The following is a 72089-nucleotide window of genomic DNA, read 5'->3' as shown; positions in this document are numbered from 1 at the left end:
GCAAGTGCCAGAGAGGTAAACTTTCCTATGTTTTTCTAATTTATTTATAATCTCATTCTTTATGCCTAGATCATGAACCCATTTTGAAATTATCCTGGTGTAAGGTGTTAAGTGTGGGTCAGTGCCTAGTTTCTGCCATACTAATTTCCAAATTTCCCAGCAGTTTTTGTCAAACAGTGAATTCTTATCCCAAAAGTTGAGATCTTTGGGTTTGTCAAACACTAGATTATTAAAGTTATTGACTATTTTGTCCTGTGAACCTAACCTATTCCACTGATCAACTAGTCTATTTTTTAGCAAATACCAAATGCTTTTGGTGACCACTGCTTTATAATATAGTTTTAGATCTGGTACCGCTAGGCCACCTACATTTGCTTTTTTTTTTTTTTTTTTTTTTCATTAGTTCCCTTGAAAGTCTTGACCTTTTGTTCTTCCATATGAATTCTGTTATTATTTTTTTCTAGGTCATTAAAATAGTTTTTTGGGAGTCTGATTGATATAGCACTAAATAAATAGATTAGTTTAGGTAGTATTGTCATTTTTATTATATTTTTCTCAATCTGTCCTAAGAGTACTTGATATTATTCCAATTGGTTATATATGACTTTATTTGTGTGGAAAGTGTTTTGTAGTTTTGCTCACATAGTTCCTGACTTTATCTTGGAAAATAGATTTCCAAATATTTTATACTATTGGTAGTCATTTTAAATGGAATCTCTTTGTAACTCTAAACTGCTGGATTTTGTTAGTGATATATAAGAATGTTGATGTTTTATGTGGGTTTGTTTTACATCCTGTAACTTTGCTAAAGTTGTGGATTACTTCTAATAGTTTTTTTAGTAGAATCTCTGGGGTTCTCCAAGTATACCACCATAACATCTGCAAGAGTGATAATCTGGTTTCCTCATTACCTACTCTAATTCCTTTAATCTCTCAAATTTTATTGCCGAAGCTAGCATTTTTAATACAATATTGAATAATAATGGTGATAGTGGGCAACCTTGTTGCACTCCTGATCTTATTGGGAATTGTTCCAGTTTATCCACATTACATATGAGGCTTACTGGTGATTTTAAAAAGATGCTACTGATTATTTTAAGAAAAAGTCCATTTATTCCTATACTCTCAAGTATTTTTAATAGTAATGGATGTTGGATTTTATCAAATGCTTTTTCTGCATCTACTGAGATGATCATATGGTTTTAGTTAATTTGGTTATTGATATAGTCAATTATGCTAATAGTTTTCTTAATGTTGAACCAGCCCTGCATTCCTGGTAAAAATCCTATTAGTCATGGTGTATTATCCTGGGGATGATTTTCTGTAATCTTTTTTGCTAATATTTAATTTAAGATTTTAGCATCAATATTATTAGGGAGATTGGACTATAATTTTCTTTTTCTGTTTTGAACCTACCTATTTTAGGTATTAGTACCATGTCTGTGTCATAAAAGTTATTTGGTAGGAGTCCTTCATTCCCTATTTTTTCAAATAGGTTATATAATATTGGAGTTAATTGTTCTTTACATGTTTGGTAGAATTCACATGTAAATCCATCTGGTCCTGGGTATTTTTTCTCAGGGAGTTGATTAATAATTTGTTATATTTCTTTTTCTAAAATGGGAAACATTTTTGTTTAAGCAATTTTCTTCCTTCTCTTTGAAGGTAATCATCCATTTCACTTAGGTTATCAAATTTATTGGCATAAAGGTAAAGATAGTAACTCCTAATTATTGTTATAATTTCCTCTCCATGGGTGAAAAGTTCTCCCTTTTCATTTTTAAGACTAATAATTTGGTTTTCCTCTCTCCTTTTTCTAATCAGATTTACCAAAGGTTTATCTATTTTATTGATTCTTTCATAAAACCAACTCTTAGTTTTATTTATTAATTCAATATTTTTTACTTTCAATTTTATCACTTTCTTTTAATTTTAGAATTTTAAGTTTAGTATTTGATTGGGGTTTTTAATTTGGTCTTTTTTTAGCTTTTAAATTTGCAAGCCCAATTCATTGATCTTCTCTTTCTCTATTTTATTCAAGTAAGCCTCTAAAGATATAAAATTTCCCCTTATTTCTGCTTTGGCTGCATCCCACACATTTTGGTATGTTGTCTCATTGCTGTCATTCTCTTGGGTGAAATTATTGATTGTATCTATGATTTGCTGTTTCACCCAATTATTCTTTAGGATGAGATTTTTTTAGTTTCCAATTACTTTTTGATCCATTTACCCCTAGCTTTTTGTTGAATGTAGTTTTTATTAAATCATGATCTGAAAAGAATACATTTACTATTTCTGCCTTTCTGCATTTAATTTTGAGGTCTTTATATCCTAATATATGGTCACTTTTTGTATAGGTTCCATGAAGTGCTGAGAAGAAAGTGTATTCCTTTCTGTCTCCATTCAGTTTTCTCCAAAGAGCTCTTCTTGCAACTCTTTTAACTTCTCCTTTAAGAAGTTAGATGCTATATCATTTGGTGCATATATGTTTAGTATTGATATTGCTTCATTGTCTATGCTACCCTTTAGCAAGATATAGTTTCCTTCCTTATCTCTTTTAATTAAATCAATTTTTGCTTTTGCTTGATCTGAAATAAGGATGGCTACCCCTGCTTTTTTGATTTTACCTGAAGCATAATAGATTCTACTCCAGCCTTTTACCTTTACTCTGTATGTATCTCCCTGCTTTACATGTATTTCCTGTAAACAACATATTGTAGGGTTCTGACTTTTGATCCAGTTTGCTATCCACCTCCACTTTATGGGAGAGTTCATCCCATTCACATTTATGGTTAAAATTACTAATTCTGTATTTCCTTCCATCTTATTATCCCTAGATTATGTTTTTTCTTTTTTTATCCCCTTCTCCCCCTTCCCCAGTATACACTTATGGGCACCACTTGCCCCTTGCAGCTGTCTCTCTTTAGATTCCCTCCCACCCCCTTTGAATCTCTTCTCCTTTTTTATACCTTTCCCTTATTACTCTTTTACTTTTCCATTTTCCTCTCCTACTTTTTAATGAGATAAGTTTCTCTATAAACCAAATATGTCAATTATTTTCTCTTTGAGTCAAATCTGATGAGAGTAAGATTCACACAATGTTCCCCCTCTCTCTAAATTCCCTCAGATATGATAGGTTTTCTTTGCCTCTTCATTGGATGTAGTTGCCCTCTTTTTATTCCCACTTTCCCCTTTTTCTGACACTGTCCCCTTTCCATTTCTACTTCCCTTTGTATGTTATATCATTAAAATCAAATTATACAGGTAGTCTTTATGTATATCCACAAAATAAATAAAGTTCTCAAGAGTTCCTTTTACCTTTTCTGCTTCTCTTGAGTCCTATTACCATAGGACTCCATAGGACTTCATAGGACTCCAATTTGAATGGAGATCAAATTTTTTGTTTAGTTCTGTTTTTTTTGTCATTAGAAACAAATCAAATTCATCTGTTTCATTAAATATCCATCTTCTTCCCTGGAAGAAAATGGTCAGCTTAGCTTGGTAGTTATTCTTGGCTGCATTCCAAGTTCTTTTGCCTTTTGGAATATCAGATTCCAGACCCTTTGATCCCTTAATGTGGAAGCAGTTAGATCCTGAGTGATCCTTATTGTGGCTTCTCGATATTTAAATTGGGGTTTTTTCTGGCTGCTTGTAACATTTTTTCCTTAGTCTGATAGTTTTGAAATTTAGCCACAATATTCCTTAGAGTTTTTATTTTAAAAAATATTTAAGAGATTTAAATGTTCTTAAACATTTAACATACAAATATCTTACATAGCAAAAATCAACCAGGAAATATTGGAGAATGATGAATTAATGGCCAATTTTTCCAAGATATTTTCTCTTCCAGGCTTTGACTATTTGATGGAATGGTTCCTGATTCTGTGAGGCTTTTTTTTTTTTTTTCATTTTTTTTTAATTTTTTATTTAATAGCCTTTTATTTACAGGATATATACATGGGTAACTTTACAGCATTAACAATTGCCAAACCTCTTGTTCCAATTTTTCACCTCTTACCCCCCCACCCCCTCCCCTAGATGACAGGATGACCAGTAGATGTTAAATATATTAAAATATAAATTAGATACACAATAAGTATACCTGACCAAAACGTTATTTTGCTGTAGAAAAAGAATCAGACTCTGAAATATTGTACAATTAGCTTGTGAAGGAAATCAAAAATGCAGGTGTGCATAAATATAGGGATTGGGAATTCAATGTAATGGTTTTTAGTCATCTCCCAGAGTTCTTTTTCTGGGCATAGCTGGTTCAGTTCATTACTGCTCCATTGGAAATGATTTGGTTGATCTCGTTGCTGAGGATGGCCTGGTCCATCAGAACTGGTCATCATATAGTATTGTTGTTGAAGTATATAATGATCTCCTGGTCCTGCTCATTTCACTCAGCATCAGTTCGTGTAAGTCTCTCCAGGCCTTTCTGAAATCATCCTGTTGGTCATTTCTTACAGAACAGTAATATTCCATAATATTCATATACCACAATTTATTCAGCCATTCTCCAACTGATGGACATCCATTCAGTTTCCAGTTTCTAGCCACTACAAAAAGGGCTGCCACAAACATTCGTGCACATACAGGTCCCTTTCCCTTCTTTATAATCTCTTTGGGATATAATCCCAGTAGTAACACTGCTGGATCAAAGGGTATGCACAGTTTGATAACTTTTTGAGCATAGTTCCAAACTACTCTCCAAAATGGTTGGATTCGTTCACAACTCCACCAACAATGCATCAATGTCCCAGTTTTCCCGCATCCCCTCCAACAATCATCATTATTTTTTCCTGTCATCTTAGCCAATCTGACAGGTGTGTAGTGGTATCTTAGAGTTGTCTTAATTTGCATTTCTCTGATTAATAATGACTTGGAGCATCTTTTCATATGACTAGAAATAGTTTCAATTTCTTCATCTGAGAATTGTCTGTTCATATCCTTTGACCATTTTTCAATTGGAGAATGGCTTGATTTTTTATAAATTAGAGTTAATTCTCTATATATTTTGGAAATGAGGCCTTTATCAGAACCTTTGACTGTAAAAATATTTTCCCAGTTTATTGCTTCCCTTCTAATCTTGTCTGCATTAGTTTTGTTTGTACAAAAACTTTTCAGTTTGGTATAATCGAAATTTTCTATTTTGTGATCAGTAATGATCTCTAGTTCTGCATTGGTCATAAAGACCTTCCCCTTCCACAGGTCTGAGAGGTAAACTATCCTATGTTCCTCTAATTTATTAATAATTTCATTCTTTATGCCTAGGTCATGAACCCATTTTGACCTTATCTTGGTGTACGGCGTTAAGTATGGATCAATGCCTAGTTTCTGCCATATTAGTTTCCAATTTTCCCAGCAATTTTTATCAAACAGTAACTTCTTATCCCAAAAGCTGGGATCTTTGGGTTTGTCAAAGACTAGGTTGCTATATTTGTTGACTGTTTTATCCCTTGAACCTAATCTATTCCACTGATCAACTAATCTATTCCTTAGCCAATACCAAATAGTTTTGGTAACTGCTGCTGTGAGGCTTTTTTTTAAAGATTTAATCCATCTCCATGATATTGGTAGCCATTTGTTATGAATAATATTCTTATTTTTGACTCATTATTCGCAGGAAATCAACTAGCTATTAGCTACTTAATATATGATTCTTAATTACATAGGTATTAAAGAAAATACAAACTTGGACAGCTGTTGGTACTCTAAATATGGGAACTTTATTTGATAAATAAAAAGTGGACACTGTCCTGAAGGAATTGAATAATTCTGACCTAAGGATTCTCATTATAAATAAAACTCAAAAAAAGACAAGATTTGCATTTAAATAGGATAGCTCTTGGATTCTTCATAGAGAGGTAAAATAAGTAATTAGAATTGGTTTTGTTGTTTATTCAAAAGACACAAGAAGCACAATTTTAGTAGCATATGCTCATTGTTTATTGCAGTGCTTCTTATACTCCCAAATAAAGCAATAGATTTCTGATCTTATCCTAGTATATGTTTCATCGAAGAATCAAAGCCTATAAAGATATTCCCATCATGTGCACTTCTTTGTTTTTGCATAAGTAAGTTCATCACAAAAGATCCACCCAATATTCCAGGTGCATTTTTACTTTCTCTTGCTGTCACAGGGATAGTAATGGAGCACATTGGTTTTCCATTGTTTTTCTCCCAAACTATGCGAATAAGCTATCTGCTTTTTCATTCAAATATTTAATTTGCTATAACATTTATTCTTCCTCTTCTTTATAATATGCTAAGACATACTCACATATACCACAGGTCTCTCTATTGCCTTCTAAGTGATACTTAATATTCATAAAATGACCATTAAAGTAATTGGAGCTTATGAACCAACATCAGTTGCAGACAATGAGTAGTCAGAGACATTTTACAAAGAACTTTATAAGGCCTTCAAAATTAAAATAAATAAAAGTTGGTGTTCAAATTAAATATAAAAGTTGATATTAAAATGTATTTTGGAAAAAGGAATTGAGAATAAGAAATGAAAGATGTCAAATGCTTATAAATTCAATAATTCAATTGATAAATAAACACCGACTGTGGAGCATATAATATGTGCCAGGAAATGTGCTATGGACTAGATTAAATGGAAATTTCACACCTATTCTTCAGGAATAATTTTGTTGTTGTTGTTGTTTTGTTTTAGAAAAAACGGCATTGGGATAATGAGCATGATAATTATACAATAAATACAGAAAAAATGAAACTAAACATATATCAACAAACAGGAACCATAAATGATAGAAGATTTATTTTTTCCTTCTTAATCACATTCTGCATTTTTCACAATATGAACTTATAAAAGCAAAAATCAAATTTAATTCAAAATTAAGTAAATTAAAATGAGATTTATTTTAAAAAGGATATGATGTGTGAATAAACCTACTCTAAAATGACCTGTTCATCTTAATTATTGATATAAAAGTTGAAAAGTGGATGAAGGAAAGCATGCGGAGACTTTATCTCCCCAGTCTCACAATTGCTATTAAAATTCTTCAGAGACGTTGAGCTTCTTCTGAGAGACATACCACTTCTTCTGACCACTATGTGAAAGAGCTTGCCTTTTGCGAGTTCTCACAAATAGTCTTTTAGGTAAACATGCATTTGACATTTGGGCTATATGGCCAGCCCCTCTGGCTTGTGTTTTCTTCACTGGAGTTTGAATCCTTTGCAATTCAACTCAAGAGACTACTTCAGTGTCCAGTGTCTTTTCTTGTAAAGCAATTTTCATAATCTTACAAAGAAAATTCAAGTGGAAATTGTTTAAGTTTCTGGCATGATGCTGACAAAGTTTCACAAGCATGTAACTGCAAACAGCAAAAGAGTTCATACCAATCTTCAGTTTGGTATGCAGCCTAATACTTGTTCTGTCCCACATATATTTTTTTTGGATCTCCCTGATGTTGAGGTAGCTCTGGTGATGTGTACATTACTTTCATCATCTTCATGAACATCCCTGAAATTTCTGATATTTGCTTGTTTAGAGAAATTCATTAAGTATTGACACAAGATAATGACAAGAAAGTTTACCGAATGTTGATCAACACATAGTTGTGGATTTCAATGAATATGATGTGTTGGGATCTTAGTACTATTGGATAAAATATTTGTATTGATATGAATATGAATATAGTGTGATATTAGAATATTGGAGTGAGTTGTAATGAGTTTGACTAAATGTTAATCATCAGTATGCAATAAGTGATTCTGTGTGGTTTTGATTAAAAACAAAGTTATTGCCAGAGACAATAAATTCCAAAGTGGTGTTGAACTTAATTTGGTCTAATCATGTGCAGTCCTTCAAATTCTACATGCTCAATTTCACCAGATTTTCTCTTTATATATCAGTTAAGAGTATGCCTTAAATTTCTTGTTACTTTTCATGTTCTTATTACTCTTGTGTTGTGGATTTGGACTAAAGAAATAAAGTTTTATCATTATTATTATCATTATTAATTATTATTTTGTTAATGTGCAAAGTTCTCTATGCCTATCAAGTTATACTGCAAATTGAATAATGTTTCCTCAACTGCTCAAGAGTTTCTTCTTAATGAAATGAATATATGAAAAAATACTGCAAAAATTGGTAAGCAACATACAAATCAAAAGCGTTAAGAATAATGATGAATTTTCATTGATAATCTACAATTAGTATGATTCATGTTTCATATACTCCTTATACCAATTAAGTAAATATAATATGAGTTGTTCAGGTTATTACTGTAATAAGAACTCTCATTCTGTATAGGATTGGAATAAACATTGAGCTTAATTCTATCTCTAATTATATAAAAGTGTCATATTTCTTCATTCTTTAAATTTTCATGCCTTTGGTCTCAGGGGTATATTGCATGCCAAGAAATTGCCCAGCATTTGGAATATATTTTCCTGAAAAGTTCTTGTCACAAGTAAAAGATGTCACAAAAGTCCATGAGAAGATAATGTCTCAAATCAACAATAATGAATTCTACCACCATTACCTCACCCCATTGCTTGCATTATCAAAGAATTTATTTGTCAGGATTGTATTTATGACTCAGGCAGACTGAAAAGATGGCAGAAGGGCAACATATGCATCTGTGTTCTTCCACAGTTAAATAGCTAAGTACCAAATCAACTATAATTAGCTTACTTCAGGGACCTCATTTCTGTATAATTATGATGCCAGTATGTTGGGTCAGGTGAGGTTTCTACAAGGAAGTATACTCTTAGAAATCAAAGTACCTAAAAGTGAGGAGGAAAATAAGGAGGAGGAGGAGCAAGATTAAGAACAAGAATGAAAACAAGAAGAACAAATAGAATGACAACAAAAAGAGGTAGAGTGGAAGAGAGATAGAGATCTTAGAGAATTTTTCACACGCACAGCTACTTACAGACACACACACACACACACACACACACAGAGACACATTTTGTGAGTTGGATAGAATTTTAGCTGTCATCTAGTTCAATCTACAATTGAATATACAGTAAGGATAAGTGACTTAACAAAATGTGAGGGAAGGGAAGAGAAGGAAATGAAAGAGAAAGATAAAGAAAGAATAGGAAAATGGAAAGGAAAGATAAATGGAAAGGGGAAAGAAAGGAAAGCAAAGAGTAGGGGAAAAGGAATGGAAAGGAAAAGGGTAATGAAAAAGGAAGGAAAGGGGAGGGCAGGAAAGGGGAACAAAGAAAAAAGAAAGGGGTATGAAGGGACTAGAAGAGAAGGGGAGGAAGGTGAAAAGAAAGAGAGGAAAAGACATTGAAAAGGGAATTCCGAAATAAAATCTGAGTTAGGTCTTTTATTTTCTTATTTGAAGGAGGGTTATATTAGAATAAAGGATTCTATAGCCTTATAGATGAACCACATAGAAACCATAAAATAATAGCAGCATAAAAAAATTGGTGGGAATACATGGTTAAAAAGATAGAGAACAAGTTCCATTTGAATCTTGGAATTCAAAGAGAAACTTTTACAGATCTGAGGAGCTGTTTTAACTGTAAGTCAAATCTCCCTCAAGTTTAACAAAAGGCTTCTTAGAATTCTTTATCTGTGGCCAAAAAGAAAACCCAGAAACAAGTTTTTCTTTTTAAGTGAATTTTTTAGACAATGCCACAAAATCCTCATACACTGCATCTATTAATGAAAAATAACCAAGTAAAGAACCTGGAGGTATAGCTCTGACGTCAGAGAGTGGACAATCTGGCTTCAAGTACTATTTATGATGCACACTAGCTATGAGAATATCAACAAGTCATATAAGGTTCCAACATCTCAGCAAATTTCTTAGACTACAAAGGAGAAAATTGCGATTTACTTTGTCTGGTAGACCTTGCTTCCTTACTAGGAGGTTGCTTCACTGCAGAAATCATTGGACTTACATGTTGTTCCATTCCTTTCATGTCTACTTTTTTTTTTTTCATATAGAATGAGCATTGGTATGCTGGGAAATTTTAAAAAATTGGTTCTAGAATAAAATGTGTGTATGGAACACTTTTAAATTTAATAAATTATTAATATTTTCTTCTTCACTTTCTTAAATCTACATTATCAAGAAAACAATAAATATAGCCTTGATTTGCACTATTTACATAGGTAAGTTTATTGCTTCTAAAAAGTGAATTTCACCTAGAAAATTTAACAATCAGATCTTAAAATAGAGTATGAGGCCCTTGAAAAGCCAGTTCATCCAGGAAAGGGAAATTAAGAATATTGGAGGATACATGGAGGAAAAATTGTAACCCTAATGTACTACTTGTGAAGTTATGAGCCATTCTAATCATTCTGGAGAGCAATTTGGAACTGTTCACAAAGAGCTATAAAATTGTGCATTCCCCTTGATCTATCAATACCACTATTATATCTGTATTCTCAAAAGATGAAAAAAAATGGATAAGTATCTGTACAAAAACTTTTATAGCAGCTCTTTTGGTGATGGTAAAAAGTTAGAAATTAAGGGGATGTCCAACAACTGGAGAATGTTTATATAGGTTGTGTAATGTTCTTGGTTGGTTTTTTGGAGGTCTTGGAGAAGTCTTCATTTCAGTTCAGTAATTACCACAAGAATAGCCAGGTGTTGAAATCTAAATCCTTTATTATCTCCTTCACAGTCTAGTTTCCTTGCCTGGGGCCCGGCTAGCTTTCTTGAGAGCCTTTCAGAACAGCCTTGGTCTCAGTGGGGGAGTAGAAGGACAGGCCAGCCACCATGAGACTGATGAAGATGGAATGAATCTGTCTCTGAGTCCAAGGGCTTGTGCTTCAGCTTTCAGCCACCACAAAGGTGGATGATGGAATGAATCTGTCTCTCCCTGGCTTTGAGAGCTTGAGCTCCCATCTCCAGTCTGCTTGTCTTCTCTGGCTCTGACTCTGACCGAGTTTGTCCCAGCTTTATATGCTCTATTTTAATTACATTATCCGAGGTGTGAAGCTTGTGGAACTATATTAAATACTAAGTACATGTACTGAACTAGAGAACTATGGATCACCAAGCTAAACTAGATAACCATTGTCTTTATCAATTTCACTGAGTTAGAACCTTATAAGAATCCTTGTTTTAAGTACAGAGTTCTGGCCCATAACAAGGTTGTGTTATATGCATGTAATGGAATACTATTTTGATATAAGAAATGATGAGCAAATTAATTTCAGAAAAACCTGGAAAGACTTGTTTAAAGTGATGCAAAGTGAGCAGAACCAGGAAAACATCATGCACAGTAACATTAATATTGTAAGAAAATCAACTGAGAATGACTAGTTATTCTCAGCAATACAATGATTTAGGACAAATCCAGAAGAGTCATGGAATTTGAATAAAGATAGAAGAATATTATTTTCACTTCCTTTATTATTTTCATGTGTTTTTTAGTTTGTGTTTCCTTTCACAACATGAATAATATGGAAAAATGTTATGCATAATTTGCAATTGTATAATCTATATCACTTACTGTCTCAGGGAAGGGGAGGAGGAGGAATGGAGGAAGAGAAAAAAGAAGAATCCAGAGAAACTGCAGGATCATAAGAATATCATTATTGATAAATGTGATTATCTTCATTTGTACACTCTCTTTCATATCATAATTTTTCACACACTTACATAGAATTCCAAAAGAGTACAAAATATCCTTTGTGCTAGAGCCAACAATTCTGATTTGATGAATGCAAATCATATTTGCTAAGATTTTTTCTTCTTTATAACTACTGTGTGATGATATTCTGAGAGTCTCGAATCAAACAACCATTAATCCCTAAATATTTACCAAATACTTGCTGTTTTAGAACATGGTAGGAACTGGCAAAAAAATAGAAAAATCAGAAAGTTTCTATGTTTGAGTAGTAGATATACTATAGGAGAGATAATATGTGTTGATGTTAAGTATATTAAAATATATTCCAAGTAAATAAAATAGACTGGGGGCAGAACCAACATGGCAGAGAGTAGGCTGGTCTTTGTCTTAGCTCCTCCCGGCTTCCATTATATCAATACCAGATAAAGCCTCTGAACAGGTTTTGGACTGTCAGGACCCACAAATATTTAAACTAAAACAAATTTCCACCAGAATATATTTTGGAAGACGTTCAAGAAGGGTCTATCTCAATTGGGCAGGGGGGAGGTGGTCCAGCACAGATTCAACACAGGGATACTCAAGATGGAGAGGCCTCCACATGTCAGGAGAGTTTACTGGGAGGCTCTTAGGCAAAATACAGTAGCATTGGCTATTTGCCCTGGTTCAGAAGCCAGTGGATCAGCAAACTAATTTTGAGACCTCCAACGAAGGCAAATAATGAATGGAAGGCAAAAGATGGGATTTGCCCATGCCCACCCAGCATGGGGAAAAAGCCAGCAGCACCAGCCCCAGAGAAACATGAAGCCACTTTTGCCTGGAGAAGAAGTTTGGGCAATCTTCCCTTTGCCCTAATAACAGACTTCAACTTTTAAAATGAACAAAAAAGCAAGAAGAGCTCTGAACAAAAATAACTTTAATGAAGACAAGGAAGAACAGACCTCAAACCCTGAAGACATGAAAGGCAAAACATCTCCAGATGAAGCCTCAAAGAGTGATATAAGTTGGTCTTCATCTCACAAGGCTTTCTTGGAAAGCTTTCTTGGAAGAATTCAAAAATAATCTTAAAAGATGGTAGAAAGAAAAATGGGGAAAGGAAATGAGAACTTTGGAAAAGGGAACACAGAAATTATCTGAAAAAAAATCGCTTTTTAAAGAATAGTGTTGCTGCTGGAAAAACTGGAAACTAGTATAGCAGAAACTAAGTATTGACCCAAGATAAGGTCAAAATGATTGAGACATAAAGAGTGATATTATAAGCAAATCAGAAGAACAATATATAGTTACCTCTCAGATTTGTGGAGAAGGAAGGAATTTGTGGCCAAAGAACTCATTATTGAAGAAAAGAGAAATATAAAGGATATAAAAAATAACAATACAATCTAAATTAATCTACTTATTTAGTGTCATACCAAACAAATGCCCGAGAAATTATTTTATAGATTTAAAAACATAATAACAGGGGGCGGAGCCAAGATGGCGGAGAAGACACACATGACTTTCTAAGCTCTTCTCTTACCCTCTTTATCAATATTATATCGAGCCTCAAAAATAGTCTTGACTGCTACAATTCGTAAAGATAAGAAGTAGAACAACTCACTGGCCGAAGAACATCTGCAGTCTCGCCAAAAAAGGTTGGTTCCGGGGCCAGGGGGGAGATCGGCGCAGACGGGGAGAGAAATTAGGTTCCGAGGAGAGTCTCAAACCGAGGATGAAGGCACAGATCTCAACAAGGCAGCCCCATCCGAGTAGGGCCTTTGGGGCAGTTATCCTGACGGCAGGAGGACGAGCCGGTTAGCTCCAATCTGCGCAATGGGGAGCTCGGTTTGGGGCCAAGAGCTTAGGGCTGATTTGCATCAGCAGAGACGCTGGGCAGGTTTGGGGGTCTCGGTCTGTAGCTGTTCTAAGGTCCTTGTCCGGTCTGCAGTCAGCTCTAATACTCACAGTCCCCGGAGCCTGGCCTGGGCGGTGACACTTACCATATCTCAGCCGGGCTCAAAATCCACTCGCCCACTAAGCAGGTTTGAAGCTCAGCAGGCTGAATCCACTTCCTGTTGGGAAGGACCTCACCAGAGCACTCCCATCCTCTGAGCCAAATCCCGGTTTACATCTTCCTGTTCTGCAGGAAGTGGTAACCCCCTTGTCTAGGAGGACCACCCTAAGGCTTTAAAACACGAATAAAAAGATGGAAAGAATAATCGAAGCTTCTATGCAGAAAAGACAGTCAGCAAACCTGAAGAGACCTCAAACAGCAAAATGCATCGACTGTCCTCCTTACATTAAGCCTCATAGAAGAGCCATTAAAGTCCCAAAAGAGGTTAGAAGAAATGGGGAAAGGAAGAGAAGCCTTACAAGAGAGCAACAACTTCTGAAATACGAATTGGAAAAATAAAGAATTCACTACAAAGTAGGTTTGTGAATTGGAAAAGACAAAGAACTGCAAGAAAGTAGGATCCGTGTTGGAAAAGACAAAGAACACCAAGAAAGTAGGATCTGTGAATTGAAAAGACAAAGAACTCTGTAAGAAAGTAGGATCCGTGAATTGAAAGACAAAGAACAGGCAGAAAGTGGATCTGTATTGGAAAGAAAAATAATTCACAAAAAAAAAAATTAGTAAATGGAAAAATTCTCAGACCAAACAATACATTTAAAAAAACTCAATTGGACATATACAGAAAGAAGAAAAAGCTATTGAAGAAAAAATAATTTTAAAAAATTAGAACTGAACAAATTGAAACTAATTGATTCCATTGAGACAGCAAGAATCAGTCAAAAACCAAAAATGACAAACTGAAAAACCGAATTATCTACTTGCAAAACGACAGACTTAGAAAAATAGATTAGGGAAGAGATAATCGAGATTTGACTTCAAAATATGATGAAAAAGAGCCTAGATACTATTTTTACAAGAAATCATCAAAGAGAACTGCCCGATGTAATTAGAATCAGAAGGTAAAATAGGATTGAAAAATTCATCGAACACCTTTGAAAGAAACCCTAAAAAAAAACCCTAAGGAATATTGGGCAAAATTTCAGAACATAAGATTAAGGAAAAATTTTACAACAGAAAAAAACCATTTAAAACTGAGTTGCCAACAGGATCACCCAAGATCTGGCTGCTCTACATTAAAGGAAAGAAGGGCCTGGAAATGATATTCCGAAAACGAACTTGGGATCAGCAGAATAAACTACCCACTAAGCTGAGCATTTTCTTCAGGAAGAAGATGGACATTTAATGAAACAAATGAATTCCATTTGTTTCTGAAGAAAAACCAGAACTAAAACAAAAATTTGATCTCCAAGAATAGAACTCAAGAAGAAAAGGTAAAATACTTTGAGGATTGTATTTCTGTTGTGGATATACAAAAAAATACATGTAAAATTTGATTGTATGATATAACATAAAAAAGGGAAGTAGATATGGAAAAGGGATGATGGCAGAATAAGGTGGGAAGGAGGGATAAAAGAGGGAAACCACATCCCACAAAGAGGCTTAGGAAACTTATCATATCTGAGGGAATTTAGAGAGGGGAGGAACATTGTGTAATCTTACTCTAATGGAGTTGGCTCCAAAGAAAATAATTGACATTTGATTTAGAGAAAATTCTCTCTCGCCTCATTAAAACGGGGAGAAAAAGGGAAAAGAAAAGAGTAATAAGGGAAGGAAGGGGAAAGACCTCAAAGGGGGAGGGAGGGATTATAAAGAGGATAAGTATCAGATACAAGAGGGGATAAGTTTAAAAGGGGAAAGAGGGTTGGGGAGGCAAGAATAAGTAAAGCACAATCTGGGGTTATTAGGATGGCAGGAAAACAGATTTAGTAATTCTAACGTAAATGTAAATGGGATGAACTCCCCATAAAGAGGAGGCAGATAGCAGACTGGATCAAAGTCAGAACCCTACAATATGTTGTTTAAGAAAACATTTAAAGCAGGGGGATGCATATAGAGTAAAAGTAAAAGGCTGGAGCAAAATCTATTATGCTTCAGGTGAAGTCAAAAGGGGGAGCCATCCTTATCTCAGACAAGAAAGTAAAATTGATCTAATTAAAAGAGATAAGGAAGGTAACTACATCCGCCAAAGGGTATAAACAACGAAGCAATATCAATATAAAATATAGCACCAAGTGGTATGGCACTCAACTTCCTAAAGGAGAAGTTAAGAGAGTTGCAGAAGAAATAGACAACAAAACTGTAATATAGGAGATCTCAACCTTGCACTCCAGAATTAGACAAATCAAACCACAAAACAAATAAGAAAGAAATTAAAGAAGTAAATAGAATATTAGAAAAATTAGGTATGTTGGATCTTTGGAGAAAATTGAATGGAGATAGAAGGGAATATACTTTCTTCTCAGCAGTTCATGGAACCCATTCAAAAATTGACCATGTATTAGGACATAAAGACCTCAAAATTAAATGCAAGAAAGCAGAAATAGTATATGCTTTTTTCAGATCATGATGAAATAAAACCACATTCAACAAAAAGTTAGGGGAATAGACCAAAAAGTAATTGGAAACTAAACAATTCATCTTAAAAATGATTGGTGAAGAAAATTATAGATACAATTAATAATTTCACTCAAGATAAATGACAATGATGAGACATCATACCATAATTTGTGGGATGCAGCCAAAGGTAATAAGAGGGAATTTTATATCCTGAGCTTACTTGAATAAAACAGAGAAAGAAAAGATTAATGAATTGGGTTTAAACTAAAAAACTAAAAAGACCAAATTAAAACCCACAATCAAATACTAAATTGGAAATTTAAAATTAAAAGGAGAAATTAAAAATATTGAAAGTAAAAAAACTATTGAACTAATTAATAAAACTAAGAGTTGGTTCTATGAAAAGCCAATAAAATAGATAAGCCTTTGGTAAATCTGATTAGAAAAGGAGGAGGAAAATGAAATTAGTAGTCTTAAAAATGAAAGGAGAACTTTCCACCAATGAAGAGGAAATTGAGAAATAATAAGGAGTTATTTTGCTCAGCTTTATGCCAATAAATTTGATAACCTAAGTGAAATGGATGACACCTCCAAAATACAGACTTCCCAGACTAACAGAGGAAGAAGTAAATTTTGAATAGTCCCATTTCAGAAAAAAAGAAATAGAACAGGCAATTAAACAACTCCCTAAGAAAAAATCCCCAGGACCAGATGGATTAATTGAATTTTACCAAACATTTAAAGAACAATTGGCCCCAATGCTATATAAATTATTTGATAAAATAGGGAATGAAGGAGTCCTACCAAATTCCTTCTATGACACAGACATGATATGATAATAAACCAGGTAGGCTGAAAACAGAGAAAGAAAATTATGGACCAATCTCCTAATGAATATTGATGCTAAATCTTAAATAAGATATTAGCAAAAAGACTAAGAAAATCATCTCCAAGATAATACACTATGATCAAGTAGGATTTATACCAGGAATGCAGGGCTGGTTCAATATTAGGAAAACTATTGATAATAATTGCCATGTTAATAACAAATTAACAAAACCATATGATCATCTCTAGATGCAGAAAAAGCATTTGATAAAATCCAACATCCATTCCTATTAAAAACACTTGAGAGTATAGGAATAAATGGACTTTCCTTAAAATAATCAGCAGCATCTCTTTAAAACCATAAGTAAGCATCATATGTAATGGAGACAAACTGCAACCATTCCCAATAAGATCTGGAGTGAAACAAGGTTGCCCACTATCACCATTATTATTTAATATTGTATTAGAAACGCTAGCTTTAGCAATAAGAGCTGAGAAAGAGATTAAAGGAATAAGAATAGGCAATGAGGAAACCAAATTATCACTCTTTGCCGATGACATGATGATATAGTTGGAGAACCCCAGAGATTCTGCCAAAAGTTATTAGAATAATCCACAACTTTAGCAAAGTGTTGGTTATAAAATAAACCCACATAAGTCATCAGCATTCTTATATATCACTAAAAATCCAACAGTCAGAGTTACAAAGAGAAATTCCATTTAAAGTAACTACTGATAATATAAAATATTTAGGAATCTATCTGCCAAGGGAAAATCAGAAACTTTATGAGCACAATTACAGACCACTTTTCACACAAATTAAGTCTGATCTAACCAATTGAAAATATTAAATGCTCTTGGATAGGGCGAGCAAATATAATAAAGATGACAAATTACCTAAACTAATCTATTTATTTAGCGCTATACCAATCAGACTCCCAAAAACTATTTTAATGACCTAGAAAAATAACAACAAAGTTCATATGGAAAACAAAATGTCAAGAATTTCAAGGGAATTAATGAAAAAATCAAATGATGGTGCTTAGTGTACCAGATCTAAAATTATATTATAGAGCAGCAGTTACCAAAACTATTTGGTATTGCTAAGGAATAGATTAGTTGATCAGTGGAATAGATTAGGTTCAAGGATAAAACAGTCAACAAATATGCAACCTAGTCTTTGAAAACCCAAAAGATCCCAGCTTTTGGGATAAGAACTTACTGTTTGATAAAATTGCTGGGAAAAATTGGAAACCAAATGGCAGAAACTAGGCATTGATCCATACTTAATGCCATATACCGAGATAAGGTCAAAATGGGTTCATGACCTAGGCATAAAGAATGAAATCATTAATAAATTAGAGGAACATAGGATAGTTTACCTTCAGACCTGTGGAAGGGAAGGTCTTTATGACCAAAGAGAACTAGAGATCATTACTGATCACAAAATAGAAAATTTCGATTATAAAACTGAAAAGTTTTTGTACAAACAAAACTAATGCAGACAAGATTAGAAGGGAATCAAAAACTGGGAAAAATATTTTACAGTCAAAGGTTCTGATAAAGGCCTCATTTCCAAAATATATAGAGAATTAACTCTAATTTATAAAAATCAAGCCATTCTCCAATTGAAAAATGGTCAAAGGATATGAACAGACAATTCTCAGATGAAGAAATTGAAACTATTTCTAGTCATATGAAAAGATGCTCCAAGTCATTATTAATCAGAGAAATGCAAATTAAGACAACTCTAAGATACCACACACACCTGTCAGATTGGCTAAGATGACAGGAAAAATAATGATGATTGTTGGAGGGGATGGGAAAACTGGGACATTGATTCATTGTTGGTGGAGTTGTGAACGAATCCAACCATTTTGGAGAGTAGTTTGGAACTATGCTCAAAAGTTATCAAACTGTGCATACCCTTTGATCCAGCAGTGTTACTACTGGATTATATCCCAAAGAGATTATAAAGAAGGAAAGGGACCTGTTGTGCACGAATGTTTGTGGCAGCCCTTTGTAGTGGCTGAAACTGGAAACTGAAATGGATGTCCACGTTGGAGAATGGCTGAATAAATTGTGGTTATGAAAATTATGGAATATTACTGTTCTGTAAGAAATGACCAACAGGATGATTTCAGAAAGGCCTGGAGAGACTTACACGAACGATGCTGAGGAAATGAGCAGGACCAGGAGATCATTATATACTTCAAAACAATACTAGATGATGACCAGTTCTGATGGATCAGGCCATCCTCAGCAACAAGATCAACCAAATCATTTCTAATGGAGCAGTAAATGAACTGAACTAGCTATACCCAGAAAAAGAACTCTGGGAGATGACTAAAACCATTACATTGAATTCAATCCCTATATTTATGCCCACCTGCATTTTTGATTTCCTTCACAAGCTAATTGTACAAAATTCAGAGTCTGATTCTTTTGTACAAAATAATGTTTTGGTCATGTATACTTATTGTGTATCTAGTTATATTTTAATATATTTAACATCTACTGGTCATCCTGCCATTTAGGAGGGGTGGGGGGTGAGGTGAAAAATTGGAACAAGAGGTTTGGCAATTGTTAATGCTGTAAAGTTACCCATGTATATATCCTGTAAATAAAAGGCTATTAAATAAAACAAAACAAAACAAAAAAAAAACATAATAACAAACTTCATCTGGAAAACAAGAGGTCAAGAATTTCAAGAGGATTAATAAAAATTCAAATGAAGGTGGCCTGACTGTGCCAGACAAAAAACTATATTATAAAGCAGCAATCATCAAAACCATTTGGTTCTGGCTAAGAAATACGGAGTTAATCAATAGAATAGGTTAGGCTTATAGGACAAAATTATCAATGAATATAGTAATCTAATGTTTGACAAGCCCAAAGACCCCAGCTTTTGGGATAAGAATTCACTATTTAACAAAAAGTGCTGGGAAAATTGAAAACTAATATGGCAGAAACTAGGTATTGACCCACATCTAGCACCATTTACCAAGATAAGAATAAAATGGGTTCATGATTTAGACATAAAGAGTGATTTTATATATATATATATATATATATATATATATATATATATATATATATGGAAATTAGAAGAACCTAGAATAGTTTATCTCTCAAATCTGTGAAGAAGGAAATAATTTGTGAACAAAGAAGAACTGGAGATCATTATTGATCACAAAATACATAATTTTGATTCTATTAGGTTAAAAAGTGTTTTTTAAACAAACAAAACTAATGCACACACGATTATAAGGGAAGCAATAAACTGGGAAAATAGTTTTACATTCAAGAGTTCTGATAGAGGCCTCATTTCTAAAACTGATTCAAATTTTAAGAATTCAAGACATTCTCCAGTTGAGGTCAAAAGGTGTGAACAGATAGTTTTCAGATGAAGAAATTGAAACTATTTATAGTCATATGAGAAGGTGCTCAAAATCACTATTGATCAAAGAAATGCAAATTAAGACAGTTCTGAGATACCACTCCGCACCTCTCAGATTGACTGAGATGACAGGAAAAGACAATGACAATCGTTGGAGGTGATGTGGGAAAACTGGAATATTAATACATTGTTGGTGGGATTGTGAACAGACCCAACCATTCTGGAAAGCAATATGGAACAATGACCAAAGACTTATCTAATTGTGTATACCCTTTGATCCAGCACTGTTTCTACTGGGCTTATATTCCATAGAGATCTTAAAGGAAGGAAAAGGACTCACATGAACAAAAATGTTTGTGGTATCCCTTTTTGTAGTAGCAAGAAACTGGAAACTGAGTGGATGCCCATCAATTGGAGAATGGCTAAATAAATTATGGTATATGAATGTTATGGAATATTATCAATCTAAAAGAAATCATGAGGAAGATGAATTCAGAGAGGCCTAGAGAGACTTACATAAACTGATGCTAAATTAAATGAGCAGGACCAGATCATTGCACATGGGAACTACAAGATTATATAATCATCAATTTTGATGGACATGTCTCACTTCAAAATGAGATGATTCAGATCAGTTCTAATGATCTTGTGATGAACAGAGGATTCCACATCTACACCTACAGAGAGGACTATGGGAAATGAATATGGTTCATAACATAGCATTTTCATTTTTTTGTTTGCTTACATTTTATTTTTTTTTGCATTTTTTCCCTTTTTGATCTGATTTTTCTTGTGCTGCAATATAATTGTATAAATATGTATGTATATTTTGGATTTAACATATATTTCTACCAAGTTTAACATAGTTTGGGTTACTTGCCTTCTAGGGGAGGGTTGGAAAGGGAGGAAATTGGAACACAAGATTTTGCAAAGGTTAATGTTGAAAAAATTTCCCTGCATATTATTTGGAAATAAAAAGATTTAATTAAAATAATAAATAAATTGAACTAAAAAAATAAAAATATTTATTTTATTATAAAAACATGTTAATAGATAGATAATATCTGTTGTCACTTTCCACCTTGTCATAATCTATTCATATAGATGTTATTTACTTGGAATCTAGGCACTTGAAAATGATTTTATAACTTTATTTTAATCTTTTTGGTTTCCTTTGCAATCTTGTGTATTTTATCCATTCATTCATTCATTCATTTTGTTTATTTGTTTATTTATTTATTGCATTTAAATTCATTTAAATATATCCTCAGACCATCAAAAATATGTCATACATGTACACATATGCACACATATCAAAAACTCCTTTTATGGGAGGTTTTTCCCTTTCTTTTTTGTAGGCTATACATAAAAAAGAGAAGAAAGGAGACAGATTGTGTAATTTCACATCATTCTTCCCACAGAATCTTTCTAAATTCTTTACTTCAGTTCATTGACATGGTAAATGATCTTAGGAACAATAAAATTAAGGTTCTTCTGCTAATGCAACCAACTATTCATTGTTGAAGATAAACAAAATTAGACATGTTACACAATCAAGGAGTTTGACAGATGAGTGTCCAAGAAATATGACTTCAAATTTAGTCACCGAACTGGATGTGGAGATGGGCTGGATATCAGGGAAGGGAATGAGAGATAAACTCTCATAACAATAAAAGTACATTTTTACAAAATGTTCTCAAAAATGTAAATTTTATTTTATGCCAATATCTGTGAAGTTTAAAAATATATGCTCCAGACAAGAATGGAATTTAATAATTTTAATAGTATATTATAGTACCTAATAACCAAGCTGCTGTGATGTAAAGAGTCACAGATATGGAACTATAAGGGGTAGATTTGACTTGTGTCTCTGCATCTATTAGCTATGGAATAACTTTGGTTATGGATATATTTGATCAATAGAGAGAGAAAGAGCACACAGGCTGCACTGTCCATTGGTCATCCCTTTCTCTTTTCACAAGATTGTCCTATTGTCTATTGCCTTTTTCAGCTACATGTTTCCTTGACTCGTTTCTGTAATCAGTTACCCTATACATCTCTTAATCAGTCATAAATTTATTGCAGGGAGTGAGGTTGAAGGTCATTTTTTCCAAAGTACTCAATTTACATTTGAGTAAATGGAGCTTCATAGAAATTAAGTAATTTTCCTCAAGTCACAAAGAGAGCAAATAACACCCCTGGAATTGGAACCCAAATCCCGTGCCTCTAAATTAAGCATTCTTTCCACTACACTCTAATCCATTCTAGCCAACTTATTTTGTCATGTACCTCTCTAGTACTCTTTTGGTAACTTACACCTATGGTTCTTTAGGAATCAAGGTTTGGATAATTTATAGGCACACAGTATCAACAGAAAAAAATAAACATTATTGAAGGGGAAATCATTCTGCAAAGACAAAAAAAAATGCAAATACATACAAAATGCTTTTGCACTAAATGCAGGGGCTTCTCATCCCTTTAGGAACAACAGGGATCATAGTATTATTTCACAGAGAGACTATATTCTTCTTTTGCTGATTTTTATTTACAAAACACACACACACACATATATACATATATACACACATATATATATGCATATATATATATATATGCATATATATATATATATATATATATATGTATGTATGGCAATCCATAGAAACATAGATAAGGTGATAAACTAAAGAATTATTTATTTTTATCATTTTATATACATGGAAGATGCATTTGAAATGTTATCCACAAGAATACCATTTCCCTTCACAGAAATTAAATTCAACTTCTCCAGCTATATTCCTTAAATCTAAAATAACCATGCCATTATGTTATATGAGTTGAGGATGAATGGGAAAGGGGACCAGAATTTTTCCAAAATCTGGGACCAACTTTGCGAAATCATTACTTAAAGACAAATGTTACAAATAGTTCCTCAAGAAAATCTTTTCATTATCGTTGCAATGACTCCCTTTTGTACAATTCAAAATTCCATCACCATGGACATCTTGCTGTTCTCCACAAATTTTACTTAGATTCTATCTCCATGCCATTTCATTGAGGACTCACAGTTAATGTAGAGCATTACAACCTCACCTCTGTTTCTTAGACTTTCTAGCTTCTTTCAGATCCCAGATCAAATGCCATCTTATGCATCAAGCCATTCAAGATTTTACTTCATCCCCTCACCCTCCTCAAATATCTTTTCCTCTCAAAGTTTATCTAGATGAACAGTATATGGACAGTGAATTGGAAGCATTATTGAAGTGAAGGGGGGGAGTGAGGGCAAAGGCTTTTAGAAGCGTTTTTATAGGTCCAAGATTCCAAAATAATAAAGTTCCATCTTTTTAATGTATTTTCACTGTGTTGCTGCATGCCTGGGATATCAGACATCACTATCTCCTTCAGAATAAGGACTCTTGCTTTGGTCTTTATGTAATACCAGTAATAATACACACACACAGACACACACTCACTCACACATACACATACACATATATATGAATGTAAAAATAGGCATCTATGTGTGTGCATATTTGCATGTATATTCTTATTTAAGCACATCAACACAAGTATATAAATGTGTATGTTCATACATGTATATATATACATATATAGTCATAGTCATATCACAAATGTAATTAATTGAAGAAAAGAGTTTCTCATTTTGTTTGCTAATTTGAGATTGTCATCTTAACAAAAAATCTCTCTTAAAGAGATCTTAAATATTATGTTCATAATCTCCCAGATCACATTTTCCAAAAATAATCAATTTTCTTCTCTTTTCATAAATTCATTTAATCAAACTATGATCCATAGGAGGAATATCTCTCCATTTCAACATGTCTCTTCTACCTGTACCATTCACCAGCAAGTGTTTCAGAGTTCTCTAAATGGAAATAATGATGGTAATGTGATTACTTTATCAAGCCTGAGATTTCTTCAGAATGACATGGATATGAATGCCAAGTTGATGCCAATTGAGCTTCAAAGTAATAGATGGGAGGGAATGTCAAGAGAAGATTGAAAGTCATATTTTCCCTTATACTAATTTTATAGAAGAAAAAGAGGAAGAGAGAGAAGGAGGAGAAAGAGGGAGAGGGGAGGGAGAGAAGGAGAGAGAGAGGAAGATAAAGGATTATAGTTCCCTATAATTTTTCTTCTGAAAAAAATCAAGGAAGAAAAAAAGGAAAGAATTATGGAACAAGAAGGAAGGAAGGAAAGAAAGGAAAAAAGAAAAGGAGAAAAGAAGGAAGGAAGGAAGGAAGGAAGGAAGGAAGGAGGGAGGGAAGAAGGAAAAGAGGGAAGGAAGGAAGGAAGGAAGGAAGGAAGGAAGGAAGAAAGGAAGGAAGGAAGGAAGGAAGGAAGGAAGGAAGGAAGGAAGGAAAGAAAAAAGGAAGAAAGGAAGGAACAAAGGAAGGAAGGAAGGAAGGAACGAACGAACGAACAAAGGAAGGAACGAAGGAAGGAAGGGAGAGAGAGAGAGGATAAGGAGGATAAGAAAGAAAAGTCACTAATTTGATTCAACATTTTTGTGACATTTATGTAAGATTGAAAGTAGATTTGAAGTATTTGTAGAGGGATCTTCCTGATGCCATGGTCCTCTTTGAGAATGAAGGACAAACCTCTGTGAGTAAAGCTGGCCTGGAATCAGTTCGTTGTAAAACTCCTTCCTCCCTCCCTTCCTATTCTCCTCCCTCTCTCCCTCCCTCCCTGCCTTCCTTCCTCTTTCCCTTCCTTCCTCTCTCCCTCCTTTCCTTCTTTCCTCTCTTCTTCCTTCCTTCCTTCTTTCTTTCCCTCCTTCCCTCCTTCTGTCCTCATTGAGTATTACCTAGAGATGCTCTTAAAAGCTTTTTTTTTTTGTCTTTTGTATCTCTCAGACCAGTCATTTCTGCTTTGTCCAGAATCCCTGAGGGAATGGCCCTCTCAGATTAATTCATTCACTTATTTATTTATTTAGATTTTGGGGGGGACTAAAATAGAGAGAAGATTTTTGCTTCAAGTGAGACCTAGCCTTAATCATTGAATGGGTGTGGCCTTAGAGGGCCACATAGGGTGAGACCTGTTGAAAACCTTAGCTTAAAAAGGCCAAGATCCCCCTTTTCATTCAGGGCCATCTCCATTTGCCTTGATCTATATTTTGCCACTGGACCCGCTGGCTCTGGAGTGGAAATTGAAGTAGGTGACCTTGCACAATCCCCACTCACTTCAGTCCAACTCGTTCACAATCATGGCATCACCTCTTTGATGTCATGGTTCTCTTTGAGAATAAAGAACAAGCAACAACCTCTGGAGAAAACATTATACATCATAGTCTTGTGTGAGGGAAAGTTACACATATGTTTGTTTGTTTATTTTTTTATTTTGTTTTCATTTGTTTATTGTAAAGATTTTTCTGTATTTTTTTGTATTAATTTGAATAACAACTATGTGAACAGAAATATTCATTGGCAGATAGATCTCAGGAAAAAAGATATCAATCTGAAGCTCAAAAGCAAATAGTTATTATTAAATGTTTAGCAAATCAATTCCTTTAGCTGAAACTGGAACAAGACTTTTTGAAAATATGTCTAGCATTTCAATATTTTTCTGTTCTTTTCAAGTTATATTTAATAAGCAGAGTCGAAGAAGAGGGAAATGGAATTTCCAATTAATTATAATATTTGTATAATGCTTTTCAAAATTCTTTCATAGTCACTATTTCTATTTATCTTGATAGAGGTTAAAATATTTAGAAAATATTTACATGACATAAATATTTATGATTATTTTATTCTAGTAGATTATGCAAACATTAAATCATATAAGTATTTAATCACAAAATATAGTTTTCAAGTTATTTTATTTCTCCTCAATCTGCTTTACCCTCCTACTAAGTATCTTCTCAATAATGAAACATTTATTGGGTATTTATTACAGTCATGGCCTAGGGAGGGAAGGAGAGCAGGTCTCATTCACTAACTTGAAATATATCATATCTATTGCTTTGTAATTCAAAGGATTCTAGAGTGGAAAGAAATTTAGACATCAGGTAGCCAAACTTGACTGGCTATACTCTCTTCTCTTCGCTATCTAAACCCCTTGGAGGACCAGTTGAATGCTATATTGTACTCTTATTTTGAATTTCTTACTCCCTCTTACTATTATCACTATTGCCTTTTTAAAGCCTCAGACTTGGATTATGCCCACCTTCCTCTGACTTTGCTTCTACTTACAACTTACCAAATAAAGCTAGAGAAAATTAGGAAATTGTGTAGACTGGATCCACTGCAGTAAGCCAATCTTTGTATATCTCATTACCTCTTTATCTCATTCTCCAAAATGGCTTTCACAAGTCTTTTTTGTCTCATCAAAGTTCTATGGTTTGCTGTTCCACTGCCTTCTCAACTGAAAAGATTACCTCATATTTCATTGAACAAAATGCAGCCACCTGCCAAGACTTACTCTTCTATCCTCCTCAAATTAGAAATATGAAAATCCTTGTGCCACTGTATTCACTTTTGCCCATTTCTTATGTGAATAAATAGTCCCTTTCCTTCCATGGCAAACTTTCATATATGAATAAATAGTATCTCAATTTATTTCATGTTTTCCATTTGATTGTTTTCTCTATCATCTGCACTCTTATTTATCTATGATCTTCCCATTATACCAACTACTTTTATGCTACCTACCAACATGTCTCAAAAACAAACCCTTTGACTTAAATTGTCTAATCCATCCAGATCTTTCTTTTCCTTTGTGACATGTACAATAGGTGCTCCCACTTCTTTTACTCTCATGTTCTTCTTAACTGTAGGTAGTCTGATTTCTGACCTTATAATTGAACTGAAACTCCCATCTCCACTTTTCCTAAGTGCAAAATCTAATGGCTTTTCCCAAACTCTATCTTCCTCCTTCTTGACCTCTCTGTAATTTTTGATACCGTTGGTCAACCTTTTCTCCTTCATGATCTCTTCTCTCTAGTTTCTTATGACAAACTCTTTCTCTTAGTTTTCCTCCTGCATGATCACTTCTCTCGTTTCTAATGACAAATTCTTTCTCTTAGTTTTTCTCCTATCTATTTGATCCCACCTCACTTTCTTTTAATGAATCTTTGTCCAGGTCATATACATTAATTGTGCCTATCTTACATTCTCTTATTCTGAACTCTTTTCTTTTCTTTTTCCCCAAATTACTTCATCTGGTGATCTTATCAACTTCCTGGGTTTCAAACAATATATCTATGCTAATGGTTCTCAAATCTATCTAGCCGGCTATAACATCTCCATTGAACTCCAATTTGTTTCTCCAATTATGCACTGTTCATCTTAAACTAGAAATCTTATAGATATTTTAAAATCAACATTTTCAAAACCAAACTCATTATTTCCCCCGCCCAACCAAGCATCATTACTTACTTCTCCATTACTGTCCAGAGCATCGGCATCTATACAATCACCCAGATTCACAACCTAAGTGTCATTCCTGACTCTGCACTCTCTCTCACCTCCCATATTCAATCTATTACCAATGCTTTTTGATTTTACCATCCAAATATCTTAAGAGTATGCTTCTTACTCTGTTCTGACATTGTCACAATCCAGTCCTCATCATACTTTAACAATTAGAATGCCTCCTGACTGGTCTTCCAATCATAAGCCACTCTTAACTATATTTTATCACTCACCACTAATTTGAAATACAGACTTAATAAGTTACTCTCCCTACTACCACCTCAATACACTCAATAAACTCAAGGGGTTCCCATATCAAGGGACCACATAGGTTAAAGTTCTCCATAATTAGGCCTTTGATAATGTTCCAGTCTTTTTAAGTCTGTCACCTCACCACAATTTTTTTGATCCAAAGACATGAACACCCTTATTGTTACTCAGGTAAGACATTGCATCTCTTGACTCCATGAATTTTACAGATAAAGGAGAACATTGAATTATAGAGAATGTAAGTGACTTGCGTGAAGAGGGACAAAGATTTAGAGTCAGATCGAATTTTATTTTAAACCACTCATTTTAAAGATGAAGAAATTATATCCTGTAGAGTTTAAGAGACTGGCTCCGAGACACAAGGTAGTAAAAAGCAGTGATTTGAAATCATGACTTTTGTTGAAATATCATTTCAAAGAATATAAAGGAAAAGAATGTGTGTGTGTGTGTGTGTGTGTGTGTGTGTGTGTGTGTATGAAGGATCAGAGACTGTCAGAGTCCAAGACTAACAAATATTTAGAGCCCATGTTGTTCTCTTCTCTCTCCACTCCTTACCCTTCTCATACATGATGAATTTAAATAGAACTAAAGCTTGTAAAGATGCTCTTAGGATCACTATCTCAACTCCTGCTAGTTAAGTCTGGGCCCCAGAACAATGTTAGGTGCCCTAATGTTGTTTTATATCCCTCTCAAGAATTTGTAGCCCCAAGGGACTATGGGATTCCTCTCCTACTCTTAATCTTTGTACCTATCCAATTCATTAACAATATCAATTAATTAGTTAATATTCAATCAGTTACTAATACCTAAATATCAATTGATTCTTAATAGTCCCTTGAAATGATTGCTATTCAACCAATATTAACTTTGACAAGGGATATTTATTGAAAATGTTATAGCAAAAAACACGTTATAATCATCTCCAATTGTTGTGCTACTGAGAGTTATTGAAATACATGGGAGCCACTTGACAGTGGCCACTGGAAATCTAACCCAGACCCACAGAATGGATCTCCTCTTGTGAGAAGATGATACAGGGAGACTGAGAGGCTGTTGTTGTTCTCTGACCTCTCTGACTGAGAGGCCCTTGCATTGTCTGACCTTTCTCCTCTTCCTTCTGTCTCTAATTTATCTCATTCCTACTCAGCAATATCTGTGTCAGCAAAGGCTGCCTTGCCACTCCTCGTGAGTGGAGGATAAAGGTATTCCTAAGGGTAATGATCTGCTAGAGGAATTAGCTTTGTTGATCTTTATTCATGGATGTAATGTCTATGTACACAAACATATCATGTCTTATGTAATATATACATAATATGTATTATGTACTATTATGAGTTATATTAGGTAAAGATATGCATGTATTTATTAATTTTTAGTGCTCCTGGATAGGCCGAGCAAATATAATAAAAATGGCAATACTCCCTAAATTAATCTATTTATTTAGTGCTATACCAATCAGACTTCCAAGAAAATATTTTAATGATCTAGAAAAAATAACAACAAAATTCATATGGAATAATAAAAGGTCAAGAATCTCAAAAGAATTAATGAAAAAAAAATCAAATGAAGGTGGCCTAGCTGTACCCGATCTAAAACTATATTATAAAGCAGCAGTCACCAAAATCATTTGGTATTGGCTAAGAAATAGATTAGTTGATCACTGGAACAGGTTAGGTTCACAAGACAGAATAGTCAACTATAGCAATATAGTGTTTGACAAACCCAAAGATCCTCACTTTTGGGATAAGAATTCATTATTTGACAAAAACTGCTGGGATAACTGTAAACTAGTATGGCAGAAGTTAGGCATGGACCCACACTTAACACCGTATACCAAGATAAGATCAAAATGGGTCCATGATTTAGACATAAAGAACGAGATTATAAATAAATTGAAGGAACATAGGATAGTTTATCTCTCAGACTTGTGGAGGAGGAAGAAATTTGTGACCAAAGACGAACTAGAGAACATTATTGATCACAAAATAGAAAATTTTGATTACATCAAATTTAAAAACTTCTGTACAAACAAAACTAATGCAAACAAGATTAGAAGGGAAGCAACAAACTGGGAAAACATCTTCATAGTTGAAGGGTCTGGTAAAAGCCTCATTTCCAAAATATATAGAGAACTGACTCTAATTTATAAGAAACCAAACCATTCTTGAATTGACAAATGGTCAAAGTATATGAACAGACGCTTTTCAGGTGATGAAATTGAAACTATTACCACTCATATGAAAGAGCGTTCCAAATCATTATTAATCAGAGAAATACAAATTAAGATAACTCTGAGATACCACTATATACCTGTCAGATTGGCTAAGATGACAGGAAAAAATAATGATGATTGTTGGAGGGGATGCGGGAAAATTGGGACACTGATACATTGTTGGTGGAATTGTGAATGAATCCAACCATTCTGGAGAGCAATCTGGAATTATGCCCAAAAAGTTATCAAACTGTGCATACCCTTTGACCCAGGAGTGCTACTACTGGGCTTATACCCCAAGGAGATACTAAAGAAGGGAAAGGGACCTGTATGTGCCAAAATGTTTGTGGCAGCCCCGTTTGTAGTGGCTAGAAACTGGAAAATGAATGGATGCCCATCAATTAAAGAACGGTTGGGTAAACTGTGGTATATGAATGTTATGGAATATTATTGTTCTGTAAGAAACGACCAGCAAGATGAATACAGAGAAGCTTGGAGAGAATTACATGAACTGATGCTAAGTGAAATAAGCAGATCATTATATACGTCAACAACAATACTATATGAATATGTATTCTGATGGAAGTGGATTTCTTTGACAAAGAGACCCAATTCAATTTCAATTGATCAATGATGGACAGAAGCAGCTACACCCAAAGAAAAAACACTGGGAAATGAATGTAAACTGTTTTCACTTTTGTTTTTCTTCCGGGTTATTTTTACCTTCTGAATCCAATTCTCCTTGTGCAACAAGAAAACTGTTTGGTTCTGCACACTTACATTGTATGTAGGATATACTACGACATATTCGACATATATAGGAGTACAAGCCATCTAGGGGAGAGGGTGGAGGGTGGGAGGGAAAAATCAGAACAGAAGTGAGTGCAAGAGATAATGTTGTAAAAAAATTACCCTGCCATAGGTTCTGTCAATAAAAAGTTATTATAATAATAATAAAAAAGAAGAAATCTAAATTTTTCCTAAACAACTTTTATTCTACCTTCCCCAGTGAGTTGTGTTCCTTACTTACTTGTTGGAATCTTTTACAAAGTGTTAAGACATTTCTTTACAAAGTATTAAAGACATTGGAGTTAATTTAATCTTAGAGTTATTTTGGGCCAGAACTTGAAACAAGATACTAAGTGGAACTGATTGAACAATGCTTGTGTTCACACCGTTAGAGAGCTCAAGTATCTAAGTACTCAAAGGAGTTCACACGAGAGTTCAGGGCTAGTATGAGAGCTGAATTCACACCTCCCTTAGGACCAGAGAGCACTCTGGGAGATAACCCAGAATCCTTCTCCCTCCAGAAGGCGGAGCTAACCTTTGGGAGATCACATAAATGAAGGAAGCTCTTAGAGAGAGAAAGATTTTCTCCTGAACATCAACAGGGCTCTGAGGCAGAACACTCTGGAAGAAAAGACTACTTGCCACAGACTGGAGATTGAGAAGCCACAATTCGGAGCTGGCTGGAGGCTGAAGAAAGCAGAGGCAGAAGCCAAGGACAAAGCTACAAGATCTCTTGGAGCCAGGCAGAGAGACAGGCATCAACCAACCGGGCTAATTTGTAAAGAGAAATAAACGTTTGCAATTTTTAGCAGCTGGCTGAGATTTTGGATTAATTATTTATTGCAACTGAGACTAAGGAAAACCACCAACACTTACTGACCATTGGGTTGATATATTCAATTGACTCTGTATCTGATTTTTCTAGTCTGTTAAAACAACTCCACTTTGTTTACCCTGTAAACATCAATATAAAATAGTTTTGGATAATTAATGCATTGTGATAAAGTTTAAAGTCCTTGTTTATTTTACATTAAATATTCCTTGGGACTATAGACTTTTTTAAAATGAATTTTTTCATGAAATTTCGAATCTTAATTTGTATTGGAAAATGTTATTTTGCATATTTCTATAAAGTTAAACCTCAAAGGTTTGATTATAAGTATAAGTTTTTAAATCGATTTGCATAATCCCATCATTTTAAGATAATGTGGAGAAATCAATGAAGACCCAGTCTCTGTCAATTACCTTGAACAAGTCATTTAATCTCTCCATACTCCTGAACAACTGTCTAAAAATAGAAACAGCAAAACAGTGACTTATATTCACTGATAAATAACTTCCCTCATTGGAAACTCCATTTGTTAATTTAATCTTATTAACAGTCACCAAGACATCATTTTTTTTTTATATTTTCAAGGTCATCATAAACAATAAATGTCTCCAGATATAGATGTTTTTCTTTCTTTTCCCTGAGAATTTTATATTTGCATTTATAGTTTTTTCTGACTTGATACTTTAAAGTCTACCTATTGTATGCCTTTTTGTAATCATTTTGAATAGAATTTCTCATTCAATTAAATTCATTCTGCTTTTTGGTAGTAGTGTTGGGAAATGTTTTAAGTATTTTTTGGCCTAGTTTTTTGCATAGACTCATTTAATATGATTACTAATTTGGAGGTGCTGTAGGATGTTCCCAAGTAAATTCTCATGCAAGGAGGGAAAATTTTGCCTTTAGTTTTATTTTAATTTTTTTCATTGATTTTTGCTTTTTCTTATTAGTGGAGATCGTATTTTTTCAATTATGTGTACTAGAGTAAGAAATCTCCTTTCCACTTGAAATCTATATTTGAAATTTTCCATCAGAAAACTCTAAAGGTTTTTCATGGGATATAAGTGACACATGAAAAAAGTGTGATGTCATGTATAGAGTGCCATACTTGGAATCTGAAAGACCTAAGTTCAAAGCCCTTGTGAAATATTTACTAATTGTGTACCAAGTGATTTTAATTTCTTGATTGCAGCCAAAATGTTCTCTGTCTATAGCTTCTTTTATCTTGACATCAACTGCATTAATAACTATTTCTCTGACACTTCCACTACAAAGGCAGAGGCCATTCTCCTTGGCAGATGAATATAGATATGGGATTTGGCTTGGGATAGTGAAACTCTCACTGCTCAGACTCTAGCCCCAGGGCAGTCGTTATCTCACACAGGGTGGGGGGTTTGCAGGGTACTTTCCCAGCTCTGCCCTCAAGGCCTGAGTTACTTTTGGGTGGGCTCTTTCCCAGAGCACTCCAGTACCTGGCTGCTTTTTGCAGCCCCTAGCAGGACAGCTACCCATCCATACACCTCTCACTGCTCTGCAGAGGAAGCTGGTAACCTCCTGGCCCTGAAGGCAGACCCTACAGGCTTTAACAAAATGAGTGAAAAAATCAAAAGGACTATTGATAGTTTCTTCTCAGGAAGAGAACAGCTTTTCAACCCTGAAGAGACTAATAGCAGATAGTCTTCAGACAATTGTTGGTCCTCAATACAAAAGGCTCTCCTAGAAGAGACTTTTAAAAACCTTAAAAGAGAGATAGAAGAAAAATGGGGAAAGGAAAGAGAAGCTATGCAAGAGAGTACAGAAAAGACATATAACACACTAAAAGTCTTTCATAGTTGTGTTTATATAGTTCCTGACTTTGCCTTGTTAGGAAGACTCCTAAATATTTTATGTTAGCAATAGCTATTTTAAATGTAATTTCTCTATGTATCTCTTGCTGCTGAACTTTATAGGTAATATATAAAAATTGTGATGATTTCTGGGGATTTACTTTGTAGACTATCCTTTTTTCTCTTAATTTGCTTGTTGTACCACCCTTTATGTCTAAATCATGAACCTATTTCGACCTTATCTTGGTATAGGGTCTAGGGGTTGGCAAATGACTACTTCCTGCTATATTATGTTCCACGTTTCTCATTAAGTAGGAATTCTTTTTAAAAGTTGGAAAAACAACAAATTGAAAATCCTCAATTAAACAGATTTGGAAATTCTACAAAAAAGAGAGATTAATAAAATGAAGTAATTCAAAATTGCTTTTGAATTGGCAAATAAAACTAGAATTTGGTTTTAAATAAAAAGGAAATAAAATAGATTACATATTTGCTAATATGATTTTAAAAAGCAAAGAAAAAACCAAATTACTGGCATCAAAAATGAAAAGGAAAAATACACAATACTAATGAAGATGAAATCAAAGGTATTATTAGGAGTTGTTTAGCCTACTTTTATGCTGATGAATTTAACAACTTAAGTGAAATGGAGCAATATTCACAAAGATATAAACTTCCTAGGTTAACAGAAGAGGAAATGAGATATTTTCTATATTTTGTTATAGAATATTTCTGAAATAGAATAAATCTATGTTTATTTTATTTTTTTATTATAGCTCTTTCTTTCCAAGATATATGCATGGGTAATTTTTAAGCATTGACAGCTGCAAAATCTTTTGTTCCAGTTTTTCCCCTTCTTCCCTCCCCTCCCCCCCATCCCTTCCCTCAGATGGCAGGTAGACCAATACATCTTAAATATGTTCAAGTCTATGTAAAATACAGTTAAATCTATTTTTACAAGATGGAACTGAACCGCCCTTAAAGAAGCTACTCAAGATATAAGCATCAGGATCAGATGGATTTGCTAAACATTAAAGATTAACTCATTCCAAATATTAAATGGTTATTTAGAATAATAGCAAAAAAAAGGATCCTACAAAAAACTTTTATTTTTTTTATGAAACTAGGATATTGATAGCCAACCAGGAAGAATAAAAAGAAGAAAGAAAGTTACAGACAAATTTCACTCATGAATATGGATGGGAAAATTCTAAATAAAATATCAGTCAGGAGACTACAACATGTACCAACGATTATATGTTGTGATCAAGTGGAATTAAATAAGGATTACAGGGATGGTTTAATATAAGAACAATTTCACACAATTGATTATAGCAGCAATAAAAGTCATAAAAGTTATATGACTATCAATAGATGGAGAAAAGATTTTTGGCAATAAATAGCACTCATTCCTTTTAAAAGATTTGTAGGCATAAGTATATATAGAGGAAAGAACTTAGAAAAGAATTTAAAAATCAAATGAGAAACATTGAAAGAAATTAAAAAATAAAAACCATTCAAGAAAAATGGAAAGATTATTTTTTAAAAGTTAAGCAATGAGAAAAGGAAACACAGGGTCTCAAAGACAAAAATAACTCTCTGAAAAATAGAACTGGGCAGAAAGAAGGCAGTGAAGCTACAAGAGCCCAAGAAATAACAAAACAGATTATAAAAATGAAAAAAAAAAACATAATTTGAAACATTTTATAAGAAAAGGGCAGATCTAGAGAACAGATCAAGAAAAGAAAATATAAGAACAATGGAATTGCCGGAAAGTTCTGATCAGAAAAAGGACTTTGACACAATAATGAAGGGGGGGGGGGGGGGGGGAATTCCAAGAAAATGATCCTGGAGTAATAGAACATGAGGAGAAAGCAGAAATAGAAAAAATTCACCCATCACCACCTCCAGGAGAGCCTTTGTGAAAACACATAGGGACATTATCACCAAACTGAAAATCTCAGATCAAAGAGAAAATTTTCAAGAAACAAGGAAAAACCAATAGAAATAAGCTAGAGCTACAGTTAGAATGGTACAGTCCTAATGAGCAATTAAAGACCCCAGGTGCTGCAATCACATCTACTTACTGACAATCTAAAGAAACAAGCCTGAGGCCAGGAATCATCATATAGAGAGAGCAAAATTATCTCTAATATTGAACCAGAAGACATAGAGATTCAAGGAAATTGCAGATCTTCAAGGCTTTTTATGGTGAGTGGGCACAGCACTGGGCCATGGAGAGGGTGACTAGGACTTGGAGCCCCCCTCCAAGTACCCTCCCAGGGGGTGGGTGGGGTGGGTGGGGTGGGTGGGGTGGGTGAATGAACTTGGGGCCTGACGTCACCAGGTGCAGTCCCGGCCCTGGCGTCCCTATAAAAGGAGGACTACTAGGCCGGCTACCTGTCAGAGCGAGCTAGACAGCGCCCAGATCGGACGTGTTCAGACTTGCTCTTTGGACGTTGCGGTATTTTGGCGTTTCCAGCCCGGAGTACCAGAAAGGTGAGCTTGGCGAATATCTGGGTAAGTAGCGGGGACCCCAGCCCTTGGCAGCTAGATCGCTTGGGGGGCTTTCTGCGCCTGCTCTTCCCATCCGGGGGGAGCACTCTTCAGCCCAACCCAGCCAGACAGACTCCAGCCGTCTCGGCCCGCGCCACCCCGCGCCACTGTAGCCCTGTCACTCTCCTTTCCTTAGCCTGTTGCTTCTTGTCCTGGGGAGGATGAGCCGGGAACCTAAGGCCCGAGGGAAGGTTCAGAGGGAGGTGGGAGACATGGTACCCACGCCATCCGAGCCTAAGGAGAAAACGGCCTCTCAGCGGGAGTTTGAAGGCCTCGGCCTGGCAATTCGCCACCACGGAGGCCAGGGCCAAGCCCTGTCCGCCAAGGCGGCAGCTTTCCGGGCATGGACGCCCTGGGCTTCCTGGAGCCCCGCGGGAGCCCCAGACCCTGGATGCCGCCGCCTTCCTTCCCCCCAGAAGCCAGAAGGGGATAGAAGCGACTGCAAGACGCAGGTGCTGCGTCACATTCTTTCTTTGGCGGGCGAGCGACAAGCGCAGCTGGCCGGCCTGCTGTCCGGCCCCGCGGTCAGTCGGGAGGACCTGGACAAGGCAGCTCGGCACAGGGCCGAGCTGCTGGGTCACTACCAAAGGGTCATCCTGGCCGACGTGGTGTTCTCGGAGGAGCACCGCGTCAGCCAGCGCCTCTGGAAGCACGCCTTCCACCAGGTGATCGAGAAGCTGGGGCACCTCCTGCAGCAGCCCAGTGCTCTGCCCCCAGAGCACGTCGCCCCCAGGTTCTGGGCCGTCCTGGACGAGGGCACCCCGTTCTTGGAGAGTCTGCTGGAAAAGCTCCAGAAGCGATACCGGTTCCAGCTGCGGGAGCCCCCCACTCGTGGGTCGGCCTTTGGACACCAGCCCTCGGAGGAACCCTTGAAGTCGGCCTTGGCCTGTGGCCAGAAGCTGCTCCTGTGCCTGGGAGATCTCGATCGGCACCTGCAGCAAGCCCAGGGCTCCGCAGACTTTGGCACAGCCCGGAGCTGGTACCTGCAAGCTCTGCAGCTTGATCCCTCAGACCCGCAGCCCTACAACCAGCTGGCCTTGTTGGCGGCGTCTACCAAGAGGAAACTGGACGCCGCTTACTATTGGATGAGAAGCTTAGCTGCAGGGAGACCGAGCATTTGCAGCGAGAAGAACCTCAGGAAACTCTTTGCAGCCCTGGGACGCCAGGCAGAAGACAGAGGCCGGGGGAGCAGCGGCAGCAGTGCGCGGGCTGGCGATCTTGGGCAAGCTTTCACGCGCACTTTTCTCCAAGCTCACGCGCGACTTTTTACCGGGAAGGGGATGGAGGCATTTGGGCCGGCGGCGGAGGAGGTGCTGGAGAAGTTCCAGCTCCTGCTTCGCAAGAGTCCCGCTTCTCTGGCAAAGCAGCAGATGCTCCTCCACCTCCTGACCATCAACATGTTCGCTGTGCACAACTCCCAGCAGCAGGAGAGGTCCTCGGCGCCCGGGGCTCCTTTGGTCCAGGGAGAGGCTACTTGCCTGGCGCTGGCCATGTTCGCGCTGCTGCTGCGCTGCTGCACCTACTGGCTTCAGCGATGCCCCTCAGCTGGGGGGGCCCCTGCGGAGGGTGAGGGTCAGCCTGGGGCGATCCTGGTTTCCTCCTTCGGTCCCATCCTCCGAGCCCTGCTCCCCAGTGTGAAGATCTGTTGCGAATGGATCGTGCTCTGGAGAAGGAGCTGGGAGCCGGCCAGCAGCAGCCCGAAGGCCGCAGGACGCGTTGCCCGGGACCTTTGGGGGAGTCTCCATCGTTTACGCCAAAGCCTGCTGATGGTCGACACTTCCGAGGTGCCCCTGTACGGGCAGCCCGGCGACGACCTGGCCCTGCTCCTCCTGGAGGAGGATCAGCTCTTCTCAGGCTTCGCTCCGTTACTGGGTGCTCCCCGAGAGCCCTGCTACTACCGGAGGACAAAGTCGGACGAGGCCATGGCAGGGAACTGCAGGCGAGTTAACGTGCTGAAGGACTTGTTGGAATCGCTTTGCGGCCCAGAGGAGCCCCTCTGGGCATCCCCGGATGGCCAAGACTGCGGGCCGGCAGCCGCTGCAGACTCAGCCAGAGAGCAAAGGCAACTCCATCAGGAAGACAGGAAAGTGTTCAGGGCAGACGCGTGGGAGGAAGCCCCTGGAGCTCCTGACCAAGCTCCTGAGGAGCTGAAGGTAAAGAAGCTGCTAGTGGCCCATGAGCTAGCAGCAGAGCAGCGGCGTCTTGCCAGAATCCAGGCTATTCTGCTTGGCCCGACCCAGGAGAGGCAGCTGGGGGAAGAGCCCCGCCCCAGGTGCCTGGTCCTGGACACCAATAGTTTCCTTCTGCAGCTAGACACCATGAGCCAGCTGTTGGAGGAGACGAGCCTCACAGTGCTGGTACCCCTGGTGGTAATCCTTGAGCTCAAGGGCCTGGCCAAGGGGGAACAGGGAAACCCGATGGGCAGGACCCCTTCCTCTAGGCCTCGGCAGAGGACCCAGAGGGCCCAGAGAGCCCTTGACTTCCTGGAGCAGCATTTTCCACTCTTTAAAGATCGGCTCAAGGTCCTCAGCAGTCAAGGGCAAGAGCTTAAAAGCATTGACTGTGACCAGAAGAACATCATCTGGCTGCACGGAAATTACGATGACCACATCCTGGCCTGCTGCCTCAACTACCAGAGAGCTCAGACCCACAACAACATGCCTTCCTGGGACGACCAGCCAATCCAGCTCCATCTGGGGGACCTGGCTCTGCTCACAGAAGATCGCACCCTTCGCGTGAAGGCACTGGCCTCCAACGTGCCTGTGTGGGACAAGGAGACATTCCTCCAAGCAATGAAACATTTGCAGCCTCCTCCTCTGTAGAGGGCCAGGAGGAAAGAATGCATCCCAGATTTTAAATGTTACCCTAACTAGCTTCAACAATATGTCTTTTCCTTATTAATAGCACAGGTGTGATTGGCTGTTGGAGGTCCGCCCCTGTAGTGAGATGAAGGGGGTGGTACAATATACTAGGGCCAGCCGGAGATGTCCTGTTTATGGACTCTTGGATGTTTATTGATCAGAGAGACAAATATATGTATCAAATGCTCATAGTTTTGATACAAAGTACACTCTTTTAAAAGTCCTCTAGCCTAACAAAATCTTCTACAATGTAAAATATTAAAGTGCTTAAGCCCCAGATCTTGCTTACTTAGACAGAGATGGAAATAGTTGAGATCTGCATCAGAGTAAAGTTTATTATTGCTTTGTCTCCGGTATCTTTCTCCGAAATCACTTTAGGCTCCTTTTGGACATTCTCTCTTGTTCTAAATTCCAAAATTTAGCTTTTAATCCAAAGAGTAGTGTTTGCATTTTGCTTCAGTCAGTTGATTATTAATTTCTTATCTTGAAAGCAGTCTCTTATTCCAATAAGGGAGTTTTGTTGAGCCAAGTTAATGTAAGACCCCAAACCTAGCATGGAGTCTTCCTTCCTGGCCCTCTACACTTGGTAATAGGGTAAATTGGAATTCCAGTGACTGAAACAAAATGCAAACACAACTGAACAGATTAAAGCTAAACCTTTGAACTTGGGAGAGGAAAGAAGGTCCACAAAGAGACTAAAGGTATTTGCAAGTAAGGTACTGGAGACAACAGTATAATAAACTTTATTCTGATGCGGATCTCGGCTATTTACATCTCTGTCTCAGTAAGCAAGATCCGGGGCTTAAGGGGTTAAATCGTGTAAATCATAGTAGATTTTGTTAGGCTAGAGGAATTTTCAAAGAGTTTTATTTTGTATCAAAACTATGAGGATTTGAGGTATATATATTTGTCTCTCTGATCGCTAAACTGCCAAAGAGCCCATAACGGAGACTCTCCCTGACTGGCCCTGGGAAAGGCACACTTTTCATCTCACTACAGCTGGACTCCACTGTTGGAGCTGCGCCCGGAACAGGGAAGGAGCCTTGCATGAGTGGAAATTCACACGAGTGAACAGCGCTTCTGTGGAAGGTTGCCCACTTCGATACGGATGTGCTGTTCAGGTAAGTGGGGAATTAAATAATAAAAAGTGAGGATAAAACCCTGCAACTTTGCCAAAGTTATGAATTATTTCTAATAGCTTTTTAGTAGAATCTCTGGGGTTCTCTAAGTATACCATCATATCATCTGCAAAGAGTGATAGTTTGATTTCCTCATTGCCTACTTTAATTCCTTTAATCTCTTTTTCGACTCTTATTGCCTAGGCTAGTGTTTCTAATACAATATTGAATAATAATGGTGATAGTGGGCAACCTTACTTCACTCCAGATCTTACTGGGAAAGGTTCCAATTTTTCCCCATTGCATATGATGCTTACTGATGGTTTTAAATATATGCTCCTGACTATTTTAAGAAAAAGTCCATTTATTCCTATACTCTCAAGTGTTTTTATTAGGAATGGATGTTGGGTTTTATCAAATGCTTTTTCTGCATCTATGATCCATATGGTTTTTGTTAGTTTGGTTATTGATATAGTCAATTATGCTAATAGTTTTCCTAATATTGAACCAGCCCTGCATTCCTGGTATAAATCCCACTTGGTCATAGTGTATTATCCTGGGAATGATTTTCTGTAATCTTTTTGCTAATATGTTATTTAAGATTTTAGCATCGATATTCATTAGAGAGATTGGTCTATAATTTTCTTTCTCTGTTTTCAGCCTCCCTGGTTTAGGTATCAGTACATGTCTGTGTTGTAAAAGGAGTTTGGTAGGAGTCCTTTAATCCCTATTTTTTCAAATAGTTTATATAGCATTGGAGTTAATTGTTCTTTAAATATTTGGTAGAATTCACATGTAAATCCTTCTGGTCCTGAGATTTTTTCTTAGGGAGTTGGTTAATAGCTTGTTCTATTTCTTTTTCTAAGATGGGACTGTTTAGCATATTTACTTCTTCCTCTGTTAATCTGGGCAAGCTATATTTTTGAAGATATTCTTCCATTTCATTTAAGTTGTCAAATTTATTGCCATAAAGTTGGGCAAAGTAATTCCTAATTATTGCTCTAATTTCCTCTTCGTTAGTGGCGAGTTCTCCCTTTTCATTTTTAAGACTAAAAATTTGATTTTCCTCTTTCCTTTTTTTAATCAGATTTACTTTGGGTTTGTCTATTTTGTTGGTTTTTTCATAGAACCAACTCTTAGTTTCATTAATTAATTTAATAGTTTTTTTAATTTCAATTTTATTGATCTCTCCTTTTATTTTTAGAATTTCAAGTTTAGTGTTTGACTGGGGGTTTTTAATTTGTTCCTTTTCTAGCATTTTTAGTTGCAAGCCCAATTCATTGACCTTCTCTTTCTCTATTTTATGCAAGTAGGCCTCTAGAGATATGAAATTTCCCCTTATTACCTCTTTGGCTGCATCCCACACATTTTGGTATGATATCTCATTATTGTCGGTTTTTTTGGTGAAGTTATTAATTATGTCTATGATTTGCTGTTTCACCCAATCATTCTTTAGTATGAGATTATTTAGTTTCCAATTATTTTTTGGTCTACTTTCCCCTGGCTTTTTGTTGAGTGTAATTTTTATTGCATTGTGGTCTGAAAAGGATGCATTTACTATTTCTGCCTTCCTGCATTTGAGTTTGAGGTTTTTATGTCCTAATATATGGTCTATTTTTGTAGAGGTTCCATGAACTGCTGAAAAGAAAGTGTACTCCTTTCTGTCTCCATTTCTTTTTCTCCAGAGATCTATCATATCTAACTTTTCTAGTATTCTATTTACCTCTTTGACTTCTTTCGTATTTATTTTTTGGTTTGATTTATCTAATTCTGAGAGTGCAAGGTTGAGATCTCCCACTATTATAGTTTTGCTATTTCTTCTTTCAGCTCTCTTAATTTTTCTTTTAACTATTTAGATGCTACACCACTTGGTGCATATATGTTTAATATTTATATTGCTTCATTATCTATGCTACTCTTTAGCAGGATATAGTGCCCTTCCTTATTTATTTTAATTAGATCAATTTTTGTTTTTGCTTGATCTGAGATCAGGATGGCTACCCCTGCTTTTTTGACTTCACCTGAAGCATAGTAGATTTTGCTCCAACCTTTTACCTTTACTCTGCATGTATTTCCCTGCTTCAGGTGTGTTTCCTGTAAACAACATATTGTAGGATTCTGGCTTTTAATCCATTTTGCTAACTGTTTCCTCTTTATGGGGGAGTTTACCCCATTCACATTTATGGTTAAAATTACCAATTCTGTATTACTTGCCATATTGTTAACCCCTGTTTATGCTTTTCTCCCTTCTTTCCCCTTTCCCCCGCTTCCCACTATTAAACTTGTGAGCACTACTTGCTTCTCACAGCCCTCCCTTTTAACATCCGTCTCCCCTGCCTTAGAGTTCCTCCCCCTGTCTTACTCCTTTCCCTCACAGTTTCCTTATTCCCTTCTGCTTAGCTTATTCCTTCTCTTTTCATTTTTCCCTTCTCACTTTTCAATGAGGTGGGAGAAGTTTCACCACAAATTGAATATGTCTAAGATTTTTTCTCTTAAGGCCAATTCTGATGGCAGTAAAATACCCACTATATTCATCCCCCTCCATTCTTTCTCTCAGATATAATAGGTTTCCTTTGCCTCTTTGTGAGATGTAGTACCCCCACTTTACCTGTTTTGTTCTATGGAATTTTTTTCCATTTCACCAATTTTATTTTTTAGAGATATATTTTCTGTTTCCAGTTCACTAATCCTATTTTTCAAGGATTTGATTTCTTTATCTATTCTATCTTTAAGTGAGTGGGATGACTTCTCCAGACTCTCTTGCCAAGCCTCCCTCTCCTTTTCCCATTTTTCTTCTAGCTCTCTTGTGAGAGCCTTTTTAATTTCTTCTATGAGATTTCATCCGTGCTGAGAAACAGAAGATCTCCTCCTGTGGGGATTCACCTGGAGATAATCATTTTTAGTCTCCCCAGGGTTTAGAGTCTGCTCTCTGTCTGTATAAAAGCTGTCAATCCTTAAGGTCCTTTTCAGTTTTTTGCTCATTTTGTCAGAGAAGAATTGGAGACAAACTAGTAAAGAAAAAAGGAAAAAAAAAAACCCAAATGGAATCTGCTTTTTTGGGGGGAGGGGCTATGTGGTCTTACCAAGCTTTCTCTACAGACTAGGGGGGGGGGGAGGAGAGGAGGAGCTCTCGCCGCCGCTGCCCTCAGCCTGTGCCCGATCAAAAAAACCATCCCGCCCTCAAACAAAGACCTTTCCTGTCGAATCTCAAGGATGTCTTCTCTTGGTAAGTATTTGTGGTTTTTTTTTTCAGTCAAGCATTAATTCAGAGGATTGTAATGAGATGGATTCTGAGAGAAAACGGGGAGCTTACACAGCTGTGTGCCTCCTCTCTGCCATCTTGCCCAGAAGTCTTATCTCATTCATTATGCCTAGATCATGAACCCATTTTGACCTTATCTTGGTGTATGGTGTTAAGTGTGGGTCAGTGCCTAGTTTCTGCCATACTAATTTCCGTCAAATAATGCATTCTTATCCCAAAAACTGGGGTCTTTGGGTTTGTCAAACCCTAGATAATTAAAATTATTGGCTGCTTGGTCCTTTGAAGCTAACCTGTTCTATTGATCAACTAGTCTATTTCTTAGCCAATACCAGATGGTTTTAATAACCACTACTTTATAATATAATTTTAGATCTGGTATAGCTAGGCCACCTTCATTTGATTTTTTTTTCATTAATTCCCTTGAAATTCTTGACCTTTTTTTTCCCCTTATGAACTTTCTTGTTATTTTTTCTAGGTCATCAAAATAGTTTTTGGGGAGTCTGATTGGTATATCAGTAAATAAAGTGATTAGTTTGGGTAGTATTGTCATCTTTATTATATTTGCTTGCCCAATCCAAGAGCATTTAATATTTTTCCAGTTGCTTAGATCAGACTTAATTTGTGTGGAAAGTGTTTTGTAGTTTTGCTCATGAAGTTTCTGATTTTCCCTTGGCAGATAGATTCCCAAATATTTTATACAACCAGTAGTTACTTTAAATGGAATTTCTCTTTGTAACTCTGACTGTTGGATTTTGTTAGTGATATATAAGAATGCTGATGACTTATCTGGGTTTATTTTATAACCAGCAACTTTGCTAAAGTTGTGGATTATTTCCAATACCTATTTAGTAGTTATTATTTCTAAAGTTATTATTTCTAATAACTTTCTTTTCTTTTTTAAAAATTTATTTATTTTTATTTATTATAATAACATTTTATTGACAGAACCCCTGCCAGGGTAATTTTTTTACATTATCCCTTGCACTCACTTCTGTTCCGATTTTTCCCCTCTCTCCCTCCACCTCCTCCCCAAATGGCAAGCAGTCCTATATATGATCAATATGTCGTAATATATCCTAGATACAATATAATAAAAGGCTGAGAACAGGGGTGGTACCTTCTATGGCTGAAGGTAGCTCTGATGTCTTTATGATTTGTAGAGAAAAGTCATCGAGTAATGAACATAGGTAAAATGGCTAAGGATAAGCATTGAATTGTAAATTCAGACAGAGACTAGATATCTCTTTTTACCAGTGTTATAAATTGAAGCCAAATGTTGAGGCGCTTAGCTGTTAACTAAGAATTAGGGGTATAGATACCCTCCAGTTTAGAGGCAAAGGCAGTTTATTGAGACTGCCACCGGGACTCCCTGCCTTTTTTTTTTCCTTACAAGGTGGGGAGCCTCAGGATGTCTGCAAAGGCTAAGTGATTTAACACCTGCTTAAGGCTTTGAAAGCCTTTGGTCTAGCTTGAACCTAAGCCTTTAAATGGGCTGTGAAGTATATACGTTGAATTGCAAATTTGAAGAAGTAGCTTAAGTGCTGCCTAGGTTTATTTGGAGAATTTAGCTTAATTAAAGTGTTTGATTTGCAGGAGTGATGCAAGGCAAAGTCTTGTAGTTTTTAGTGATGAGAGTGTGATGAATAGGGGAAGTAGCAGGGCTGAGATGACTGTAGCTGTTGGAATTAGTGTGGTAGTTTGTATTGAGCTCCTGTATCATTGTATTTTGGAGTTGGTGGTGGATGGGAATATGTAAGTCTGGAGGCATAAATGATTTGTATGTAGAAGAATAGGTTTAGTAGAGATGAAAGAGCTATTGTTGTGGCTGTTATGATATTGTCATTGGCAATTAGTTCTTGCAAGATCAGTCATTTGGGTATAAAGCCGGTGAGAGGTGGTAGGCCTCCTAGGGATAGGAGTATGAGAAGGATGATAATGGTTGTTGGTGCTGACTTATTTCATAGGCCTCCCAGGGATTTGCTTTTGGTGGTATTTGATAGGTTGAGGGTTAAGAATGTGGTTAGAGTGGCTATGACATAAATAGTAAGGTTTAGGATGGTTAGAGTGGGGTTAATTTGTATGATAATTGCTATTCAGCCTATATGGGCAATAGATGAGTAGGCTAGAATCTTTCGTAGGTGGGTTTGGTTGAGACCCCCTCAGCCACCTACGAGGGTGTGCTGTTCCACAGCTGTGGAAGCTCTCGGAGAATTGACTTGTCCCTTAACATCCAATGTCATGGTTGCCCTCAGCTCTCTATACATATACATGGTTCCTTGGAAGAACTGACAAAATTAACTACCACTAAATGGCTTAGTTTAACTTCTAGATGAGGTATACCTGTAGGAATTCTCACTGCCTAGTTGCCAGGACACAGTGTCTCAACTACTTGACAAATAATCTTCTAGGTTGGTTCACATAAGTCAACTGCACATTAGTTCTTCAATGAATTATCTCCACAGAGGAGTCTTTCATTTTTTTTAAGAGGACCAATGACATCAGGGAGGGATGTCTTAACTTGAGTTTGAACTACATTTAAGTGAGACAGTTATACAAAGTCTTTAGTCTCACTTTCCCTTTCAGAGTCCTTCAAAGTCCAGTGGCAAGACTTTGACAAGACATCACCTGCTTTAGCTATCTTTATGACCATTGAAACAAATTGTTCTCATTTGTCCAATCTGCCAGAAGTCGCCATATATTTGTGCTAACTCACTGACAGATTTAACCCATCCGCCATGATGGTTTACCAATGGTTTCACTGAACATATTACAGCTTCTTGGAATCATAGGTAAAAGTTAGGTTAAGGTGGACATATAAACTTCTGTTAAACAACTAAGGATCACTCTTCTGATCTTTGAAAACTTATAGGGTTGTAAATTGATAGCTTCCACAACAATATTCATTCACTGAAGGTCAAAAAAGAATAAACAATGAAGCATTAAAAGAGAGGATTCACAGATTCATAAACATATGTCAGTAAGGTGTGGATATTGACAGCTGGAGTTAGCTTTCTCCCTACCTATGGATTTACAACAATTTTTACCTTGCCTATCACCAAGGGAGAGAGAGAGAATCACTTTCTGTATTGGACTTTTGCAAGGAATTTTACTTCTTACCTATCCCACAGTAGCTAAATGGGTAACAGCTGCAGATTTTTTGCTTTTTATATATTGGTTACAGAATTCCTCTCTCCTACTTTATTACCTACTTCCAGAAGCAGGATCACTACCCTCCTCCCCACCTGGTTTGGCATCAGAAAAGGACTGATGCTCATGCTCTGGAGACTGGGCCCTTATCAGCCAATCCTTCTGTTATACAAACAACAATGAGATATGTGGTGTTTAAATGGGTCAAAATAAATCTGATTTATGTTAAATCTTTTTTGCTGAAATAGAAAAAGATTAAGAGAAAGCATGATATTTCATTGAAAATTCTGGGACATTGCATCTGAGGTCTCTTTTCCTCAGAAAAGTTGAATTTAAAATAAACAGTGGGAGAATTTAAACAAATAAAAAATAATTTTAAAAATTAGTTGAGAGAAGTAATAGATACCTGAAAAGTGTGACCTGAAGCAACATTCTTATCAAGCTGTCAGTCTGGAAAATGTTTAAGAAAGTGTTTTGGGGCTAGCTAGGTGATGCAGTGGATGGAGCATCAGTCCTGAAGTCAGGAGGACCTGAATTCAAAACTGACTTCAGACACTTAACACTTCCTAGCTGTGTGACCCTGGGGAAGTCACTTAACCCCATTGCTTCAGGAAAAAAAAAAAGAAAAAGAAAGGGCTTTTGTTGTTTTTGTTTGTTTGTTTCCTTTCCAGGGATGCAAGAAATCTGACATCATTAGGACAGTACTAAAAATGCCTTGAAATTTCAAATAATCATGGAAGTCATTGAAGAGGGAAGGAGATTAGATAACTGAACTGACACATCAAGTCATGTTACCCCTGAAGACTGGTCCCAGGCATTTGGGCCAGGCTTTTTGTCCATATTTTAAAAATTTGGACTGGAATTTTGCTTTCATTTTTGTGGAGGATAACTAGAATGGAAATTTTTCCTGTCAAGCAGGTCATAACTCCTGAGTACCTAGGATCATCAAATAATAGATTCAGAGCCAAAGAAGTCTTGGATAACTAATTAATGCCCTCACTCATCTGTCCCATATCTCTTCAATAAACCTTTTAAAGCACCTACTATGTGCCAGACACTGTCCTAAGTGCTGTTTATGTCCTCAAGGAGGGCTTTTCTATGACTTTATATCAATAGTGCAATTGGTATTATCACATTCTCCCTTATGTTTTCACTCAATATCCTTTTATTTTTTCACAACTAAATACTCTTTCTTGATTACCATTCTTCTAATGCCTTTTGTATCATTAGCACTTACCATTATCTTTAGCATAGAGTCAATAATTTCAAATCCTAAGGTTTTTATTTGTTTGTTTTGGGGAAATAAAACAACTTATTTTTTCATTTTTTTTCAATTGATCAATCATTTATATGACTGGACACTTGGTCTTAGATATTTATATTTCATAACAAAAGATTAGACTTACTTGGGGTTATCAATGAAGCATGTGTCAGAGTCAAGACTTAAACCTCTATATTTAAACGCTCTGCCAACACTCTCTCTGATTTTATCTAAAAAGGCAGCAAAAGAGCACAGGGACTTTGTTTCCTTGATGATTTCTATGCCTTTATATTGTTAAATACAAAGTGAGACAAGCTAATTGTACAATATTTCAGAGTCTGATTCTTTTTGTACAGCAAAATAATGGTTTGGTCATGTATACTTATTGTGTATCTAATTTATATTTTAATATATTTAACATCTACTGGTCATCCTGCCATCTGGGGGAGGGGGTGGGGAGTAAGAGGTGAAAAATTGGAACAAGAGGTTTGGCAATTGTTAATGCTGTAAAGTTACCCATGCATATAACCTGTAAATAAAAGGCTATTAAATAAAATAAATAAATAAATACAAAGTGAGATTCAAATGGTAGTAATTAGTTGGAGAGCTATTCTATTTTTTCAAAGATTAGAGTAGATTTCCTAAGATTAAAAAAGGTCCACATCCAAAGTTTTACAGCTCAAGTGAAAATGTCTTTGTTCCATATATTCATTTTTCTCCAGATGCAGAGGAGGAAAGGAAGCTATTTTCATCTTTCCCAACATTTTTGAGAAAGGCCCATTTCATTTCAATCAAAACATAAAATCTTTCTTAATCACTTGCAGTGACTTGAAACAACCCCTGTTGAATATAAAATGTATATCCTATTAGAAAAAGACCCAGGAACTTGAAAACAACAAACACATTGAATCACACAGTTTGAAAATTAGAGGGGATCTCAGTTGTGAAGCATGATCATAATAAAAATAATGTCAATTAAATTTTGTTTTTAAAATGCTTTATATATGATATCTCATTTGATCTTTACAGTGACCCTTTGAAGTAAGTTCTATCATTATATCCTTTTACAGATGAAGAATGTGAGACTCAAATAGGTTAACGTATTTGCCCAGAACTTACATAAAAAATTTCCAGCTATAATATGCTTAACTCAATCATTCAGTTTTTTGTTTCATTTTGTTTTTTTCTTGAAGACTTTCATTCAAGTGTAATCTATATCTTTCCAAGGCTGTTAGCAAGTTTTTATTGTTGTCATGCACCATCCTATCCCAAAAATAAAATTTGCCCCCTTTTAAAATTTACAATTGCTTGCTACCAATTTACCTTTGTTTCTCCTTCTTAGTAAAGGAGGCGGAGTCTAATTCCATTTCTACAAGACAGTCCTTCAGATACTTGAATTCAGTTAGTATCCTCCTCCTTACCCCTACTCTTTATTTTCTGTGATTAACATCCTGAATTCTATCAGGTACTATTTATCTTGATCCTTCATTATTATGTTTGCCTGCCTTTATGTGTTTTCAAATATGTGTATATGCACACACACACACACACACACACACACACAGAGACATACACATATGTGTGTGTGTGTGTGTGTGTTTCTGTGGCTATGTACACTACATATATTCATATACATGTATTCCCACATACATATTATTGATATTGTTTGCCTATTAATTCGGTTTAATGTATTTCAAATATTATTCTCAGGGACTTACTTAATTCATCAGACCATAAAAGAGATCCATGATAAGGTTAAGTACTTCTGCTTTTGGTCATTTTATGATGTGGTTCCCTCTACCCAAAGTACTTTGTGAGCAGAGGAACTTCAAGTGGCTGAATGGGATTGTAAATGTTAATAATTTTAATTTGTGACTTTTCCTCCTGACTCTGACCTATGAAAGGGGTCCAGGGGAGAACATTACTTTTCAGATAGATGTGACTGAAAAAACAATTCCTCACTGAAATTAAGGTATAACGACCACCCACCTTTCTACCATTTTTTTCTCTGAGTTTCTCTCAGTTGGAATAAATCATTAGGCAAGGAACTATAACATGTGGGTTTGTGAGTCATATCCTAACACCCCCACCCCTGCATTTTGTTGATTTTAATGTTCTTGATTGCCAGTATGCAAATCAGAGAGCGTTCCCATTTTGGGAACTGAAAACCTTCACTTAAGATTTGTCATTATCCATTCCATCGCTAACACAGTTATCTTTCAGTTTTCAGTTAGTAAATGCTGCTTTTCAAATGTCAAGAGCTAGTGTCAAAAGGTCTCAGAAACAGTACATTCAGTATTGTTTTCATCTTGAATTGAAAGGTGCCATTTAGACTGTGGCAAATTCATTGCACATGTGTTCATAGAATTTTAGTATATTAAAAGAACTCAGAGATCATTTAAGCACAATCTGCCTCTGCACATGAGGAAACCCTGATCCAAAGAGATAGAGTAAACTGTCATAAGATGATGAATGGATAGCCAGGAGTCTCTGTATCTTAGGCAAGTTGGGAATGAAGGGTATGAGGGAAGTTCATGAGGATTTAGAAAAGGGATTTATAAATGATATATTATGCTACTATACAACTGGCCACTAAAAGAAAAAATGAGGTCTGAGTGGTTAGTCATTGAGTACAAGAAACATAACCTAATTTTATGCTACTTCTGTGGGCTACATTTTGATGCCCTGTGGCAAAGCCTGATTGACTTCACTAAGTCCTAGTTACATAGATAATTGATGGTCTATGTACAGATTAAATCCTGGTTGTCCAAACAGCCAATTTAGAAATATTTTGAGCACACAAAAATTTTAGGGGCATGTATACATTTTACTTACTATGAGAGAGGAAGGGAACAAGCACTAGAATCATCACTTAGTCCATGAGCCCCTAATTAATTGTGTAATATTAAAAGCAGCTGTGTTTATTGAAGTTGCATTTCTTATTTGTCATCAATCTCCTCTAGTAGTGAATTAAATACTAACATCAACTGCTGAAGGAAGTTTTTTGAACACTTTCCTTTTGCTTATATGCTTAAATTTTGTTGTTTCATAAATATATCAAATGGAAATATCAGATGAAATGATATCTCTCATTGCTATGAATGTTGTCATATATTTTGCAAAGATATTGATGTCTTAGCTATGAACTAATAAAGAAAGCACAAAAAGAAAACAAATTATGGAAATGTGATTAACCTACTTTTTTACAGAACATTTTTGTCCCTAGGGAGAACTACTTTTTATATACTTGATTTTGAAATCACTTAAGTGTTATAGTAGAAACACCAAATTAAAGGATAACTACCCACAGAGTAGACTTTGAGTCCTTGAACTAGGTAGAGATTAGGAATAGTGATTAATAACAGATACTAAAGTAGTAAATGTGTGTGCAGATACTAAAGTAGTAAATGTGTGTGCATGTATATATACACACATGCATATATATTTCTATGTATGTGTATATATTATATATGTTTTTCATTCAACAAGCATTTATCAAGCGGTTTTCTATTTTCAATATATTATATTAGATTCTGAATATAAAAAGGGAAAAAGAATCAATTCCAAGAAAAGAAAGAAAACTCAATAAGTACCTTTGTCATAATGACTTTGAAGAAACCAGTTTAGATGTGTATATATATATATATATATATATATATATATATATATATATATACATACACACACATATACATATACATACTTAATGACCATTTTTAGTCACTCAGTAAGTAGGCAAATTTGAACAACACATTATTTCTCCGTGCTGACAATTTTATTAGCAAATTCTCCTAATCTTTTACCTGAAACAACTATATAAAGGTCAAGCATAAAAACTGTCTACAAGAAAATGTATCTTTTAGTATCTTAAATTTTATTGTTTGAAGCATTTGTGATATGCCAGTAATGAGATTTTCTTCCTCTCATGCAGAATCCATGATGTTTTGGTGGTAGTTCCTTTTACCCATGCAGGATTTTAAGAATGGCTGAGTCTGGACAATTTAATACCCAGAGGCCAACTTAGTGAAGAGCTTCTTCACCCTTGCCTAGGCCAGACCCCCCCAAACAGGCATGCATGATAATGCCATTGGAGATCAATTAAGTCTCTACCACCTTGATACAACCAGCCACGATTTGTATGCTTCTGATACAGGGATGGAGAATTCAGTCTCACATCTATTCCAATAATCACTGTAGATGTTTGCCAGGAAGGTTTTCCTTGTAAGAATAATTACAAATGAATTTCTAAGGAAAATAATAAATTGTTCAAGCAGCATGCTTTTTGTAAGAGGTCTCGGCCTCAGCTCTCGGCCATGATGAACCCTTGATGGAGAATTTCCAAACAGACTTATTTTGAGTTAGCTTTCAGCCTCAGTTCACTGAAACCTAAATGCCATTGCATGTAAGTAAAATTAAAATCAATATCCGCTTACATCAAAAAGCTATCAGCATGATGCACCTGCAGGTTCGCCTTCAAAGAAGATATTTATTGTATAGATCCCATGTTAGTTTAATAGTATTTTATTACCCTGAGTTATTTGAAATTGGATATTTTACCTGATTCACAAGAGAGCCAAACAGGTGTATATGGAGAAATTCAATTTGTCATTCAAATATTATTTTTAGGCTTGAGGTTGAAGGTTTTCTGGAAAGGGAGAAGGTAGTGCTAGAGATGAAGTAGTTTAAGGAAACAGGTTTTCTTTGCTCAGAAATCTCAGACTAATACAGCTTTGACTTCATAGATATAAGGAAAGAGGAATTTTAAGTAACAAATGTTTAAAATTAGGTAAGAAATTCTGGGGTGAAAAGGCAACAGAAATAATCACTTATTTATGAAGCAGTTCTAAAAAATCTTTTTAAAAGAAAGAATGTGAAATTTAAAGGACAATAAATAATGATGTAAATGTAAAAAAGATAATCACAGAAGAGAGTATTTGAGAGAGAGAGCCAAAGGAAACTATATCTTTTAAGAAAGTGTTCAATGCAATAATCAGATTAAAGTATACAGCCTCATATCTATTAAAGGAGCTATGAACTATGTATCAAGTATTTCTTCCCAGATGAAGGTATAACTTGTCAGAGATATGTTCTCAATTTTGGAAGAATAAGACATGATTAACACAGAGATATGGATTCAAAGATGGGTAAATATACAGAAAAGGGGATGGATATATTCATTTAGATATTGACATCAAGATAGAAATATTTAGGGCTGCCTCTGATTTTGTTGGCATAAGGAATTACAGATTTCTTATCCTATTACAATATATCAATAACTGCTCTGAAACATAAAATACTGAATACTAAACTAACAAAAACAAACTGGATGGCCCATGATATTTCTTTAGATTCTTAAATGACATGATTCTATTAATCTGAATATAACAATGGAAATAACTCACATTTATTTATCGGTTTACATTTGCAAAGTGAGTAAATTAATTATTCAGCTAGCTAATATTTAAAGCAAAATTTGAACTGCCCGACTTCAAGTGCAACACTTATTCATACAAATTGAACTTGTACAATTTGCTGTAGGTTGTATAGTCATGATTGTATCAGTAGTAAGATTTGAACTCAGATTTTCATTATTTTATACTTAATTTCCTATCTCTACATTATAGCATGGATAAAACTATATACTTACATAGTGGAACATACAAGAATGTGTTATTTCACTAATACAGGATACACCCAATTTGTCTTAGACTTACTAATGCAAATGTCTGAGGCTCCTAGAAAATTTTGTGCCTCACGTAGGGTCACACAGGTAAAACACATCCAAGATAGGATATATATCTATAGCTTTCTGATTCTAAACCCCAAACTTTAGAGACTACATATGCTGTCAGACACATATAAATAATTGACTTCAATTTTATTCAATTCAAAAGGCATTAAAATTGCCTACTATGTTCCAATCACTGCATTGGGTATATGAACAGGAATATTAAAAAGGTTCTATCCAAAATTTGATAATTTGTTTACTCACAGGATAGAATATGTACACAAATCAATATTCTCCAAGGGGAATTTTAGAGGAAGAGAGTACTCTTATTTGAGGTAATCCAAGAAAGCTTCTCTACATGGGAATTTCAGGTTTGAAGAAAGCTTATGACTTGGAAAAGTGGTGATCAGGACATAGTGCATTCCAGGAAGGGTGTATATATGCATGGAGGAGCCTGGAATTAAAGAAAGAACAAATAGCCCAAAGTTGCTGAAAGCTTACAGAAAGAAAAAAATGTAAAATGAGTATGGGAAAGTTTTCTCTGAAGAAAGAGAGAATTTGAGTTTCAGAAAAGGAGTAGAATCAAGCTGGCAGAGCATAGACAGGACTGTGCCTGAGCTCTTCTTGGCTTCCCTCAGAATCAATACTGCATCAAGAATTGATTGGATTATGGATTACCAGAACCCAAAAATATTTGGAGTTTAATAAATTTCCCCAAATAGATAATTTTTATTATATTAAGTTAAAAAAATTTTGCACAAACAAAACCAATGCAGACAAAATTGGAAGGGAAGTAATAAACTTGGGAAAATTTTTCCATTCAAGTTTTCTAATAAGGGCCTCATTTCAAAAACAGAGAATTGACTCAAATTTATAAGAATTCAATCTATTCTTCATTTGATAAATGGTCAAAGGATATGAACAGGCAATTTTCAGATGAAGAAATTAAAAGCATTTCTAATGATATAAAAATGATATATAATGATATAAAAAAATGCTCTAAATCACTGTTGATCAGAGAAATGCAAATTAAGACAATTCTGATTTGCCACTACACACCCCTTAGATTGGCTAAAATGACAGGATAAAATAATGACAAATGTTGGAGGGGATGTGGGGAAATTGGGACACTAATTCATTGCTGGTGGAGTTGTGAACTGATCCAAACATTCTGAAGATCAACTTGGAACTCTGCCCGAAGGGCTATCAAACTGTGCACACCCTTTGATCCAGCAGTGTTTCTGCTGTGCGAGATCATAAAGGAGATCATAAAGAGATCATAAAGGAGAGAAAGGGACCCACATGTGCAAATGTTCATGGCAGCCTTTTTGTGGTGGCAAAAAAACAAAACAAAAAACTTGAAACTGAGTGGATGCCCATCAATTAGGGATTAGCTGAATAAGTCATGGTATATGAATGGTATGGAATATTATTCTATAAGAAATGATCAGCAGAATTATTTCATAGAGGGCTGAAGAAACATACATGAACTGATGCTAAGTGAAATGAGCAGAACCAGGGGATCATTATATATGGCAATAGCAAGATTATACAATGATTAATTTTGATGGACATGGCTTTCATGATATAGCATCAACAGTGAGGTGATTCAGACCAGTTCCAAGGGTCTTGTGATGAAGAAAGCCATATGCACCCAGAAAGAGGAGATGGGAACTGAATGTGGAAGACAACTTAGTATTTTCACTGTTTTTGTTGTTGTTTTCTTGGATTTTGTCTTCTTTCTCATGTTTTTCCTTTTTGATTTGATTTTTCTGGAACAGCATATATTTGTGGAAATATGGATATAGGAACTGCACACATTCAATATATATTGGATCATTTGCCAACTTGGAAAGAGAGTGAGAGAAGAAAGGGGAAAAAATAGAACACAGGATTTTGTAGAGATGAATGTCAAAAATTATCCACATATGTATTTTGAAAATAGAAAGCTTAATTTAAAAAAGAAAAATACATTTGGTGAAATGGAAATATTTACATATATATAGGTGTGCACATGTATACATATATATGTATATATACATGAAAACCACTTCCTTATATATATATATATATATGTATATGTATTTATATTTAGTGAAATGGAAAAAGAAAACAATTCTATGAAAAATAAAGTTAATGAAATGGAAAAAGGGAACAACTTCTTAAAAATAGAATTGCTGAAATATAAAAAGATAACTTCTAAAAAGACAGAATTGCTGAAATGGAAAGAAAATGCAATGAGCAAGAAAACTCTTAAAATTCAACTGGCCAAATGCAAAAAAAAAAAGGTAAAAAAGTTAATTGAAGTAAATAATTCACTAAAAGTTAGAATTGAACAAATGGAAGTGAATGACTCAATGAGACATCAAGAAACAAACAAAAAAAGAAAAGAAAAATAGAAGAAAATATAAATGCCTTATTGGAAAAAAAACTGACTTAGGAAATAAATCCAGGAGAGGAAAGATAAAAATTAATGCACTACCTGAAAATCACAATAAAAAAAAAGAAGTCTGGACAACATCTTTTAAGAAATCATCAATGAAAACTATCCTAATATCCTAGAACCAGAGTTTAAAATTCCCATTGAAAGAACTATATGTTGATGGAGTTGGCATGACAGCATGACAGTCTTTTTATAGAAAGTGATGTTCAGCTGTTTAAGAGAAAATAGAGAATATGAGTTGTTGAATTTTTTTGTATTTTTGATGTCTTGCCAAGGTGATGTGTCAATAGCAAAGCATAGTCAAGGCAATACAAGATAGTAGATAAGGCATTGGACCTGAAATCAGTAAGACCCGGATTCATCTCCAGTCTCAGATATATATTATCTGGCTCATTCTGGGTGTGTCAATTAATTTTTTTGTGCCTTCATTTTCTTTTCTATTAAATAAGTAAAGTATAAATTAACAAATACAAGGGTTTTTTTGTTTGTTTTGTTTTATTTTGTTCTTTAAATTGATGATGCTCTGAATCCTAGCACAGCTTGGAATTTAGTCTAAGCATAGTAGATTTTTTAAGGTAGAAGCTGCTAAATCTTAGTGTTATCCTGACTGTGGCTCCATAATTCTTGAATCACTTTTTTTTCTGGCTGCTTGCAATATTTTCTCCTTTGTCTTGGAACTCTCTGATTTAACTATTCATTTTCATTTCGTGATCTCTTTCAGGAGGTGCTACGTGGATTCTTTCAGGTTTTTTTTTTCCCTACTGATTCTAGAACTTCAGGGCAGATTTTCTGGATAACTTCTAGAAAAATGATGTACAGTCTTTTTTTCATAGCTTTTAGATGGTCCAACAATTTTAAAATTATCTCTCCTGGATCTATTATTCCAAGACATTTTTTTCCCCAATGAGATATTTCAATGTCATCTATTTTTCTATTCTTTTGATTTTGTTTGATTGTTTCTTTATTTCTCAGAAAATGATTGTTTTCTATTTTCCCAACTTTAGTTATTGAGAAATTCTTTTCAGGAATTTTAATCTGGTCAATTATGTTTTTTAATTAGATTATCCCCCTTATTGTTCCTCTTTTAAAGCATTTTTCTCCTTATTGGCTTTTGTACCCTCTTTATTATTTTACCTAGCCCATTTTAGTGTGATTTTCTTCACTATTTCATGTTTTTGTATGTGTACTTCCTTCACCAAGCTATTATCACAAACTGTTTCATGGTTTTCTTGCAGCATTCATTTCTCTTCCCAAATTTTCTTCTATCTCTCTTATTTGATTTTTAAAATCGTGTTTGAACTAATCCATGGTCTGAGATCAATTCATATTTTAGAAGCTTTGGATATAGGAGTTTTGACTTGGTTTTCTTCTTCTCAATGTATATTTTCATCTTCCTTGTCACCATAGTAATTTTCAATGATCCGATTTTTATCTCCTGTTTGCTCATTTTCCAAGTCTGTTACTTAACTTTTAACTCCTTGTTAAAGTAGGACTAGGGAGGAAGGTTTTGCAATTGTTTTCAAAGATACTTCCAGGGACCTGGCAGTTTTCAATTCTTCTAAGGTAATATGATCAAATGATATGTGTTCCCATCTTTTCTGGCCTGAGCTTTGGTCTCTGAGTAAATGCAGGCACTCTTTTTGGCCTTAGAGCTATGAGAAGAGTCCCTAATTCACTGTGGCCCCAAGATCTGGTGTATTAGTCTCCTCCTTATCCAGGAACTGAGATCTGGAATTGTGACCCAGATAGAAGTATGGGCAAAATAAAAAATGCTGCCTTAGTACTAGCTAAGAGACTTGTAATCTCCTTTTAACCAGTTGTTTGATTACTTAATCATCTGTGGGTTGAGAGCTCCAGCTCCAGCTGCTGATTCAGTAGCTCCCAATGCCTATTCCTGGTTTGATGGAACCAGGGCTCTATTAGTATGGTTTGTGCTTTACTTTTACCCAGATATAACAAATCTTTCCTGCCAGCCTTTTCAGTTCCCTTGGGCTAAACAAAAGTTCTACTTTTTTCATTTTTTAGGTTCTGCCATTGTATAATTTGGTTAATATTATTATTTAAAGATTTTTGGAGGGGTTTAGGGAAGGGCCGATGAAACCTTGGCTTTTCTTTGTTAACTTGGTTCTACCTATATTTTCTCATTCTTAAGTGGACTGTGCTACCTGAATACCTGTTGAGGGCATCTAGAAATCCCATTATTGTCCAGTGCCTCAAGTGTACAGCTAGTTTTGAAAGATTATCAACTCAGGGAACATGTGAAGAGGTCTTCTGGTTCTTGGGATTCTTAGTACTCTCACTATAGGCATCCTTCCCAGGGGAAGCAACATCTGAAGTTGATTTATTTAAGCTTACATAAAGTTGTCCCCTTTCACTGTATGCTATAGTAAATATGAGTGGAACAAAAGATGAAGTTTATTGTAGGAAATTATTAGGAGGAACAAGTTCCATGAGAAGAAAAAAGGAAAAACTCAGTCACTGCAATGAAAAAAATATTGAGCCAGGATTTTTAGTCTTTTTTTCCTATTAAAAGTAACCTCTCTGTTTTCCATTAAAGGTGGATGATTGGCCAATATAGTTAATCAGATATTAGTTATAAGATTTCCATACCTATCTCTAATATGTATAACCAATTCTCAAGTTCTCAAAAGGGTTTAGATACTCTTACTTTCCTTTTCCAACTCCTTAACCCAGCATTGAAATTTCTCTGTGTCCTTTAGATTTAATTTATTTTTTCAGAATTATTAAATTCTCCCTTCTGTTCTGGTGAACCTGATCAGTTCCCTGTTCCTTAAATTCAAGATGCCATCTTCTATTTTTATGACTTTGAACTCCTTCTTCATTTCCTTCTTTCAGAATTTGTATGTAGAGAAATCAATCAGCAAACTTTACTTAAGAGCCAACAACATATGTGGCAGTTATTGTTCTATGCGCTAAGAATAAAAAAGTAGAAATGACACAAACTCTGCCTTAAATGATTTTCAAATCTAGCCATATGAGACAATAGGAAAGTATATCATCATGATCAGCATCATCTTTATTATCGCCATCTTTATAATTTATCATCAATTGTCATTAATAAAATATTTCAATGTTTTGGAAATTCTTTTCATTTTATCCCATTTGATTCTTATAAAAAATCCTGTGATGCTACTGTAGCATCATTTCAGAGATGAGAAACATGATGCTGAAAGGGTTTAAGTAATCACCCAGGGCCAAATAACTAATACATATCTGAAGCAAGATTTAAACCTTGTTTTTCTTGATTCCAGACCTCCATTCACTGTACTATGTAGCTCCTTTTGAATGCATATAATATATATGCTAAATGGATAAAAGGTAATTTGAGGGAAGAGGAAGATAGACTAATATCTGAGTGGTATTCAGGTAAAAGATCATAGACTTATTGAAAGAACCTTTGAGACTCTTGCATTCAATCCCCTCATTTTATAAGTGAAAAATTTGAGACTTAGAGAGGTAAATTTCCTTTCCTCAGGCAGAATTTGAACTCAGGTCTTCCTGACTCCAAGTCTTCTATGTTAACATCTCTAAACCAAACCTGGAAGGAAAGTAGAGGTGATAAGTTACACAGATCAAGAAGGAATGCATTTGCATTCTCAACATGAGGAATTGCCAATGTTTTAAAGATGGAGATAATTTTTTCCCTTTTTGATCTGATTTTTCTTGTGCAGCACAATAAATGTGGAAATATGTGTAGAAAAATTGCACATGCTTAACATATATTGGATTACTTGCTATCAAAGGGAAAAGGAGAGGGGAAGAGGAGAAAAAATTGGAACAAAAGGTTTTTGCAAGGGTGAATGCTGAAAATTATCTTTGCATGTATTGTATTTTAATAATTTAAAAAAAAGATATATTCTCAAAATAAAATAAATTGAGAACATTGAACAAAGAAAAAAAGCAAGTTTTCATGCAAAGATTAATGTTAAGATTAGTCCTATAAAGTCAAAAGTTTTTTTGAGGATATTTATTGTTGCTGCTATTCTCTTGCTTGTTTTTTTCTCTTGTTTTCCCCTCCTTTTTGATTTTTTTCTTGTGCAGCATGATAAATGTGGAAATATATTTTTAAAAAGACAGAAGTAATGAGGGAGTGTCTTACAGGAGGAATGGTATTGTGTATCTTACTGTATGTAAGAAGAGGGGTAACATACGATGAGGCTAAGTAGGTTGTGACTATATTTGTAATAACTTTAAATAAAAAGGAGAGTTTATTATTAAGAATAATAGGAAGTTACTAGAGGTAGGAGTATTGTGGTTAGAACCACATTTGAGGAAAATTAGTCCAGAAGATTTATCACTCTTCCTTTGTAAAGACTTCCAGAATATTCCCAGTTTTCACTGTTCTCTTTCCTCAATTTTTTCTAGAGTATTTAATTGTATCTTCTAATTGCTCTCTTTACACACACACACACACAAACACACACGCATGCACTTTTGTGTGTATGTTACATTTATATATGTAATTGTTATTTCAGCAAATTATACAGTCCTTGAAAACAAAATCTTTTTCGTTTTGTTTTTTATCTTTATTTATCCAAACCTAGATAGTTTGTGTCTTGATTCAGTTGGCTTTTAATAAATACTCATTGGAGTGAACTGGAATGTAATATTGTTCCTTAGCATATAATGTTACAGTTCATTGAAGAATGGAACTAGTTCATTTATATCTTTGGTTTGACAATTCTCAGCACATGACTTTGCACATAGTAGGTACTTTATAAATATGTGCTATTGTTTTAGTTGAAATGAAACATAATAAATTTTCTAATAACCTTCTGAAGATAAGTGGTTTCTAAATGCCTTCTAGAGCACCTTGATAATTGGAAGTATCTCCTTCATGGTCATCAGTATATTTATCATTCATCAATGTACTAGAGATATGTGTAATTCCAATTAATGGAAAACTCCAATTAAGAGAATGTGCAATAAAAGGGAGTTTCCAGTACATTCAACTGTACACATAGTCCTTTAATGATTAATTCCCATGTGCCATCTAAGCTGAGTAAGCAAGAATAAGCAGTTCACAGAGTCAGTTTCATTTTTATTTTCGTCCAGCCATGTCTAATCGCTTTTCCCTGACATTAGAACCACTGCACAGAAATAATTTGCACAACTTTAATTTTTCCCCCCATTTAATCCATCACAAATGGCGACACTCAATATTCCCACTGTGATCAGCCTGCAGAATGTGTCAGCTTTATCTGTGATTTACACTGGACTCAGCTAATAATAAATGGCATGGCTGAATGTGTTCTAATTTCCCCAGGCTTTCATGAACAAAGCCAGTAATATTTTCATTCTTAATCAGTGGTATTTTTTTTCTCCGATGAACAAAATAAAACACCAGGAAACATCAGACAATTCAATGATAATTCCTTGACATTGTGACATTTTGTTGAGATACACATGGTAGTATGTGAATAAATGAATGGATGAAAATTCATTCATATTATCCTCTCAGCACATTTAAATGACTTTCCTCTTCTCATCTCATCTTTTAACTTTTTATTTGGATTCCTATTAAAGTCATTCAACAAAGAAAATCTAAAACAATGTTTTCATTTGTAAATCATTTTATTGAACTTTATAGCATATTCATATTTGGAAAGGCCCTTGGTGACCATCTTCTTGAAACTATGATGAAAATAAAATCATCTCTATCTCAAAACTCAACAAATGCTTATCAATCCTCTCCTGAAAGAGTTCCAATGAAGAACAGATTTCCTGAGGAATCACATTCCATTTTGTAATATCTCTCATTTGGGAAAATTTGATCCTTAACAATTTGCATTTCTACATCCTTCACAGTTAGTTACTGGTCCTGCATTTGTGTCTACTAGGAACCACATGATTAATTTTCAGTGGATGACATTTTGAATACTTGAAGTCACCTATCAGTTTTCTGTTCTCTTTACTAAACTCCCTTGTTGCTTCAAATAATTCACATTTGTGAAATTAGAGGCTATTCACCAAATTCTTAAGGGACACACAGGTCTGAACAAATATTAGAGCCAATTTATGTCCTACCTACAGTATAGTATAGAGAAAAGCTTTCATTTATTTATGTTATCCTCTCTTTATGTAGCCTAAGTTCTCATCAAATTCATTGATGGTCATATTCCTCTTTTGACTCATCCTTAAAGTTCTTGAAAACCTTCTATAAGGTTCTAGATAGATCACTTTCTAGCCATACTTCATCTTATTTGTACTAATGAAATCAATAGTGATAGGCTTAAGTATAAGACTTTGTTTTCTTCTATTGCAGTTTAACATATTTGATCTGCTCTAATGTTCTAGCTAATTAAAAATTTAGTAATTAAAAATACAATCATATGAAAATGCCCTGCCTCACATATATGATGTCCAAATATCTCCCATTTAGCTCTCCTTGAGAAATAAAATTTAATTGTTTGGCTCCTCTGAGATTTGTTTTTATGTATGCCTCATATCTTTCTCCTAGACTATATCCTTCATCCAGTGATTGTTCCTTATATAACTGTTGCATCTCCCTGGGCATCTATCTAGCACTGTGTTTTCTTGATTGACTAGAAGTAAAGACTGAATAATTATATGATAGGAATATTGTCTAGGGGATTCATGCTTCAGGGAATGTTTAACCTAGAAGAACTTATAAGTCCCTTTTAATGCCATAATTTTCAGTTCTTTGATTTACACTGAAACTGAGTGGCTTGTGGAATAATGCTTATGGAGCTGGCCTTGAGTGAACAAATTAGTCTCTAGATAGAAATTGAGCTAATGTAATAACATGAGTACTCTTAGTAGAGTATTGCTTCTAGGGCCCTAAAGAAGATGAGTCATTGAATTCAAATGCTAATTGGAATTAAAATGCACATAATGTTTACATATTTTCTATTGATTTTAATTTTTATTCCTTCATATAATTTCTCTCTATTACAAATATCTTTCCAGATTAAATTGACCTTATATTTTCACTTGGTGCATGTTTGGGGAAAAACAAAATTAAAAAAAAAAAAAGATTTAATGGTGCAATTAAGACAGCACACTTTAGTATAGTAGAATGATCAAGGAGTTTGGAAGCAGAGTGGCTTATTTTTAATTCTGACTTTCATTACTTTCTGTGTGGTCTTGGATGTGTCACAGAACTTCTCTCTCTAGACCTTTTTTCCCCCTAATCAGTAATATGAATCAGATGGATGATAGGAATTTTTAGGGTCATTTCAGCTTTAAATCTAACATTCTGAGATATCAGGAACTGATTCCCAACCCCCATTCCCTAAATTATTTCTTTACCTATATTGACAAGAACAAGAAAATTCTATGTGAGTGAAGGGTTAAGGTTTTCCATTGGAGCACAGTTTACCAACCTCAGGTAAATAAGGTGACTAAAAATACCTAAATTGGTCTTCAAAATAGTCATTTCTTAAGTCAATTTCTTGTTTGAATCTAAGAGGACCCAAATAATTAGATTTTATTTCTCTATTACTCCATTCAAAAAAATTCTCACCCCCCCAAAAAAAAAGGTTCACTTATTTTGTTATTATTCTACACTGCAAAGCAGTTTTACAGAAAAACTTCTCACTATTAAGTAAAAGCTTTGTTTTTGTTTTCTTTTTATTAGAGTTCCTTTTTGACTATGTTCTTAACAGATATCAACAAATCTAAACATTTCAACACAAAAAGAGGAATATAAATGAACCCAGGAGCTCCTATAACTTGCTGAATTAAGTGCATACTAAATTTAACAAGGTAGTAGAAAAATTATCCTGAACATAAAAGGCTTTTGATGAAAGTGATTCTTAAACAACTCTTAAAAACCTCACAGAATGAAGGGTCTATTTCAATTTGAAATAGAAATTGAAGACTGCATATATGCCACCTTTTGCTAACAACAAAGTGAATAGTGTTATTTAAACTTCAGATGCCTAGGAAATAAATTGTGTTTCCTTAATAGAGTACATATGCTATGGATAAAGTTTTGAGTCGTCCTTGCTACAAGAAAATAAGGAATCTTAATGAGTAACTGATCACATTTCTGTTGTTCTCTTTTATTCTTTATTACTTATTTATTTGTTTGTTTTGCTGAGACAATTGGGATTAAGTGACTTGCCTAGGATCACACAGCTAGGAAGAGTTAAGTGTCTGAGGTTAGATTTGAACTCAGATCCTCCTGACTTCAGGGTTGGTATTCTATCCATTGTGCCAACTAGCTACCTCTCTTTTATACTTTATTATAGGTATTTTCTTTTTAGACTTAGTCTCATCTTGTATCACATCCATTAGTTGATATCATTATGTAAATATACAGTTTTGAGAGCAGATCAAGAACAATACGTATGGCTACATAGTATTTTTAATCCTCAATCTGAAACTATCTTGTGAATTAATTCTGGCTTGAATATCCAGGATTGTATTTATCCAACACATTTTCAATCTTATCCAGAAACACATTTTCCTACAAAAAAATATTAAAGTGCATTGTCAGGGACATTTCACCCTTTAGCATTAATTAATGGATAAATCAGAATGGGAGTTCATTGAGAATAAGGATATATATATATGTATATATGCATCTATCTATCTATATATCATATACACACACACTAATCTTTAACACAGTGGGGTTTTTGAACATGATAAATAATAAATGCATCATTCATTTATTAATGTATTAATAAAATACACATTTATGAAGAGTTCAGTATATGTTGTTGTTGTGATTCAGTTGTTTTTTCATTCTTTTCTAACTCTACATGACTCCACTGGTGTTTTCTTTGCAAAAATGTTAGAGTAGTTTCCATTTCCTTTTTCAGCTCCAGCACATTTGGCAGATGAGGAAAGTGAGGCAAACATAGTTAAGTGAATTAACACATATCTAATAAGTGTCTGAGGCTGGATTTGAACTCAGGAAGATGAATATTCTTGACATTGGGGTTGATGCTTTATCTTCTACTATGTGTTAAGCACTATGAAAAAATTCTAGAGATAGAAAGAAAAGTAACACAATTTTGATGAGTTTCTGGTAATAGAATACCTTTAGTCTTAATTGCCAAGGTTCTGTTGGATACATACAAAGTGAAATACGTACAAAAGAAAGGGTTTTTTTATTTCTTTGGGAGGAGAGAATTATGTTTTTTTTCAGTGCTGTCAGTCAGACATTTGGGGAAATTTATTTTAAAATTCAAAAAAAGGTGAAACTTGAGAGAGATAAGTACAAAGACTGAAAGGACATATTTGATTAAATTCCAAGCTTCTCTTAAAAATTGGTAGAAGATTGAAATTTACTCACCAAAAATGACCTTTTTAAAGGTGTATTGGTCTACAAATGAAGGTGTCCAAGTACTTAGAGGTCTCAGCAAGGAGCAGAAGTTGAAAGAAAGGAGAAGTTTAAGCCGGCAGTAAAGCTTTCAACCACAATATTGCTAAAAGTAAAATGATTTTTGGAACATGGAGTGGGAGGAGGTTTAATAGCTAGCTAAGTCATATAGTAATCACTTGTGGAGCACTGTCCATGACAAAAACTCATTTAGAGCAATGGAACTTTAAGTTCTGTGGCCTGGAGGGAAGAAAGGGAGGGAGGGAGAGAGGAAAGGAGAGAAGGAGGGACAGGAGGGAGGGAGGGAGGGAGGGGAAGGGGAAGAGTCAAATTTAACATTCACCATATCTGACATTATCTCTTTTACTTCTCTATTTAAAGGAGGAAGGGACATGTCTGTCTTTTTTCTCCAACCTCTATTTCATTTTGTAGTTATAATTTCACTATATATGTATCTTACACACAAAGAATTATTCTTTTATGTGCTTGTACCATCTTTGCAATGTATAAAATTATGGGGTTGCCTAACATGCTAAAATTAAGTGACTCACTTTTCATGTTCATGTTTCATGTTAAAGGTGGGACTTGAACAGAACTTTTCCTTGTAGCAAGGGTAGTTCTCTGATTATATGAGTATATATGAATATGCACATAACCATAGCATCTATAGTTTTATTATTAATTATATAATTATGAATGATATAAAATAAATAATATATGTTATATAAACCAATTATAAATGTATGATATGCTTCATTGAATTTTTATTTCATTTACTGGGACATTGCTTATACAAATCCTAATAAAATTCCCTTTGTCTTAGTAGATTGTTTATTATAAGTAGCTTTGGCTGAAAATTTATCACCCTTTGGATAATCTAATGGTGATTTTTTTCAAACTTTAATAGATTACTCTTGAAATGAATATATGCTTTAGTCTATATATTTATGGTATGAAAATTTTGTTTCTTTTAAGAACATTTCAGGTGCAGGCATGACTAAGTATGCATCCTATATATGCATGCATATATACACATATACATACACAAAACATATATATTTATACATATTGTGTGTATATGTATATATGTGTATATATGTATATATATATATACATACATGCATGATGTTTATATCTGTATCTATCTATCTATCTGAATCTATCCCAGAATCCCTGCTTATTTTGGGATACTCTATTAAAGATTATACCCAAATAGGAGAACATTGAACAACTAATAAAATAAGAATTAAAAATATTTATGTTGCAATTACTATATGTCACATATAGTGCTTAGCATATTAAAATTATTATCTCCTTTGATCCTTGTTGGAGCCCAGCTCCAGTGAAAACAGAGTATGAATACCTGAGGCTAAATGGAAGATATGCTTAGTAGTCTTTATTTATTAATCTGAAATGTCAGTCTTAAATATACCCATTTAAATTGATACAACATTAGATACATTCAGTTAACATCATTATCCTCCATATTTTGACACTTCAATATCCATCCCAACCATCAAAACTAAGAAATTTAACAGAACTTCAAATAGCCAGCCTAGTTGTGATGCTCATCAACATCAACAGAATTATAATTAGCTATGGGATGTTTTATCAATACCAAAGTGCTTGCTGAAACAGATTAGTAAATAGTAGAAATTAACATACTAATGCATTTACCTCAAATATGCCTTTGATTCATTGTTGAAGTGTAAATAGTATATTTAAAATGCCTTGTTTCTATTGCATGCATTCTCCATCAAAATTATCCTGATTTTTACTCAATATGTCTTTATAATTATTAGGAAGATGGTGAGCCAAAAATTTGAATCGCTTCTCCCTCATGGACCCATGCAATCCTGGTCCTCTCCAGATCCTCACAAAAATCCTGGGAAAAAGGTGTTATTATTCCCAATGTGAGTAAGTTTTCAGAACTACAAGTCCTTCTTCCCCCTCTAACCTCTAAAATGCTAATGCCTATTCTCCTCTTCACCTCATTTGTGTTACATTATTATTTTTACCTTAACTCCACCCCAATCTTTCTTTTGAGCTACCATTTTGTTGATGTCAATCTTAAACATATAGTATACATTTCCCACGTTAAAACAAAAACAAAAATATAAACAATTTATCCATGTTGAGTTCCTTGAAATTGATCTTTGATATTGGCTCTTATATGTTAAATTTTATATGTAAGTTTGTTTAATGTACATTTTTTCTTGTTTATTATTATAATTTTACTGGACATGATATTTTTGGCCACAGGCTTAGTTCTTTTGAATGTCAGTAGATATGATTACAAGATCTGTGGTTTGTTATTGTATCAACTGATACATCCTGTACATTTATTTCTAAATGTAATTCCAGTGTATTTGAATTGTTTTTTTCTTGTTTCTTGTGAAATTTTCTCTTTGATCTAAGAGTTTTGGAATTTGGCAATAATATCACTATGTTTTCCACACAAGGATCTCATTAAGGTGGTGACAGGTGATTTTTTTTCTATTTCTTCTTTCCCCTCATGTTCTAACATTCCAAGTCAATTTTCTTGGACTGTTTCTTGCCTTATTGTGTCACAATTCTTTTTTAGGTGATGACTTTCAGGCAGTCCAATTATTCTTATATATTTTCTTTATGATCTGTTCTCCAAATCTGTTGTTTGTCTTCTTAGATGTTTCATCTTCTTTTCTAGTTTTTTTCCCATTATTTAGAATGTTTTGTTATTTTTTGGGGGGTTTCCATAGCTTCACTTGTTTCCCCTTACCTGATTCTAATTTTCAAAGAGTTATTTTCATCTTTGAGACTTTTCATCTCCTTTTCTAGTTGATTAATTTTTTTGGTAATCTTGTTTTTCTTGGATGGTTTTATTTTAGTTTAGTTTAGTTTTTCTTCAATGTCTCTCATTTGAGTTATACATTTTTTTGAGTTCTATAAACTCTCTCTAGGCAAGGAGCCATTTAAAGAAAAGCTTTTTTTTTTTTCTAAAAACTTCAGTATGCTCCTTTAAAGATAAACCCTGGTCTTCCCTGTTCCCATAAAAAAAAAAAGTTTCAATGACAGGGGTCCTTCTTTGCCGGTTTTTTTTTTAAATAAGAGGTATTAGTGTAAGCATCTCTAATCATGAAATGGGAAGATAGTGCCTCAAGTTTCACCTCATCTATCCCTTTTCACTGGAACCCTAAACCAAGAACTCTCCCCTCCAGCAAGTGTCCACAACCAGCAGCATTCCTGCCCCACTCCCTCTATACTCCTTGTATGCTTGTTCCTTCTCTCACAGCCCCAGACCTCATATGCTGGTCAAGAGGTAAAAGTTTCTATTATTCTTGCTGAAGCTTCAGTCACCTTATGCTAAAATGGATGTTTATGTGGAGCTAGCCTAGAAATGTTTGTATGGATTAATTCTTGCCTCCCTGGTCTTTTTTCAGATTTTCTCAGCTTGTACCAGGAGGACCCCTGTTCTACCCCAAAGTTTCTTGAGTTTTCACCAATTTATGTTAGGCCTAAAGCACAAATTTGTTCTATTTGTGTGGGAAATCTGGAGAGCTTGAAATTTACCAACATATTCCGCCATCTTTCCAGAATCCTCTCTCTATAATTGATTTTTCTTTGGAGATTTAGGAGGCTTAAGGATTTTATGGAGTTTTCAGACTATCATTAAATTATTTCACTTTAGAGACATGGAAAATATAATATTGAATCTGGGCTCATAGAGTCATACCTTAAGAACTGAAAGAGATTTTATATATTAAGTAATTGAACCTCCTTTTACAGATGTGAGAATTGAAGCTCTGCAAGATTCAATGATTTATTCACAGTCAGACATCTTACCAGCTTCTAACTAAGGATTATAATTCAGTTCCTCAATACTCTTTTGATGATTTCCCCAAATTGTACAATAGTGAAGATTTAGTTTATGTACTTATGGTTTGAAGACTTTTGCTACTTTTATGAGCATTTCGGTAGTAAGTATGACTAGGTATGTACTCCATAATCTTTCTATGTAGGGCTCCACTGACAACATTGGGCACCTAAATAGCTTCGCAATGAAGTATTCAGCAGTACAAAAAGCCAGAGACCAGATGTCCCATTAGTCTATGAAGTAGAGCAGGTCTAATGTTCCTATTCTTTCTAAAAGAAGAATCTGTTTAGATCATTAGCCTCATAAACAATAAGTATGCTCAATAATCCTGAGAGGATTAGATTCTACATCAGTTGGAGGAAAATAACCTCACTATAATATTCAGAACGAGCATATACTATTTATTACTGAGTCATGCGATTAGACCTGGACATACATAATATAACTACCTTCCTATTTCCAATATTATGTACTATATATTGCATATAATAAAAAAATTTGAAAAATGAAGAATTGGATTCATCTACTCATTTAACATCCTAATTTTTTTAATTTAGGATTTAATATCCTAATATTTTAACAGCAATAAGTTTAACTTGTGTTTATTTCTTCATCAAGAAAGAACTTGAGAAAGAATGCAGTCTAGGGGTTGTTATATTTCTTATGTGTCATGAGTTTGGGGGCATATTCTGATATATTTCATGCATCCTATCCAAGAATAATGTATTTAAATTCCCATAATAAAGTTTATAGGATTACAAGGAAACTAACCACATTGAAGTAGTTGTGAAAATATTTTACAAAATTACAAATGCAGGTTAAGAATACTGATCCAGTCCAACTCATTTTTGTAAATAAAAATAACTGTTACAAAAGGTTAAAGTTTGTGCTCTAGTTCACTTAGCTATATTATCTATGTGAAAAGCAGAATTGAATTAGATCAAAAGAAACAAGATGCACAAAGTTAGCGTGTCTACCCCACATATCCATAGATACTATTTGTGTCCAATATGTGACAGACCATTCCAAGCTCATATTGGTCTGATCAGCCACAGTCAGACACAGTGTAACTTGACTCTAACATGGTGATGTTCTTTTGGTATTCTTCTAGAATGATGGACAACAACCATTGATACATAGGAGATGTTGCATGATACAATAAATACAAAAGGGACACTTGCATGTCAAGTGAAAGCAAAAAGATGACTAGGCAAGGAAGAAGAAAAATACAGCAAATAATTTTTTTAAGAGGATTAAGATATATTCTATGAGAATTTCATAGAATTTAATTAAATCCTTAGTATTCTTTCCTAATTATCTATTGATTCAGAATGGTTGTGACTATGTATAATTCTGCTTTTATTAGTCTATTATAGTGCCCATCTTTTCACAGCTCCTTTGATGTTTGTTATTCCATTTTTTGTTTTGTTTCTGTTTGTTTTTAAATATGGGGCCCAGAGCTGAATAGTTTATCTTTAAGTGATCTGTCCATGGCAGAATAAACTTATCTATCACATCCCTAGTACTAGAACCTGTTTCTGTTAATAAAACTGAAGATTCCTTTAGCTTTCTTAATAGTCATATCACACTATTAACTCATAGTCAATTTGTAGGCCACTAACCCCCAGATAGCTTTTAATAAATTGTTCCCAATCTTATTCTGGTAAAGTAGGTTTTTGAACCCAAATATTAGACTTTAATTGTATCTTGTTTATATTTAATCTTGTCATCGCATCTTTATTTAGTAGATAATTTAAAAGTGGTTACAGAAAGAACTGGGTTCAAATTTGATGTCTGGCACCTATTGATGGTATGAACTTTGGCAAATCACAATTATTTCTATTCTTGCCAGAAACACTGACAATATTACACATACAAACACACACACATCTGTGAATGTATATCTGTGTACATATGTTACATATATGTACATATCAGCAGGAAAACTAGGTCATCTTCTGCTTCATTTTTCACATGGACTTCTATATCATTTCTTAGTTTACAAAGGCCAAAGTTTTCCTGTCTGGAGTCATCACTTGTTCTAATCTATGACACTAGACTCAGATGATTCTGGAGGAAAAAATGAGACTGGTGACTACTGCACTAACCTGCCTCGCTTAAATCCAATTCACTTGAAAGCCAAGTTACCTTCTTGATATCATGGTCCTTTTTGATAATGAAAGATGAACAACAATTCTTAAGGGAAATTCATAGAACTCAAAAGCTGAATAATGTTCTACTCACAAATCATTGTATTTCCCTCTAATCATACTTTTCTGAATGTACCAATTCTTGTCGAAACTACCAACATTCTCCTAGTAATCCAGGTGCACAACCTCAGTTTCTCTTTTGTAGTCACTCCATATATCTAATCTGTTATCTAACCATACATTTAATCTAAGTTTTGTCACTTTGATTCTTACAGTATCTATGTACTCACACAACTAGTCACCTTGGTTGACATTGCATTATACTGGACTATTATAAATAGGCATGTGACTTATACCCCCGCCTCAAGTCTCTCCATCCTCCAAACTATACTGTACACAGATGCCAAAGTGATTTTCCTAAAGTGCAATTCTAAACATTTCACTCTTCTGCTCAATAAATTCTAATTTTTCCAATCTATTATCTGTGGGAACAAATGAAAAAAAAAACTCTCTACTTGTCAGTCAACTCCCTTTAAAATAAAGCCTATTTCACCCTTTCCAGTCTTTTTACACAGGTGTGCTCTGCTTGTTTCTTAAACACAACTCTCCATTTCCCATCCTCTGGCTTTGGACCTTTTTCTTATTCCCATATCTTCTTAGATTTTCTTTCTCACCCGTAATTTTTATACCTATAAGTATATATATATACATGCATGTACATATATATATATATATATATATATATATATATATTCACATGTATCTACACATATGCATGTG

At 35.0% G+C, this 72089-nt stretch overlaps 1 protein-coding gene and 1 long non-coding RNA gene across 2 annotated transcripts; both read left to right on the top strand.

Moving 5' to 3' along the window:
* Nucleotides 1-35447: 35447 nt before the first annotated feature.
* On the top strand, nucleotides 35448-67341 carry LOC116419787. Its single transcript, XR_004230092.1, has 3 exons — nucleotides 35448-36113; nucleotides 40031-40152; nucleotides 67109-67341. It is a non-coding gene; the product is annotated as an uncharacterized LOC116419787 (long non-coding RNA).
* On the top strand, nucleotides 36109-39998 carry LOC111721571 (telomerase-binding protein EST1A-like). The gene has a single exon (XM_031941890.1). It carries the CDS (start codon nucleotides 36332-36334, stop codon nucleotides 38990-38992), a length of 2661 nt encoding a protein of 886 aa, XP_031797750.1. The 5' UTR covers nucleotides 36109-36331; the 3' UTR covers nucleotides 38993-39998.
* Nucleotides 67342-72089: the final 4748 nt, after the last annotated feature.

Source organism: Sarcophilus harrisii, chromosome 6 (assembly GCF_902635505.1).
Source record: "Sarcophilus harrisii chromosome 6, mSarHar1.11, whole genome shotgun sequence".
NCBI classification, from domain to species: Eukaryota; Metazoa; Chordata; class Mammalia; order Dasyuromorphia; family Dasyuridae; genus Sarcophilus; species Sarcophilus harrisii.
The sequence above is the reverse complement of the archived record's forward strand: the minus strand, read 5'-3'. Positions and strand labels throughout refer to the sequence as shown.

What these genes read in the sequence shown, in the direction of transcription:
- LOC111721571 (XM_031941890.1), top strand. Translation starts at nt 36,332, where the DNA reads ATGAGCCGGGAACCTAAGGCCCGAGGGAAGGTTCAGAGGGAGGTGGGA.